The 72,089-nt window shown below is 43.3% G+C and overlaps 2 protein-coding genes across 2 annotated transcripts; one reads left to right on the forward strand and one right to left on the reverse strand.

Moving 5' to 3' along the window:
* Positions 1-15,640: 15,640 nt before the first annotated feature.
* On the forward strand, positions 15,641-16,573 carry LOC136747310 (olfactory receptor 13D1-like). The gene has a single exon (XM_066700248.1). It carries the CDS (start codon positions 15,641-15,643, stop codon positions 16,571-16,573), a length of 933 nt encoding a protein of 310 aa, XP_066556345.1.
* Positions 16,574-60,094: 43,521 nt separating this feature from the next.
* LOC136747311 (olfactory receptor 52J3-like) lies at positions 60,095-61,027 on the reverse strand. Its single transcript, XM_066700249.1, has one exon. The coding sequence runs from the start codon at positions 61,025-61,027 to the stop codon at positions 60,095-60,097; it is 933 nt and encodes a 310-aa protein (XP_066556346.1).
* Between the last annotated feature and the right edge of the window lie 11,062 nt (positions 61,028-72,089).

A 72,089-nucleotide genomic window follows, 5' to 3' on the forward strand; every position in this document is an offset into this window, starting at 1 on the left:
ATAAGGGTTTTGATGCTCAGGCCACTGATCATGTTGAGGGCTTCTCCTCCTTGCCAGAGGTCGATGTTGTAACCAATGTTTTGAGAAACATGCCTTCCAGAAGCAAAATAAATGCTGAATATATCCTGCACAAAATGGTTCAGAAACCGCAGGTAACAGCTTGGAATGAACAGGGTGAATTTGTTTTTAAAGGACAATTGATCAAATGATCACATATGTTTGATTTGTTGAAGAGTGTCACTAGCACTAATAAGATCCCTGCTAGCCGTAGACCTGTAGGCTGGAATTCTTTCCTACATGCAATGGCCTGTCTGAACATCCCCCAATCAACAGTGCCTACCAGGAGACATGTCAAAAAATACACGTGTAAAGAGGGGGAGGCTGAATGGGAAGCTAAAACCCCAACTGATCATTACTTACCCAGTGTTAAGCGAAGGATCTCAGGATCTAGCACTCGTTGGCTTGCTTATTAATAGCCTGTTATTATTATTTGTAAAACAGTGAATGAAGACCGACAACCTATTGTAATTATTTATTTTATCTTTTATTTTTCGAATGTTGTACAAATGTGTTCTTTATAACATGCACCGTGTCTTGTATAATAAGTGTGTTAAATAAATGATTTGCTTCAAAGACTGATTCCTACTTTTCTCCTTAACATGCGTAACATCTTTTAAAATCCTCACAAGAGCAGCCAGTCTGTATACAAGGGTTTTTAGCTCCATAAGTAACAGGTATACAGTATAAGGGGCAGGATACATTGTCCTGACAAACTCTGTCACTTTTTTATCATTCTGTTCTAAATCATCGCTGTACAGAGTCATAATGTCTGGGTATGTTCGGCCTTTAGCTCTATGATATTAGAAAAACACACAATGTTGGCCACAAGTGGTGGTCTGCAGACTCTGTACTTGACGCGCGTTGTAAAGGGTTTCTTGACAGTTGTTGAGCAAAAAGTTATGGATCTTCCGGGGGAAAGGTCTGAAATCTGGGGGGTGACCATAGGAATCAAAAAATTCACCACGTTGATCCTCCCTTAGATAAATAGTCAACCAGTGTTCTCCAGGCATATTTTTAGGGTGAGTATTGATTATGTACATTGCAGGTAAATTATTGATCTTAAATTTAGGCAGCTGGTCACAAGCATAGACACCTTGAAACAGTTTGCGGGTACATGCTGTAGCCGTCATGAGGTTGTTGAGCTCTATGGTGTTCATTTTAATAATAATCATACAGAACGTTTGTTCTCTGATTCACCTCAATAATGTTGTCAAACACAGCGTACAGGATCATATTTACAGTGCAGGGTAGAGGCTGCTTAAAACGCATCTCCAGGCACATGTTACCTGTTTTCACCAGTGAAAAATGTTGTCCACACTCGTCGTCGGGGGTCAGGTTGAAGCCGTACAGCGTGTAGCCACTGCAGTATTCCCGGCGATTGATCATCAGAGGTTGATCCTTGAGATGACGACCCGTAGCCAATTCTAGACTGTAATATTCCCGAACAGCATTGCGGTTTTCGAAGTCCGGTTGAAAAGGTTTGGACGGCACCTGAACTCCGTCAACGTACAATGCTATAAATTCTGCATTATAATGTTTAAAGTTAAAGGGGTTCTTGTTGTAAACCCCGGTACAGGCATCATTATCCACTAGACATATAATAACCTGTTTTGGGAGCTGCCCTAGAAAAAGATTTTCTTGGTTCATCACACGAGTCCCCGCGGGGATACTGTGGACTTTCATATAGACTCTTTTTATCGGGTACTTGGCGTTTGCCGTCATTAACGCCTGTGCGTGTCCTAGTTTAACCGCTGGGGATACGGACACTTTTTCACAAACAGCGAGGCCGATAATATATTCAGTTTATATTTTTCAGTATCGGGGGTCATCAGACAGAAAGCATTTTTGCTCTGGATCATTTTAATTTTAATGTCTACCCTGTTGAGCATGAGTTTTTCTTGAAAAAATATGTCCGCATGAATATGCCCCATTAGCTCAAAGGTCCATCCTTCTGCTGAAAAGGCTGCTCTTTTTTGCAAGCCCTCATTGAGTACATCTATATCCCTGTCGTCCATAGCTTCTGGGGTGTCTTTGAAGAACAGGCCAGGACTGAACTGCTTGCTTAGGGTCTCCTTGCTATAATTAAGGATACACTCCATCATGGCTCTATAGGGGTAGGTATTGCTGCTTTGACTAATGAGTTGATCACCCAGGGCACGTCCATTTGCGAAAACATGGTTGCCACAGGGTAATTGATGACACCAACGTTGGCTGCCTTCACTATTGCATCCCCATCTTCCTCTTCCACTCTGCAGTTGATTAAAATGACAGTGTTGTTCAAATCAATATAATCTTCCCCATTTCCCGCTATGAAAAACTCCAGAGGGGGCGTTTCTGAAATTGCGGAAAGAGGCGAAATCTCTACATAGATGCTTTTATCTATACTTGTTTGGGTGTACGGTACTGTAAACAGATCCAGTTCTGATTTAACGCATTCTTCCGATAGGCTATGGACAAAAGACATGTTTAAAAGATGTAACCTGAGGCTCTATTGGTCTTTCTTTGAGACTTTCTTTTTGCAGGTTTTCTCTTCTGTTGCTTCCTTCTCTGTGGGTTTCTGCGGAGTGAGTCTTCGTTTGCTGCTTCTTCTTTTACCCCCGCCCCTCGACATCACCATGAGTCCCGAACCCTCCTGATGCTCATGGCTAGCCAAGCGGTTCATAACATTGGTGAACACGTCACTAACAATGTTTTTAGCCACTGATTTCAAGTGGGTTCTGGTTATAGCAAAGCCTCTCTTGAGCAGGGGTACGGCCATTCTAAAAAGACCACGAAAGAGTCCACCTAGACCGGCCCCATACATAGTGGGGGCTACTACAAACCTGGGCAAGTCATTCCCGGCTTGCATTTTGTAATATTCCACATAGGCACGAGGATCGACATATCCCCTTGAGATATCCATTTTAATAATGTACACACTGTTTCACAGGTCGAAAATGTAGTTTGACTATAACTTTACAGAAACGGAATGGTACGTTGATATTCTGATCTGATTTTACTTCGATTGTGATGTTGTCAAAGTGTGTCTTTGAAACTGGTATGTAGTGCGGCTTGTCATAAGTCATTGTGATCATGTCATTGCTTTTACCTTTAATAAGTACATTTCTCAAAAGAGGCACGTAACTATCCCCTACCCTCTGGTGGGCAATGATGGCCGTATAGATGTAAAGAATGTAAAAATCACCCCTGATATTGGCCAGGAAGGGTGCCACCACATCTGAGAATGAGTTCTCTGTGTCGGTATAGAAGCCTAATATACGTCCCAGGGTCCCGCTGGTTTGAATACTAACACCAGGTTTTGACACAATGTACACTCGGTTTTTAATAGGATTGTAATATAACTTGAGGGAGGGGGTCCCGTCTGAGAACTGCTTATTCATCTCATCTAATATTTTATCCATGCTGTCGTAATAACCTCCTTGTATTGTGAATGACCATTGACTCTTTTTAACATGATCAAAAACTGAGAAGTTGGCATCCTTATCTTGTAAAATAGACCAAGTGTAAGGATACTGTATTTCCACCAACCCCACTTCCCACGAACCCCTTAGACCTATAGATTTTCCAAATTGCACCGCGTAACTGGATATTTCATTTTTAGGATATATATTGTAAGAGAATTTTGAATGCTTTGGTTTTTCAGTCAATCTAAATAAATAGTTGAACTGAAAACTCATAGGTCAATTGGTTTCTCTTTTAAGATTCTTTTTAGAGGGAAGATGCGGTGAAGTCACAGATGTGCAATAATAATTTATTTTGACAAAAATAGGAAACTAATATCATTAAATTATATTACTGAAAATAAGTAATATTAAGCTTCTGCTGGATTACAGTAAGAAACAGATAATACCCATTTTCTTCTTTCTCCTCACAGTACAGCTTTATAGGCCAGTCTGGTCAGGCAGGAAGTGGTGTGTCTCTCTCTGTCTCCCTCCAGCTCTGTCTTGTGTCTCGTTGCAGAATGAAGAAGTTAAGAGAACTAAAATTCTCTTTGTTTTCCCTTTTATAAGGTTTCCTTCCATCCAATAGCATTTTGCCACCGCCATGACTTGGGTGCCTTATGCTAAAGTAATTTAGAAGTGGGGGTCATTTCGAATTTGACTAGGAGCCAATAAGAGGACAGGTCCCTTTTGGTCTTCTGGACATATAGATAAGGTTACCAGGGGCTACCAGATAAAAGGGAGGAAGTCTGTTTCCTCTACCAAACCAGATGGTATAGAATTTCCCATAGAAAAATATATTCTAACAAATAATATCTTACAATATCGAGAGAGGCGTTACTGGGTAGAGTCACGTAGAAGCCGTCTGATTCCATCTTGAGAAACTAAAGTAATGCACCCCACCACACCCGCGGGCATCTTGTTATAAGGCTTGAATATCGCAAACCTGTTGCTCCGGGACCCAACTATTGAACTTTTCAGGCCAGCCTCTCCATTTCACTAACACATATTTTTTCCGGTTAAACTCTGAATACTCTATCTTTACCCACTGTAATTTTTTGTAACTCGGCAGCGTAAAACGTCCCTTCTATTTCCTCCCCGTCATAGTCTTTTAACCGGTACACGGGAGGGTCTCCATCCAACTGCTTGGTAACTGTAAAATATTCATCGGAAAATGTTTGTTCATAACCTTTGGCAAAAGGGTTGCGCAGCTTTGAAACTCTCACCACATCCCCGACATTGAACTTATAAGTAGTTTATTCAGTCTTAATAAAGGGACCGTATACATTTTTAATTTTTTAAAAATTACTCATTAACATCTATAGGCTTCATTTTAATACTGGTGTGATATCCTCGGTTGTAAGCTTCGATAAAATCCTGAACTTTATCAACATACTTGAACGTGTTTACAGCTGTAAAATATCTCAACATTTTTGTCTTTATGGTGCGGTTAATCCTCTCCACAACCGATGCCTTAAGCTCTTTACCGGTGGTGAAATGATGTATATTGTGTCTTTTCAACAGATTCTGAAATTCTCTGTTGAGAAACTCTTTTCCTTTATCAATCTGCAGTTTTTTAAGGACACTGGCCCTGGGCAAATATATCCTCAAAGGCCCTTGTCATCACACCACCTGTTTTATTGCGCAGAACGCGGACACCCATGCGTATTTCGATAACACATCGATGCACATCAACATAAATTTGTGACCATTGTTATGTTTTGATAAATTTGACATATCGACTAGATCCATCTGCCATTGCATGTCATGTGCCATGTCAATCACATAGACGCGATTTCTTTTAAAGTTAATTCTGAGTGGTTTATGTAGGGTATAGGCGTCTTGTTCCCTTAGCCATTCTGAAACAACCTCATCCTTAGCCTTAACCCCGGCCTCAGCGAGTCCTCTTTGAAAACCTTTCTTACCAGTGTAGCGTTATGATGGGTTATTTTGATAAAAGCATTTTAGCTCTGAGCTGAAGCACTGATGCAAAGAAGACCTCTCCCCCCAAAGTTATCAGATTTCCTTAAAGCGTGGGACTGGTTTACATCAAAGTGACAGTCTGGGAGGATGGCACCGAGAATAGGCCAAATAGTTTGGAATTCTGCTGTGAGATGTCTGGGGAAGGGGGCCTGTAGGTAATAAAAACTCTTTGAAATGGACGAGAGCCGAAATCCCGACACAGAGCTATGAACCCGGGCCAACCGGCATTTCCAAAAGATGGCATGGATTGACATCAGTCATAAATCAAGCCCCCCTCCAATAGGACACTGGGGGCTGAAACTGAAATCCAATGTAAAAAACTGAAGAACCAATCACCTATTGATCTGACAGGCATATAAAGGACAGCGCACGGTCTCTCTCTCTCTCTCTCACCTGAACCAGAAACTCGCTGCCACAGCTCAACCTGTAGCTCTGTTGCCCTAACCGGAACCAGAAACCAACCAAGTCTTTGCCGGCAACAGAAGAGCTAAACTGGGAGAAGGAGATTGAGCCGTATGAATAATTCTTTTAAAGGACTTTATTAAATAAAGAACTTTACAGACTGCGCATGCCCACCTGTGCCCACCTGATTGACTAAGTCGACTGAATACGAAAGTGTCAGTCATTTAAATAGCTATTGAGTCTTAAGAAACTTGACCTTTGGAACCAAACAGGGCCCTGCTTTCCTCAAAGACTTTGTCTTCAAATAAGTACAGTGAGAGACTCTGCTTGCCAAGAAGATTTTGTGCACAAACTTGGAGCCTTCAAACCAGTGGAAAATCTGTTTGGAAAAGACTCTGTTTCGCGAAACCCCAACTTCCAGGTGTATCGACTGAGTGGAAGTTCTTGGACAAAGCCGAACCGGACTGCCTTTGTTCCAAACCACACGGACCTCGTGCCGTGTGCTGTTATCTGAGCCCGAAGACTGAGAGGCCTCTCAGAGACGAAGTTCAGATAAGTTTAACAGTTTGGAGTTTGTGATTCATGACATTTGAGAAATCAATTAGAAATGTTAATCTGTGAATGTATAATATCATTTAGTTTTGCTTAAATATAAATGTATGTTGCATTAAACTGTTTTGTTGATCATTTTAGAAATAAAATCTGTCAACGCCGAGAAATATCTTCTCATTCCTGTTTAACTGTTTAGTCTGAAATTGACACAAGTTAATAGACATTAGATTATTGGTGGCCCCACCTATCCTTAATCATTGCATAATTATCAGTTAAGGGAAATTGTGGTAACAAGTAATGATAGGATCTTTCTCGGCACCTAAACGTAAATGAGACTGATATATATATAATGAGAAGTTACCTGACATAAATACTAACCTGCGTAGTTATTTAATGTGTGACTAACAATACTAATGAGAGACTCACCTTCGTCTTACTAACTTGTATTGTAGTCAATGTGTTATTAACCTTTTTTGTTTAACGATTTGTGTGTTATCATATGCGATCCCATGGTCTTTGATTTGGTCACGGAAGTGATTTGTCTTTAATTTGTTGATCTAGAGTTGAATTTTAATTAGTTTTTCCCTTTTGTATAATTAGTGTAGTGCTACATTTAGTCTTTGTTTTTGAATAAATTTGACAATTTATATCTTTGGAATTGGTGTCTGCGTCCAATTATTACAGAAATTGAGTTCTACAAGATTCCAGGATTCGTGATAAGGTGATACTATAAATTCACTTCTTTAATTGAAATTTATAAGTGTACCTTACGCTACACCAGCCAAACCACCGGCCTTGGCCGGGTTGTAGTACAGATCCTTCATCTGGGGAGCTTGCAGAGTCATTCTGTCAGATCACACGACACAATGAGCAAAGTTTTTATACATGGTTTTTTATTCAATTTTAGGGGAACAAACACCTCTTTTTAGACAATTGATAAAAGTATAACATACACAACAATTTGTTCTATGGTCCAAACAAAATGAAATCAGATGATTGGTTACTTGTTCTATATCAACAACGACATGGTTTTTTATCTTGTAGGCACACACATCGGTTACATACACAAATAAAACAACAATATGGGCTATTTTAAAAGTAAACAAAAGTTTGTTAAACATGATCAGTAAACGTTCATACAGATGATGATGAAAAGGACTAACATCCTTCTGGGCACCCTCGACCATCTCACTCCAGTTTTCGTACCCCCCAGTATCTGTTACGGCGGCCATTAACTTTTCCAGGTTTGAAAGCTGGTCCTCATCTACGGCTAAATCTGTAGAGAAATGGCTTGCGTTGGCTACTTTTTTGTCAAGCACATGGTGTAATAGAGCTCTCAGGCTATCCACCGAGCGTTGATGGCAGAGCCAGTTGCAGAAGCAGTCCAGAACATTTCCCATCTTCCAGGTCCCTCAGTTCAGGTCAGAGTCTGAATCGGTGGCGTAGAGCTCAAATTCTTTGCAGGTCTCAGCTTTAACTTCTTTTCGGAAGAAATACTGTTTTAGCTTCCCGGTGGTTTTTCTACTCGGCTCATCCAGGTCATTGATCAGCTGATCAAGTTTCTCTTTTATATACGGCTCATTTTTCAGCTCCAGCAAAATCTCATCTATGATTTTCTGGACTTGCCCGGGGGTGGCCCGCAGATGGGAGTAAGATAGCGCCTTGATTAGCGCCGGCTTCAGCCACGGTTTGTTCAGTCTTCTGTAAAACACATCAAAATAGAATCGGAAATAATAGGCATCTGGTTCAAACAGACAGCTGTGCCTCAACTGGCTGGGGTGATTCACTTCACAACCCTGACAGACTGATTTCAGGGTTCGGTTGATGAGAGCATGCAGAATATACACCAGGGCGCTTTTAACAACTCTGCTTACATCGACCCGCACGCCGGGCATAAACAGGGGCGGTTCGCTGCTCATTGGGTCGCTCGATGGGCTGTGGGTTGTTTCTATAGCCGCTGGAACGCCCCCTTCCTGAGACAAGTCCACGATAGACAGTGCAGCAAAAGCAGAACCGTTCAGGATCTCCTGATCCTGTGCATCCCAGAGACTAGCTTCAATGTCCATCGCAAAGCATCCTGTTTCGTCTTGCGGAATCGGGGGTTGAGGTCCCTGAGGGTGGCTGCAGTCAGAGGTTTCAGGCATGTATACAAAATCGGGTGAATAGAACCAAGGTAGATCCCGGGATTGGAGAGGGTTGTAGAGCCTGTCGACATCCATCGCTTTCGGGTAAGACATTCTTTTTAAGCCTTGATCGGGGGGTGATGCACTTTTTATACTGTCTCTTCACTACATCACGATAGCCTGCCCTCTTAGAAGAGAGTGGCCCTTGCGGCTCCGGACCCACCACCAAACCCCCACAAGTCATCTGTTTCAGCTTCGTCACCATCCTTCAAGGGGGAAATATAATCCATAATCCAACATAATCTCATTTTAATAGAGTCCATTTCAACACATTTGATCAAGGTATCAAAACATTCATTTATATCGGTTATGACATCTTTCAAGAACGGCCAGTCAGCACCATCAAAAACGATTTCAGTAACCTGTTTTTCTTGCTCCAAAGCAACAGCGTCCGCCTAAACAACAACTTGCGGTTATCCGTCATAGTTAGACTCTGAACAACTCTTCTGGAACACAGAAAGTTTTCCCATTCACAACTTTCAAAGCCCTGCCTCGTAGGTACCGTTTCTCTTGACCCCTCATGCAATGCTTCTAGCGCCTTATCCACATGTCCAACATCTCTCCAGACGGTTACCTTCAACCAGTTGTCATAAGAGTATTCAATTACTTTCTCAAAAGGTTCCGATATAACATCCTTCTCACCCAAAGCGAAAAGCTCCACACCGACATAACCCAGATCCCTTTTAATGCGGTAACCTCGTTTCTCACCACTGGTCAGTAGCCAAGACTGCTCAATCTTCAAATTGGTGAGTGAAGGAACCCTAGCATGGGTTTTCTTATCACGGGGTTTCTCGTTGACATTGTTGGACATTTTGAAAAGGTTGGATTATTTCAAGCGATGAGAAATAAAGCTGTGTTGTGTTGCGCTGAATCTTAAATAGAGAGGAGATTTTCTGGGGAGGGATCATGGGGGATTACACTTCCGGGCTAGAAGGAGGGGGGTGGGTCGATAGATGAAGGGGGGTCATCAAGCCTTGTACCTGTTTCCACGTTCCATTGTGTTTGACCTCTGCCTTTCCTTGAACACGGTTTTTCGGATGTCCTTGTTGTCTTGTTTCTTGGATACCTGATCTTTTTACCTGCCTGATTGTGACTACGTTTCTGGATTCCCTGCATTGCCCTGTTTGCCTGTGACTCGATCTCTGCCTGTTCTCCTGAACACGATTACGGAATTGTCTTTGCTATACCTGTTTGCCGGCTCTTGACCCCCCTGCCTGGATTGTGCTCTCTCCGCACCTGGGTCCCCTTACACCCGGTTAGTTCACCATGACAGATGTGACAGATGACTTCGCCGCCGCTGCGGACCCAGTGGAGTCCACAGACCTGTACGCAGCCGTCTCCTCCCAGGGTTTTCTGCTAGGACGACACAAAGAGATGTTAGAAGAGATCGCCACCACTCTGAATCAGCCAGTCCCACCCACACCCATTTCACCTTCACCAGTTAGTCTTGCAAAGAGAAGTATGACGGCTCCCCAGATCGATGTGAGGGTTTTCTCTTACAATGTTCCTTTAACTTCTCCCATCTACCAGCTTCCTTTCCCACTGAGGAGGCAAGAATTGCATATATGATCACCCTCCTTACAGGGAAAGCCCTGCAATGGGCATCGGCCGTCTGGAACCAGAAGGGAGAGATCACCCGGTCCCTGTCAGCCTTTCTTGCACACTTTAAGGAGGTGTTTCATCATCCGGCTGAATGAAGGTCTGCGGGAGAGCAACTCCTTACTTTCCACCAAGGCAGCCTGTCAGCTACAAACTACGTTCTGAAGTTTCATACTCTGGCAGCCAGTAGTGGATGGGATGAGCAAGCATTTCTTACGGTCTTTCGACAAGGACTACATGCCAACCTATAATCCGAACTAGCCTGTAGAGATGAGAACCTTGGCTTGGAACAACTAATCCAGCTTGCTGTCTCTCTAGATAACCTTCTTAAAACTAGAAGAAAACCACCCACCTCTGATTATCCTCGCCTGCATTCTGCTAGACCTCTGAAGCTGTGCTGTGGTATCTGGCACCAAGACGTTAGCAGCAGATCCTTTAAGTCCTGTAAGTTGCAAGGTGGGGCCTCCATGGATCGGACTTGTTTATCCAGCACATCCCACAGATGCTTGATTGGATTGAGATCTGGGGAATTTGGAGGCCAAGTCAACACCTTGAACTCGTGATTCATCAGACCAGGCCACCTTCTTCCATTGCTCTGTGGTCCAGTTGTGATGCTCACGTGCCCATTGTAGGCGCTTTCTGCAGTGGACAGGGGTCAAACTTGTGGAGGAACGGATAAAACAAGAGCCAGACCCTGCAAGCGGAGGGGCAGTACTTCTCCCTTTGTCTCCCTTCCCAGGCAGCCCTTGTAGGGGCAGGTGTCAAACAGGGCTAAACCCCTTATGTACATGAACACTCGAGTGGCAAGACTTAGACTCATAGCCATCCAGGAGACATCTTTCTGCATATTTGTGAGGCAAACATGTGTAGTGTTAGCCCAGATGTTCCGGAAGGTTTCGGTAGGGAAATCTTCTATTATTATGGTCCAGCGAGGCTTTGTGGAGGCCTACTTCGAGTGCAAAGGCTCGGAGCGCCCTGTAGAACATTGGCCTGGTGTTATCCATGGCACAGAGGCCGAGTGGTCTCAGGCTGCTGGCAAAGTAAAAACGGTTCATAAAACTCACTTTCTCCTGGATGTTCTTAACCACATATGCCAGCCCCTGCACCTTAATGAGCCACACAATGTCAAGGAATTGTCTCCGCCTTTAACACAAAGAGTTCTGGGCTTCAGCGCCAAAACACTTCCACAAAAGTGTGCTTTTTTGTACACTCCGTCGAAGGGAGCATTGGAGGGCACAAACAGGTCAATTAGGCTCCCTTCACTGGTTCCCTAAGGGATTGGGACACCCCTTAAGATGGCCACTGTAGTACTTCCACCCTGCAAGTGAAGGGAAAGAGGGAACAAGTTGTAATTTGGGACTCAGCCAAAGTGTCACATATGCCCCATTTCCACTGGCGGATGCGTAAACGGGTGTTTCTGGACTGTTAACTATCTGGTGCCATACGTGGCCGTAAGCATCCGTCACGCCCACTAAGGAAATACTTTGCTTTCAGAAGCGGAGATGTGTGCTTGACTTGTAGACAGACAGGGAAGATATGATCTTGAGTGCCATGTGGGATAACAAAGAAATTACAGTTTTATTAGCAGCATGGAGTGAAATTCACATACAGAAACAATTACAGTTAATATCCGAGTGTATTACAAACTTGCCAAACACGGATTTCACAGTACCCCGGTGCAGTGCCGTGACTAGTTAAAAATAAACTGAAGGATAATAATCAGAGCGATAGCAGCCAATTTTACTAATATTTTATGAACAACTAGATGGTGTTTTAGGCTGTCGTTTTCTGAATGGTGTGCAGGTATGTTATACAACAGCTCCGCAGAGACAATCAGTATGAAGGCAAACATGATATAGTTAATGTGTGCCCATTTACAAGTTAAATGATTGAATGCATAAATACAGCAGATCTGGGTATCATAAATGCCATGACTGAAACGTGCTCACTTTAGTTCAATTATAACCTGCTATATCGTAGCTGCTGTTACTGTATAATTAATCGTGAAATGTGTGTATTTAGTTTCAACTGTAACTTGCTCTGGTTAAGGGGGTCTGCTAATTAAATTAAAAATAATACAGAAAAAAGTGCTGTTTGCAGTTACAAATCTGTAGTTACAGTAATACATACACTTCTACTAGCACATATCTTGATGATGATTACAATAATAATAATAATAATAATAATAATAACACTAAATAACAAATATTTATTTGTATTTTTACACATGGAAACGTTTTCTTACGGTAACATTATGCTTGTCTGAATAAAATGTTGTCTACACGCTTAGCTCTTCCTAATATAATTAATGGATTTATTAACACATTCATAATACTGAGGCAGAATGCTGTACTTTACTTATCTGCTGTTTGTAAAGTGAAGACCTTTATAGAAAAAATATATTTGTTTTATTTTATATCAGATCGCTAGGTTTTAATAAAGGCATTTTAGTTTAGGTTTTATCAACTCATTTACTCTGATGTTGAAAGTGTTATTTATTCTGTATTTATTATCTGTATTTAAGCTACAGACTTTGTGCCCTGTTGCGTTGCCAGCTCTTTACTTGTGTTTCTTGTGTATATTGTGTATAATAACACTAAATCTGTTTGTAAACTTACCTGTGGCTTACCACTTGCACACAAACAGACACCTATGTGCTCCAAATCATATCAGTTGAACCCGCCCCAACTTGTATGGATGCAAGTGAAGGACCCATTGAAGGGTGCAGCACCTTGAGCACATATCGCTGTGCTTCTGATCAAAGGCACTCTCCCCAAAGTGTCCTCTCCAAAACAGAACAAGGGATTATATTCCCCCTACTTCCTGGTATCCAAGAAAGACAGTGGTATCCCCCCATATTGGATCTGAGACCGCCACCTCAAGGTTTCCTATCCTGCTTTATATGTATACAGTTGTTTGTGGGTAGGTGTGGCTTTTTTTCTTTCAAAACATTTGTTTTGTTTTATGTTTACAATATATTGCACAACACTGAGAACCACTCAAATTTAACTGAGATAAGTAAGGAGTCCCACAGGGCTCAGTCCTCAGACCTATTGTTTTTTCATTCTATATGCTCCCTTTAGATGATATCACATAATATTAACTTTCATAGTTACACAGACGACACACAATTATATCTGTCAGTAAATCCTAACAATACCATAGACCTAGAAAAACTAATCTGCTGTCTGTCTAAGATTAAAACATGGATGACAAAAAAAATTCTTATGCTTAATTCTGACAAAACAGAAGTCATAATTCTAGGAGACAAAAATCGAACTGTTCATCATCCACTAACAAAACTGAGTAATGATCACTCCAGTATTGGCTTCTCTTCACTGGCTGCCCATGCACTACAGGATAGACTTTAAAGTTCTCTTATTAACATTTAAAGCACTGAAGGGACTGGCACCTCCCTACCTAAAAGATCTCCTTATCGAATACACTCCAGGTCGGCCATTGAGATCACAGGAAGCCGGTTACTTAGTGCTCCCTAAAATACACAAGAAAACCGCAGGTGGTCGAGCATTCAGTTATAGGGCCCCAAAGCTGTGGAACGATCTTTAAGCCAATGTAAGAGATGCCCCCTCTGTCTTAGCCTTTAAATCACGGCTGAAGACTCATCTGTTTAGTCTCTGTTTTTCTAGCCCATAGTGCTGCCGGTGTGCCATGGACATGCAATTGCACAACTGTCTTTGGAAATGTCCTGCACTGCATGACCAGTATCTGAGCACGACTGCCTTCTTGTCTTCCAGCAACAGCCCCCTCTGAGGGTCCAACGAGGCACCTCGTCCCCCACCATGGAAGTCTGATGAGGCACAACCCATCCCAGAGGCACCTCACCACGGAGGGTCAACGGGGCATCCACACCCAAGGTCTGACGAGCTATCGCACCCCTTAAGTCTGTTGATGGTCCAACCCCCCCCACCCCCGATGGCCAGCAAGAGGCCTCCTCCAGAGGGAAGACCACAGCCAGCAGCACCGATAAAGAACTTTCTGATCTCCTTGCTGCTGTAATAACTATACTGCCTGGAGGGGAGGCAACCATTAGGACTAGGCCCTAAGCCGTGGACCCCCAGAGATAAATTTTCTCCTACATGCCATCCATAGGAGTTTTTTGTTTTTCTCTCCTCTGTGCCTAAATGGTTTATTTACTTAAATGTTTACTCTCTTTATTCTAGATCATGTAAAATGTTTACAGGTCTATATTTTACTTGATTGTATTTATGTATTTTATTTTGCTGTACGTTTGTTGTATGTTTACGTCTGTAAAGTGCTCTGTGGCTACCCTGCGGAGGGCGCTATACAAATAAAAATGGATTGATTGACTTTACTGTTAAGATGGTGGATAAAGAAACAAAGCAGAATAACACAAAGTGGTCCACATGCATGCTGGGCGATGGGGGATAGTGCTCTTTCAGAAGAGGGATAAGTAAATAAATGATCAGTGTAATCGTATATTTCCAAATTACATTGTTTAAATTTAATTTGGTCCAATGTCTGCTGACATGACAGTAACAAATTAGTTGTTGTTTTTTTATGATGGTTTTGAACCTTGTTATATCCATCAACATTTATTTAATAAATGGGCAGTATACAAATCAACTGTTTTCATTTAGAAAGGCTATGTGGGGTCATGGTTTAGTATTGTAATGCTTGTGGGGGTTCCCAAGGAGTAGACCCAACCCATCATTGCGAGCACAACAACAGATCATTGTATTTATTATTACTGCAGTATACACAGGTCTCAGTGACTGAACACACACACACACACTGACTCTATGGCATCCCTTCACCTTTTATCTCCTCTCCCAATGCTCCTACCCACCACACCACTTTTACCTCATTAATCCATTATTGGATGTGGTGGCATGCTACAGTACTCAACCATTGTCAATTTCTATTTACAAGAGAAAAAAAATGTTGTGATTGTCACGTGACAAACCTTAAAAGGTTTGTAAAAACCTCAAACGGTCTGGACCGAATGGACGTTCGAACCTTCAAAGACAGCCCTAAATATTTTCCAACTCTATCTAATTAACCCAGTATTACAGAGCCACAGTCTCAAAGGTCTGTTTCCAGGCTGCAAATCTCAGTAGCCTCACTCCTCTATATATATAAAGCTTAACACTGAAGTGCAGACTAAGGAACAAGGACTCATGTTCTCGCTGCAGCAACCCTTTCTCAGATTTAAATCTGTGGGTATTTTCATATTTTGTCTCAGTAAAAAGAAATTCTATAGAAACAACAGAAGACCGGAATTCACTCAATCATTATGGTTCATTGTGATACTTTATATATTCTAACTGTATTATTGTTTATATATTTTCACTTAACTGATCATCTGCATATTTATGAAGGGTCTGTTTGCTTCTTTACGTAAAGGTTTATTTGTATATTCCTGAAACATCCCTTACTGCAATGCAGAACTCGTCCAATATTACAGTCTTTACATTGCATGGATTAAATGAGACGGCATCTCATAAATACATATTTTTTGCTTTTACTCTTCTGAGTTATCTTTTGATATGTCTTTTGAATTTGACACTGATCATTTCAATCATCATTGAGAAAACCCTCCATGAGCCTATGTACATCTTCCTCTGTAACCTGTGTGTCAATGGACTGTATGGAACTGCTGGTCTGTATCCTAAACTCCTGTCTGACTTCCTCTCTGACTCTCATGTGATCTCATACACTGGATGTTTCATTCAATTATTTGCAATCTACTCTTCTACTTTCTGTGAATTTACCATTTTAACAGTGATGGCTTATGACAGGTATGTGGCAATATGCAAACCTTTACAGTACCACTCTATCATGACATCTCTAACTATCAGCAAGTTTCTGTTAATTTCTTGGATTCTTCCTTTCTGTGAATCAATAATTGCATTATTGTTAACTATCAGACTACCACTTTGTGGATCTCACATTGATAAACTCTACTGTGAAAACTGGTCCGTTGTAAAGCTGTCTTGTGTAGACACAACTATTAATAATGTCTATAGTTACATTTTAATACTTATACATTTCTCTCAAGCCATTTTTACTGTATATTCTTATATCCACATTGTTAGGGCTTGTGCAAAGTCTAACGAAGAGATGAGTAAATTCATGCAGACCTGTTTGCCCCATTTGATATCTTTAATCAACTTTACAATTTCAATGCTCTTTGATATAATGTACAGTCGATATGGTTCAAGGAACATCGCACAGACTCTTCGCAATTTCCTGGCAGTGGAATTTCTACTCATCCCTCCTCTTTTAAATCCCCTCATATACGGCTTGAAGCTGAGTCAGATTCGCAGGAAACTTATGAGGGTGTTCAGCAGAGAAGTACATATTCTTAAGTGAGGGACACCAAATATTAAGAAAAAATGAATTTGTAAAACATAAATTATTGCAAATCTTGCAACAATTTTGTATCCTTTGTCTTATTTAATTTTCACTCCGATTTAAGTGTATTTTTACATAAACATGTACATTTATGTCCTCTATGTGAACATTTTTGTTACCACTGGTGGTTCAAAATAAATCTAATAGCTATTGTCAATAAGGATAATAATATTATTATGAGTATTATGGGTTTACAGAGGATTTTAAAAGGGATCTACAGCTGTATATATTCAGTTATACTTACTACTTGATTATATTCACATCTTAGTCAGAACAATAATGTTCTGAAACACTCTCTCATGTCTGTGAGACTTTACTGGTCACTTTCCCATCTCAGAATCCTGATCTGATGTCCATTAAGCTACTCTGGGTTTGTCCTAGAACTCTAAAATAAATAAAAGTCAGCTGTGTGTTTTATCTCACAGGTTTTAATAAAGTACACTTTGATTTCTAAATTTGACTAAATTTGAAAAATAATCATATTGACAGCAAAGAAGCCAACATGCACTTTTTATTGTATATATATATTTTCCATTACCTTATTACTTTGCAGAGATGTTAGCAGGGTTGGGGATAGGGTCATTACTATATAGGGTTTGTAACTATACACAATACAAATATGACTCCGGTTGTTGACGTATGTAATGCTAACTATTGTCACACATACAGTGGCTTTCAAAAGTATTTACCCCCCTTGTTTTACAACATGAAATCAGAATGGGTTTAATCAGTCAATTTAGTCTTGTAGGTTCCAAGTAGAAGAGGCAAAGAGGAAGTTCCTGTGTCTGTGTCACCTTATATACAAACAGGAAGCAGAAAGGGACCTGTTTCAGTGACTGACATAGGGGCCAGTAGTCAGCTTTGATAGAAAGAGTGAGAGAGTACAGAGCAACTGCAACTGGCAGCCATCTTAAGCATAACCATCTATCCCTGTCTTTTGTAAAACTTACAAATACATTCAAGAATATATTTACAATAATATATATATCACCAAATGAATTTTAGATATAATTTAGGAAAATGTATTTTGAACTGAATATATTTTACATTCTATTAAATGTCCACATATTTAAATAATATATTGCAATATATTTTATTTCTGTATTGGGTGGACCACAGGTTTAGTGTCGATGTCCAGCTTTGAGGCAGCTTTGATAGAAAAATATTTTGTATGAGATACCATGGAAAGTGGATTAGCCCCACCCACTTCGGCAGTGCTCTTGACCAGTGCTTAATTCGTCAATTTTGAAGTCCTGGATCACAGAGTGGTGGCAGATCCAGCAAGTGTTCTATCTATAGAACAGCCAAGGTAGGGGAGAGGAATGCCATTTTCTTCAACACTTTCTTCAACTTTCCGATACAGGTTCTTCAATATATTATTATTATTATTATTATTATTATTATTATTATTATTATTATTATTATTTGTTTCTTAGCAGACACCCTTGTCCAGGGCAACTTACAAAATATAAGAGCAATACAGTGTGCAATAATACAGTGCAATTCAAGGCATAATATATTTTACAAATTCCAATTTACACAAGTGGTAGGAATGTGACTTTCCCACGAAATGACAGCCGGATGTCCCGCCTACCGGTACCCATGGACCGGAAGTCCTGCCATATCTTCGGTTGCCCTTTGAACTGGAACCTCTCCTTCCCAGCCTCCCCCAGGGTTACCCTTTGACCCTCCCAGGTCAGCCATCTTGGTAAGGCCCACAACCACACAGCCATCTTGGTAAGGAAGAAAATTATTTTGAGAACAAGTCACCACTACCCAGGGATGTGCAGTATTTATGATACATATATTTAAAATACGTATTTCAAATACAAAATAGTATTTTGTAATTTGTATTTTACTGGGTTGATGAAAATGTCTTCATATTTTGAATCAAAATACTTTAGTGTTTTGTATTTTGTAGTTTAAAATTACTGTAAAATACTTTGTGAGAAGTCTACATGATGACATCATAAAAATTCTGCCTCTGATTGGTTCCTACTTAGTAATTTGCCCAGACTTGTTGAGATCAGAACAGAAAATTCATCTATACCAGAAGAAGAAGGTCAATGTGAGAAAAAGAGACCTCTGCAATGTAGGCCACAGGGCACACACAGTCATTCAATACACTCCCTCTCTCACACACACCCACACCCTCACTCAATCACACGCTTACTCTCTCACCCACACTCACACATAAGTTTGACAGTTTTTGGTAGAACTTTTGAACTGTTTTGGAAAACTTGGTCTGTAGTATTCTCTATTGGGATATTCTCTATTGGAGTTTAAGTAAATGTTCTTACTACACTATTAATGTGTAAGTGTCCTCTATACCTATATTCTGAGACTCTCAATAGATTCAGTGGTTGGAGTTCGGTTAATTCCTTGACAAGTTCTGTTGTTACTTTCTGATTACGTTTCTTGAGACATTTAAGATCAAAACATATTGATCATTTAATAATTGTTGACAAAGTGCTAAAATGTTTGTTTTCAACTTCCAAATAGGTGTCCAATGATTGATAAATAAATAATTGATTGCTAAATGATTGTACCCTAATTGAAGTAGCTGTTTAATAGGATCATGATTTTGCATACCATTGCATGAATTACTGCCTGACACATAATTTATTATTATATTTATAATTAACAATCAAATGATTAATTACTTCGAAACTAGTTGCTATGAATAAAGGTGACATCAGTTTTCTTCTCATGAATTACTTGTTTGTCATTGAATCAGTGTTGATGATGCAAAGTAGGCCCTTCATTACCAAACACCAAGTAACTAAATTTGGATACTATTATGAGTCATTAGCAAACTTTTAGTTAAACATTAAACTGTTGGTTACTTTAAAACTAACCTTCATCTGGATGATCACAGGGATATGTGAATATTTGATCTGTTAACTGGTTGCATAGGTCAGATTTATTGCATGACTCGTTAGGCAGAGAAAAGCTGTTGCTATCAAACATTGTCTACTTAATCAACTGAGTCAGTTTACTGGTGAAGGGATAGATCAAATAGGCCAATAGATGGAAGGTTTGCAAAGTGATTTCATGCTCCCTTGTAAAAGTATTTTTAGTATTTTTAAAATACAAAAATACAGTAGTTTATTTTGATACATGGTGTGGCTGCTGTATTTTGTAGTTTATTTTGATACACTTAAAATTAAGGTATTTTGTATTTTATTTTAAAATACATTTTGATGTATCTTTGCCCATCCCTGCCACTACCCCACCCTGTTGGTGTGGGGGTATAATGTTTAAGAGGTTAAACGTATTATTATTGCTATTTTAGGTTATATGCTTTATGATTAGGTTTGGGATGATACAGTGTTAGCAAAATACAATAAATTAAAATAGAATAAGGGGGTTTAATGTTTAAGAGCCTTCCTTGTAGAGATAACGATAACCTAACCTTATGATTAGGTTTGGGATGATACAGTAATATAAATGATACAAATAAATTAAAATATAAGAAAAAGAAAGGTAAAGACATTCAAAAATGAGACTCAGTAAAAGATGCATCAATGTCAGCTTTTATTTTGACAGCTCTAAACATGGCAACAAGGTATGAGGTCAAAAGAAGACTGAGATTAGATACTGACACGGGTGACCAATGATCTCCCATCCCCAACACCTACAGCACCCAGTAAGAAACAGCTGAACTGTACTGGACTAGCAACTCCCTCTACTTGTTTATTGGTAAGGGCTGTGACACTGATCACAGCTATTCTGTCTAGCACAGTGTAGAAATTGGGTTTGGTCATGAAAGGGATAGTATTCCCAAAAGAACTCTGCAGAACTTTGTGGACAGTAGTAAAAGCAGCATTTATACAGCATTCTCTTGAGCACAAAGGGGAGGTCCTCCACTACTTTCTCAACTAGTGATTTCACATTAGAATCACCGGTTTCATACAAATCACCAATATTATGAGCTATTAGAGTCAGGATGACATCTTCAAGCAGATATTCTTCAAACACACATAAATGTAAGCCCATGGCACCCTGGGGTTTCTTCCTCTGAAAAATATCGGACTAAAAATGCAATGTCTTATTGTACAGAAATGCAGAGCATACACAAACAGTATTTTATTTATGTTTGTAAAACGATAGATTTCATATGCAACCCCGTTTATCTGAAAAAGGAAGCACTGCCCAAGGGGGAGGGGTTTCTGCGCACTTCCGTAGGAACCCGTTCGAAACATCACTCTATCAAAGCTGCCATTGGCAGGTTCTTCCTCTTTTGCCGGGAGCCAGGATTCCTGCGCGACATTGCAACCCTTGGGTAGTGTTTCCTTTTTCATATTAACGGGGTTGCATACACAACCTATCGTTATCTTTCAAGTCAGAAGCACTGCCCAAGGGGGAGGGGTAACTGTATAACAAAACCGTCACAAAGGAGGAGGCAGCGAGCTGATAAGGGAGCCTGCCCCGAGGTGCAACGCTAGGGGACCTCGGCAACACAACTCCAGACAGTAACCTCAGGGGCCCCGTAGGGCCACACCCGAGCCGTCCAGGAGTGAGGACCGCAGACACGCTCTTCCGGGAACTGTCTGCAATCAGCATATACAAAGCGGGGCTACAGAGGTTAACTCTTACGTCCTCCACTTACAAGAGAAAGACTGGCTGCTCTACTAGTGCAGCTAGGAGCGAGGCCGTAATCTACTTGCACAATGTCTGGCGCGGGCAATCAAGCACTTGTGTGGCCTCCGTGGAATATCATGGCAGTGGATCCCCGATCCAATAGTAGCGGGGCCACAGACCCAATGAGATAAATACAATATTATACATAGCTGGGTAGTCAACAGAGTAGCCGAGCTGAACAATATACAATACATACATATCGCGTGACAGCAAGACCTTCATGCTGTCAGCACGCAGCACAAGAGCATCCAACTCAACTAAACAGTATAGAGTGGAAGAGCTCCATTGTGCTGGCAATTTAGATTTCGTACAAACTAACTATATACACCACGGGGAGCAGGAACGAACTCATGCGCCACCCATGGAACACAGGAGCAGTTGACGCCTGCTGGTTAGACCGGCTAACGCAGGGCAATATTAGCTCTACTGTGTTAACAAATGAACTATATACACAGCGATAACAGCGGTCCCCTGCTCCATGGCCGTTTACAGCCAGAGCGGGCCACAGACCTGCTGACCAATACACAGAGTGGGGTAGAGGCCAAACGCATGCACCACCGCAACACAATTATAATGAACTAACTATATACAGGGTGGCCTCGTAAGGCAACATGCCTGTAGGCCGCATGACAAGCCCTGGGAACACATCAACAGGGCTATCTGTACATCCAGGAGCAGCTCGCGTGGGTGCTCAACTGGAAGGCATAGTCCGGTGGAAGGGAAAGACACGGTTCACTAGCTATCTCGGGAAGCACTTACAGGGGCAGACTGGGAGAGGAAAGGCAGGAGCCACAACTTGTAGGCTACCGGGGCTCGACTGCAGCCAACACCGGGTTCTCAATGGAAGGGATCGGTCCTGTCACATCCAACTTGTAGAACCGGGCAAATGTAAGCGGCGAGGCCCAAACTGCAGCAGCACAAATGTCTGCCATGGGGGCACTCGAGTTGAGTGGGCCACCAGGTGATCAGGCACCGGGGTCCCGGTTGACTTGTAGGCCATGGTAATGGTGTCCACAATCAAATGCAAGAGGCGCTGCTTTGAAAGTGCCTGGCCCTGTGTCCGCGCTCCATGAGACACAAACAGTTGGTCTGAGCGCCGAGTGCGTTCCAAATAGCACAGGGCAGAGCAGGTGAAGCCAAATCTCTTGCTCTGAAGCGAAGGGAGGAGGATGAAAAGCCATCAACTCAATAGGCCTGTTGACATTAAATGGAGACAGCACTTTCAGAAGGAATGCAGGGTTAGGCCATAGCGTGACCCTGGAGCCATCTCCCGCAAAACGGACACACGATGGGTGTACGGACAGGCCGTGTAACTCGCTCACGTGTTTTGCGTTTTGCCAGCAAAAACGTCGTCTTAAGTGACACCAGCTTCAGTTCAGCTGAGTTCAATGGCTCAAATGGGGCTTGGGAAAGTGCGTCCAGCACTACATCAAGGCGCCATGCGGGCAGTGAAAGGGTTCCAGGAGGCCGTAGCCGTCAAGCTCCCTTTGGAAACTGCACAGCCAGAAAATGAGACCCAGGAGGCTCGCCATCAATTTGGACATGACATGCGGAGATGGCCACCAGATTCACTTTGAGCGTGGACAGGGACTTGCCCTTGACTCTTGTAGAAATTGCAATATGACCCCGATGGGGCAATTAATTGGGTCTTGACCGCCGTCTTGACACCAGGTGCTAAACGTCCGCCAGTGGTAGGAATACTGCGACCTCGCCCTGCTGGGTGGAGGCTCCATTCCGAGACCGGGGGGCCTCCCCGAAAGAGGAGGTCTGCCGCTGTGTTGGACAGGCCTGGGAGGTATACTGCTCTGATGGAGCGGAACCGTGGCTGCACCCACAGAAGCAGACGGCGTGCTAGACAGTACAGTCTGCGCGACCGGAGACCTCCTTGCCTGTTGATATAGGCAACCACCGCTGTGTTGTCCATCCGAACTAGCACATGTCTGTCCCGCAGGACTGGCAGGAAATGAGACAGTCCAAGTAGTACTGCTTGTAACTCCAGGATGTTGCTATGGATGGATGGTGTCTGTCGTTATGACTGCTCGGTGGTAGACTGGCTCCAGGGGCACACCGAGGGTCAAATTGTTGGGGCTCCAGTATGCCGGAGTGCCTGTGACTCGGCGTGCTCGATCGTGGCGAGGGTGCATCCTGAGAGACCTGAACCACAACAGCAACGGCCTCAACTGGAGGAGGCCGAGGGGGAGGGTCTGTGATGCAGCCCCTAGGAGGCCCAGCAGCCTCTGGCAAAAGGACACCCTGACACGAGCTCTCAGTCGGAAGAGGGAGATACACGTGTGTATTGAGGCAACTCTCTGTGGCGCCAGCGTGGTGAGCATGGCAACGGAATCGAGACACAGTCCGAGGAACTGTGCCAACTGTGCCTGCTGACCCGAAGGTCCAATTTGGAGAGGCGGCCTAGAATCAGGTCCGTGTGTATCCGAACCTGCTCCCTCGAGTGAGAACAAACCAGCCAGTCGTAAAGATATTTGAGGACGCGGACCCCCTGACAACACAATGGGGCTAACACGACGTCCATGCACTTGGAAAAAGTGCGTGGCGCTAGCGACAGACCGAAGGGGAGAACAGCCAATTCGAACGCATGGCCCTCGAAGGCGAAGCGGAGAAACTTCCTGTGCGCCTGCGCAATGGGGATGTGAAAGTAAGCATCTTTCAGATCCACCGTGGTGAACCAGTCGCCGGACTTGATGGCCTGGGACATGGTGCGCAGGTTGAGCATCTAGAAGCGCAGCACCTTGAGGTGGCGGTTCAGGCGCCACAGATCCAAGATGGGGTGGAAACCGCCATCTTTCTTGGGCACAAGGAAGTATGGGGAATAAAATCCCTCGTACTGCCCCGGTGGGGGCACTTCGCAGAGAGAGCGGCGATTTCGATGCGAAGCGCTGCACACAGCAACGGGTCCCTCACTCGCGTCCACACCACGCCCTGGAAGGGGGGTGAACGTGTCTGAAATTGCAGGGAGTAACTGATATAATTTGGAGCACCCAAGAGTCTTGGGTGCAGAGTCACCAATTTGAGAGTTGCTGGGGGGTGTAAGGGTGGGCAAGAGGCTGCTGGAACGCCTCAGGGGCAGGGCTCGGGTGGTGGAGGAGGTGGGGTCAGGCCGGGTCCCCTACTACCACGAGCGGCCGTGGGCCGCCGGGGGCCAGGGCAGCGAGCCTGGGGGCGCCCCTGCCTGCTAGTGAGACGCTGGCAGAGATCAGTAGGTGGGTGGGGCTGTGACCTGGGCTGTGGCCTGGGAGTCGCAGTTGGGGGGCCTCCCCACCGGCGAGCTGCCGCAGACCTGAGGTGCCATACACTCGGGCCAGCTGCAGGGACTGCTCCCTCTCCTGAAGAGTGCGCAAGAGCATCTCCTCCACAGAGCGGCCAAAAGTAAAGCCCGGTGAGTGATGCGCCATGTTGCTCCGAGGGCTCCACCAGCTGAGCCAAGTACAAGGCCAGCAGGCTTTCCGTATTTTGGAGGCGAGCCGCTTGGGCTCCAGCCTCATACACCCTCCGGAGCAGTGTCTCCGTTACGTGACACTGCCTGTTGGGGCAGGCCAGATTGCGTGGCTCTGCGGACAGCGGAGGTAGGGAGACTAGTGCGGCTATGGTGGAATTTATGCGGTTAAAATCCACCAAGCCTGCTTCTGCCGCGCCCTGGGTCCTGTCATAAGCCTCCCCTCTCCTGGCTAGGGTGGGGGCTATTGCCGGATGGCCCCAGGTAGCCCTCAGCTCATCGAGGAGGTCAGGCAGCAGCGGGAGGGCCCATGTGGGACGCTGTAGTGCGGGCGCAAGCCTGTGGAAGAGCACCTCTCTTACGACACTTTCACGACAGATTTTACTGCCGCTGCTAGCGCTCCTGCTGTGAAAGAAAAAGCCCTGTGGACAATAAAACAACACAGGAAGCAGTCGGAATATATATAGCACTATATAAACATGACTATTATTTTTAAAAGGCTCTTCTTGTGAACAAAACTGAAACCGAAAGCGCAGCCGGACCTCCGGTGCACGGACGGGACAGAATCGGGATTAGCTATCAATAATAACTAAACATACACAAGACAGAGACGATGTGTAGCGAAAACTGTGGTGAACAACACTATGAAGTGAGCCAGCCAGCCGAAATACGCAGTTTGAATGTTTATTACAAACACAGACACAGAGAGCTTATGTTCCTGAGTCCAGCGAAGAGGACGAACCTGCACTGACGTCATGTTTTATAGAACAGGAATTGGGAAGGGACCTGTTCTGAGTGACGAGGGCAGGGGCCAATGGCAGCTTTGATAGAGTGACATTTCGATCGGGTTCCTACGGAAGTGTGCAGAAACCCCTCCCCCTTGGTCAGTGCTTCCGACTTGAAAGATAACACATGGTAAGACTTGTTATTTATAAAATTCTCAACTATTTGTATTACTTTCTCATCCACACTTTCTAACAAGTCACTAAACCATTTTGAAAGTAGAGTGCATGTTTCTAGGCTATGTAGAAGATACTGATTCCTCATGGGTTAGAGCAACACATTACACAATGTTTAACAAGCGTGTGACACTTATTTTGTCACATATAAGAGCTACACTACTCCAGACACTCCCTTGCTCATAATCTAAAGTCAGAGATAGGTGATGTAGTTGGCTGGGGTCACCTATCAGACAGGCCTCACATTCACAAGTAATTCACAGTCTATACAATGTCTAACACAAGGCCAACACTTGCCTTTACAGTATGTGTCATCACCAGTCTTAAAAAAGTCTTTTTAAAAAAAAAAAAAAAAAAACATAAAATTAACTAAACACATTTTTTTCTAAATATAAATAAAGTCTTACCTCTTTAGTGTCTCCATCTTCTGTCCTTCTAAGTTTTGTGCTCAGGGCCCCAGCATCTTCCTCACCAGAGTGGGCGTTAGGGGTGGTCTTCTTCTTCTTCTTTTTATTTCTTGGCAGACGCCCTTATCCAGGGCAAAACAAAGTGCAAAAATACAGTTCAATCATTACAAACTCAATTTAACTAAAACATAGCAATTCAAAATATAATACATTTTACAACTTCCAATTTACACAGGCAAGTACAGTAAGTGAGGTCCTACATCCTGGACGGTAAAAGCTAAGTGCTGTCAAGATGTAGGGTCACAGTCAAGGGCTACGGGAAAGAGAGCAAGGAGGAAACAATAAAAAAAAGTCAATGAAGTGCTATCTAACGGGATTAAAAGGACTAATATTAAAAGTACTGTCTGTAAAGATGTGTCTTGAGTAAGCGCCGGAATGAGGTCAAGGACCATTTTGACTTCGGTGGGAAGGTCGTTCCACCATTTAGGGGCCAGGGATGAGAAGGAGCGGGCTCTGGAGGAAGGGGAGCGTAGAGGAGGCAGAGTTAGTCTTCTGGCACCGGAAGACCGCAGTGGTCTGGAGGGGATGTATGGAGAGACCAGTATCTGAAGCTAACTAGGTGCAGTGTGGAGACAGCGGTAGGTGAGGGTCAATGTCTTGAACTGAATGCGTGCCGGTATCGGGAGCCAGTGGAGGGAGCGGAGCAGTAGAGTAGCGTGAGCGAATCGGGGCAGAAAGAATACCAGATGAGCCGCAGAGTTCTGGATGAGCTGGAGTGGGCAGGTAGTAGTTGCAGGCAGGCCAGCCAGGAGGGAGTTGCAGTAGTCCAGGCGGGAGAGGACCTGTGACTGGATGAGCAGCTGAGTTGAGTAGTCGGTGAGGAAGGGATGGATTCGGCGTATGTTGCTCAGGAAGAATCTACAGGTGCGTGTCAGCGTGGTGGTGTGCTGGGTGTAGGAGAGCACAGGATTGAGGGTGACTCCTATATTTTTAGCGGAAGAAGAAGGAGAGAGTGTGGTGGATTCCAGGGGGATAGAGATGGAGAGGTCAGCAGAAGGTGAGGGAAAAACAGGCGATCCGATTTGGAGAGGTTGAGCTTGAGGTGGTGTGAGTGCATCCAGGCGGAGATAGCAGACAAGCAGGAAGAGATGCGAGAGGGGATGAGAGGGTCAGAAGAGGAAAAAGACAGGAAGATCTGGGCATCATCAGCATAGAAGTGGTAGGAGAAACCATGGGATGCAATGAGGGGGCCAAGGGAGCGAGTGTAGAGAGAGAACAGGAGCGGGCCCAGGACGGAGCCTTGGGGAACACCTGTGAGGAGAGGTTGGGGGGTGGATGAGGAACCTCGCCATGTCACTTGGTAGGTCTGGTCGCTGAGGTAGGAGGAGAACCAGGTGAGAGCTTCTTAGACACGCATGTTGTCTGTCACGCTAGGATACCCAGTTACAGATGGCTGTTAAAATAAAGCTTATCATGCTGAAATGCTCTCAACCGGACCCCAACATAATTACATTATGAAAAAAAACATTTTTGTCCGTTTCTTGGAATGCGTTATGGAATAAAATTTGTGTCTGTTTCTTAGAATAAGTTATGAAATACCAGTCATTTAAAATGTTTTGGGGGGCATGGGTTTTAAAATGCACATACATTTTCCCCTAATAAATAAGCAGCACCGACCATCTAATTTATTCAGACACAGCCGCTGTTATACTCGGCACAGTTTCAACATAATATAACCGACACCATCTTCAACATGTCATCTCACTGGGATGTGAACAAAATGACGTAACAACGGTCAATGGAAACCAAAACGTGGATCTCTTTGCCTCGGCAGAGTCCACACATTGCCCACTATGGTTCTCCATCCAAGACTGCTCAGGAACCCTGTCACGCTGTCTCCTTTACCACCGTTCTCCCTTCTCCCGGTGGTCCTGGAGAAGGTCAGGAGAGAACGAGCCACAGTTCTGCTGATAGCCCCACGGTGGCCTCGCAGATTCTGGTTTGCAGACCTGATTGCCCTCCTCCACTTTGAGCCATGGCACCTCCCAGTGAGAGCAGACTTGCGCCAGGTGCAGAGCATGCTTTGGCACCCCAATCCAGGCCTGGCCCCTGAGCAGGAGCAACTGATAGCCTGGTGTCTGTCAGACGCTGTAGTAGCCACTATTCAGTCGGCGAGAGCTTACTCTATGAGGTTGCAGTATCCTACTGCTGGTGGACGTTTAGCACCTAGTGCTAAGACGGCGGTCAAGACCCAATTCATTGCTTCATCAGGGTCATATTGCAATTTCTACAGAAGCTGTTGGACCAGGGCAAGTCCCCGTGCACGCTCAAAGTTTATCTGGCAGCCATCTCCGCATGTCATGTCCGGATTGATGGTGAGCCCCCTTGGTTTCCTGGCTGTGCAGTTTTTAAAGGGAGCTCGACGGCTGCAGTCTCCTAACACTCCCTCACTGCCCGCATGGCGCCTTGATGTAGTGCTGGACGCACTTTCCCAAGCCCCATTTGAGCCACTGAACTCAGCTGAGCTGAAGCTTAAAGACTGTTTTTGCTGACAATCAGCTCTGCAAAACGTGTGAGCGAGTTACACGCCCTGTCCGTACACCCATCGTGTGTCCATATTGCGGGAGATGGCTCCAGGGTCACGCTATGGCCTAACCCTGCATTCCTCCAGAAAGTGCGGTCTCCATTCCACGTCAACAGGCCTATTTGCCTCAGGTGCTATTTGGAACACACTAAGGACATTCGGCGCTCAGACAAACTGTTTGTGTCTTATGGAGCGCGGACACAGGGCCAGGCACTTTCAAAGCAGCGCCTCTTGCATTCGATTGTGGACACCATTACCATGGCCTATGAGTCCACTGGGACCCAGGTGCCTAAACACCTGGTGGCCCACTCAACTCGAGGTGGTGCCACATCTTGGGCACCCTTGGCAGACATTTGTGTAGCTGTAGCTTAGGCCTTTCCGTTTACATTTGCCCGGTTCTACAGGTTGGACGCGATGGGACTGGCCCCTTCCATTGGGAACCCGGTGTTGGCTGCAGTCGAGCCCTAGTAGCCTACGGGCTCTGGCTTCTGCCTTTCCTCTCCCAGTCTGACCCTGTTAAGTGCATCCTGAGGGAGCTAGTGAATCGTGTTTTTCCATTCAACCAGACTATGCCTTCTTGTCAAGCCCTGTATATAGTTTGTTCATTATACATTGTGTTGCAGTGGTGAATGTGTCTGGCCTGTACGCCACTCTATATATATATTATATGTGTTAAACAGCAGGACTGTGGCTCCCTCTGACCTGTGCAATATGGAGCTCACTGCTGCTGTTCCCAGCTGAAGGCGCTCGAGTTTCGCTGCCTTGCTGTGTATATAGTTCTTTCGTCAGCAGGTCTGTGGTCCGCTCTGGCTGTGTACGCCATGGAGCAAGGGGGCCGCTGCTGTTGTCTTCCAGTGGAGGACGCTTGACTTTCTCCAGTGCCCTGCTGTGTATATAGTTCATTTATTCACATGGTAAGAGTTGTAGCTGCCCTGTGCTAGCTGCATTATTCAGCAGGTGTCAACTGCTCCTGTGTTTCCACGTGTGGCGCATGAGCCGGCTCCTGCGCCCCGTGATTTATATAGTTAGTTTTTCACAACATGGTCAAGCTGATGTGGCCTTGCTTCTAGCTGTGCTGGTGGAGCAAGTTCCCAGTAAGAGCGCGACTATGGTCCTCGCTCCTGGGCAGCTCACTGAGGTTTCTGTCTGGAGTTGTGTTGCCGAAGCCCCTAGCGGTACACCTCGGGGCATGCTCCCTTATCAGCTTGCTGCCTCCTGCCTTGTGAAAGCTTGGTTATACAGTAACCCCTACCGGGCAGTGCTTCCCACTTGAAAGATAACAATAGGTTGCTGCAATTTCCCTCCCCACCCTTCTCAGGAACGAATCCCAAGACATGTGCTAGTTGACCCCTGGTAAAAAACAATAAAGTACAATCACCGAAAAGCCTCACGCTTCCACTAATATAATTATATTGAAAGTATACCTTGGGCGATGTAGAGATATCCATCACAGCTTGGTAAGAGTTGTAGTTGCCAGAAGCTTACCAGCTGAAGTTCAGGCATCACAAGAAATCCACAAATAGGACTTGCTCGGGAGAAGGAGACTTTATTTGACAGGTGGTGCACCATAAGTAAGGCTATGAATTGTCTCCCAGAACGCTTGGTAGTTTATCTAAATGAGCAGAAAGTGGCTTTACTGTCGGAGGCCGCCATGCTTGCGGATTAGTTCTCTTAACTCATAAAACGGTATTTTCAGTGCTACATACCAAGAAAAGGAGCAGAGTAATTAATCCTACGTCACATGCTGGTCATTCTCTGGTATCGACTCAAAGCTCGAAAGAGGAGCGGTCCTGCTTTTATTGCCATAGGGTAGGACATGTGATTGTTGATTGTCTTATGCTGAAATGGAAACAGCCCCCACATCTGAGCACTAAATGAAGGAGTTGGTTTGATTAATGGGTCGAGTGCCAGTTCCCCTTCACCAAGTCCACATAGTCTCTGATGATGACAATGATGATGATCTGATGATGATGATAATGATTTCCCTTGTCTTTTTAGTGATGTTCCTACCCGCACTACTGTCCTGGAGCATGATGTGGACGTTGGAGGCACAGCTCCTGTAAAGCAGCATGCGTATCACGTCAACGTGACAAAAAGGTCTGCTATGAAACAAGAGGTTTCTTATTTATTAGAAAATGGTTTACCCATGCCTAGTGCTAGTCCATGGAGTTCTCCGTGCATATTGATCCCTATGCCTGATGGTACATTTAAGTTCTGTACTGACTATAGGAAGGTAAATGCTGTCACGGTGCCCGACTCTCTTCCTTTGCCCAGGTTAGATGATTGTATTGACACCATCTGTTCGGCTAAATTTGTTAGTAATCTGGACTTGCTAACAGGCTATTGACAAGTTCCACTAACACCACGTGCTTTGGAGATATCTGCATTTGTCACCCCTGACCACTTCCTGCAGTATTCTGTTATGGTGTTTAGAATCTGTAATTCTCCTGCATGGTGCCCACGTACATTGTCAGTAAAGCCGACTTCCAAGAAATGCTACAGACACTTGATAAGAGATACCAACTGCCATCACAAAGTAATTTTTCACGAGTTGCCATCCCTGAAATGTATACCAAATGCAAGGCCGGTGTTGAATCTGAGTTCAGTTCTTCATCTATTCAACACAAAGATACTGTGGAGGATGAGGATTCTGACCTGACCAAGACAATAAAATCCAAGATTCTTGACTACATCAATAAAAACTATGATGATGAAGATACCCAAGAACTGCTGGATATGGCATCATTCCTAGATCCAAGATTCAAGACAAGCTACATTGCTGTTGATAAACTTCCAAACATCAAGGCCAGGGTGATGTCTGATATGAAAGATTTCACACAAGGTGAGTTGTTGTTTGGGTAATTTGAGTGGGACAGTCATGCCTTACTACTAGATAAACAGTGTAATATGTCTTTTCTATCTGTTCTATGCATTCTCATAGGATGCAATGAATGCTGAGAGCACTACAGGCAGGGAGAATGTAGACACAGATCTACCTGCAACAGCATAAAAAGCAAATTAGTCTTTGGGAAACTTCTTCAAGACTGTTTCAGCCATACCAGCATCTCTGCAACTTGAAGAAGCAATTGCCTCTGAGGTGAACAGCTACCTGCTTACTCCCTCCATTGACAGTGAGGAAGATCCTCTGCTATGGTGGGAACTACATCAGATAAACTTTTCAAGATTGAGCAGGCTTGCACAAAAGTACCTGTGTATTCCTGCTATAACTTCACCATCAGAGAGGGTGTTTAGCATAGGAGGACATGTGGTGACATGTCAGCGTTCATGCTTGAAGCCAAAAATGGTACACATGCTGGTTTTCTTAGCAAGAAACCTCTAAATCAGTAAAGCAGCTAGTTTCAGTCATTGTTCTAGTTTCTGTTTTGTGAGAGATTGTTCAGTCTGGGTTGTTTTTGTTTTTTGTTTTGGTGGTTTGATTACCCATATTCTTATTTATTTTGCCTTATGTCTGTTCTGCATGTATGAATGTAAAATGTGTAAGGAAATATTTTGCCAAAATCGCAATTAAAATCAAAATCGCAATATCTGTCAAAAAATCATGATAGTATTTTTTTGCCATATCACACAGCCCTAGCTAGGATCATTATATTTTCTTCCCTGTTTTTGTTTAGATTAGGGTAGAGATTTTATAGTTATGGCCCGGGCCAATAAAGATATTTTAAACCAGTTGTAGTTTATTAGTAATTGCCCCCTCTATCGAAATCCAAACATCTTGTGAGGGGAGAGTACGGAATGAGTTCTCGGACTAAAATAATCTAAAATCTTTAAAACCAGTCCTGGGTTCAGCAACAATTATCAGTAGGGTACAGGAAATAAAACAGTCACTATCGTTTTATAAAATGCGTGTTTGACACTCGAACCAGCTCAAACAAATAGTGGGTCCTTTAGTCATATAGCATCAGTACTATCCGGTTCATTAGAATTAAACCAAAATACTCCCGGGCTGTATCTGCGCTCTCTATATTGCGCATAAACACCACAAATGAAACAAGGCGATCACTTAACTTAGCAGAAGCACTCGCCCGCTTGCCCTTCGTGCTGTAGATGATCGCCTCCCCTCGTATGTTGCAGTCACCTCGCCGTTGGCTGCGCTCTGCTCCATCTCTCTCGTCCCCAGTCAGCGCCGCTTCTTGCTCGCACACCTGTCCGTCCAATCGATCGCCATCAGCTAATCCACACCTGGACCTGCAATGTCCACTTCGTGCTGCGATGCACCTCTCTTCCTCGTTCCAGTTCCCGGTTACGGATTTCCAGTTCCCCTCGGGTTCCCCTGATGCTCTGACCCCTCTGGTCCATCTTGTCTTGTCTATCCCGCCCGTAATTCCATCCTTCCTCCGTTCTTCCCCGCTTGTCCATTCCTGCCTTCCCTTCTGATGCTCCCCCTCCCTTCTCAACTCTGAGGGCTATTATAGTCCAGGAGGTGGGACAACGCTGCCCCCCCCCCCATTCAATCCAATCACCGCTCAGCAGGAACTGAACCAGTATGTCTCATTGGTTCATATCGGATATAGGGAGAGCACATCCATTACGAGTCTCCAGGTGCAGCATGTAGTGCATTCAAGTCAGTGCAAATAGTGCTACAAAACAAATCTCGTGAAATATAAAAGTATACAATAACAAAACCATTCCAAAGATAATAACAATAGTGATAATCAAAATGTAAAAATAAGTGCAAATGTGAAATAAAGAAGTGCTCAATTAATTATGCTCCAATGTCACCCTGTGACATATACGGTATAGCACTACGTACACAGAAAATTAAACATTCTTCTCTCTCTTACTCCCAATTTACTTCCTGGTTTCTCTCACTCCTCATTCCTATTGGCTCACTGGATATAATTTCCTTCCTACACTAAGCATCTCATTGGCCACGAGAACACTTTCCCTCCCTCTAGACTACTCTTATTAAAACACCAGGTCCTAAAGCCTTCCGTACATAGCCTACATGGACTCTATTATTAGTAGCATTTTACCACAGGGTTACATCTACATTACTTTACATTATTTGTCATTTAGCAGATGCTCTTATCCAGGGTGACTTATATTTTTACCCATATACATTTATACAGCTGAGCATTTTACTGGAGCAATCTAAGTGAAGTACCTTGCTCAAGGGTACAACATTGACCCTCACCTACCGCTGTCTCGACCACACTGCACCAAGTTACCTTCAGACACTTGTCTCTCCATACATTCCCACCAGACCAAAGCGCTCCTCCAGTGCCAGAAGACTAACTCTACCTCCTCTCCACTTTCCTTCCTCCAGAGCACGGTCCTTCTCATCCCTGGCCCCTAAATGGTGGAATGACCAGCCCACCGAAGTCAAAACAGCCTTGACCTCATTCCAGCACTTAATCAAGATGCATCTTTTCCGACAGTACTTGTAATATTAGTCCTTTTATCCCTGCTAGATAACACTTCACAGTTGTATTATGCTTCTTGCGTTTTCGATTTGTTTACCTCCTTGCTCTCTTTCCCGTAGCCCTTGACTTTGACCCTACATCTTGACAGCACTTAGCTTTTACCGTCCAAGATGTAGGACCTCACTTACTGTACTTGCCTGTGTAAATTATAAATTGGAATTTGTAAATTGTATTATATTGCATATTGCTATGTTTTAGTTAAATTTAATTTGTAATGATTGATGCCTTTTACTTAACCGTATTTTTGCACTTTGTTTTGCACTTATGTTGTAAGTCGCCCTGTATAAGGGCATCTGCCAAGAAATACAAATAATACAAAAATAATAACAGCACTGCCCCACCTGGAATTTGAACCCACAACCTTCTATTAAACTACCAAAGACTATTAAAACTCACATTTATTGTAACATCTAACATGATATCATTCCCTCCTCAGCAGAGTGGTAAGCTCTGTGGAATGAGTGTTTGTGCTACAAGTTCTAGGACAAACCCAGAGCAGCTTAATGGATGTCAGATCAGGAATCTGAGATGAGAAAGTGACCAGTAAAGTAAAGTCTCACAGACATGAGAGAGTGTTTCAATACATTATTGTGCTGGTTGAGATATAATCATGCAGTACAGCAGTGACCAAAAACAGCATGTATAGAGGTGGACATACAGTGTTCAAATCCTTGTTGCAGCCTCAAGTACTAATACTCCATTATTATTGAATATAATAGCAGTTAACTTTATTGAGAAACACTGTTGGTGAGAAAAGTATTCACCAATAGGACATAACTCTATATATTTATGTAACATACACCTAGTTATAAAAACAAAATAAGTAAGAAAAAGTCATGGAAAATGCCAATAAAATGATTCAAGATATAAAAAGAATATATGTTTTAGAAATTTTTATTTTTCTGATTTTGGTGTCTCTCAATTCAGAATATGCATATCTCTACTGAACACCTTCATAACTCTCCTGCAAATCTGATTCAGTTTCAAGCCATATATAAGGGGATTTAAAAGAGGAGGGATGAGTAGAAATTCCACTGCTAGGAAATTGTGAAGAGCCTGTGGGATGTTCCTTGAACCATATCTACTGTACATGACATCAAAAACTGTGCTGATTGTGAAGCCAATTAATGAAATCAAATGGGGCAAACACGTTTGCATTAATTTACTCAACTCTTCACTAGACTTTACACAAGTAAAACATGTTTTACTTCTCAATAGGTTCAAGCTTATGTTGATGACAATATAATACGTTACATTTATTTTAAACTGATGAGATTAAATACACAGCTGAGTTGAAAAAAAAAAACATTTAATTTAACATCTGATATAGTGTACCATTGCCTCCTCAGCACAGTGGAAGGCTCTGTGGAATGTGTGTTTGTGCTACAAGTTCTAGGACAAACCTAGAGCAGCTTAATGGACCTCAGATCACGATTCTGAGATGCGAAAGTGATAAGTAAAGTAAAGAGATTATTTCCATACATTATTGTGCTGGTTAAGATTTGAATATCACCAAGCAGCACAGCAGTCATCAAAACTGAATATATACATGTGTAAATCCTGTGTTTAAATTCTTGTTGCAGCCTCTGTACAAATGATCATAATACTGTTATTATTTTTATTATCATTATTTGCAATAGCTATATGTTTTATTAGAAACAAATGTTTTCACTTACAGGAGAGAAATGCACATATTTATGTACAATACACTTTCCGTTACTTGCAAAGCTGCTAAAGATTACTAACACGCATTAAAAGGTTTAGATAAACCAGAGTCAGAGAAGAGGAGAAAGTGGACCTGCCAAAGACATTTCATACCTCTTGGCAAGGTAAATAAATTGAGGGTCTCTTGTGTGGGTTGACTGTACACACGGGAGGGAGGGCACTGGGGTTTTATCCTCTTAAAGCATTGCAGTATCTGTGTGAAGTTAGTTTGTTCCAGCCATGCATCCCCCAGACACACACAGAAGTGTACAGTGTATGTGCGTGTGTGTGTGTGTGCATGTGCGTGTGTGGGTGTGTGTGTGTGTGTGAGTAAAATACACTACACCAGTGGTGCCCAATCCTGAGTGAAAATTTAATAATTTAGAAAATGTTAAATGCTAAGATATTGTTATAGGTATAAAACACATTTCTGATTTACAAATTCAGATTTTGTTAATATTTGCAGTCACTGTACTGTCATGAATGTTTATATGGTGTTTATGTGTCTCTCACATCCTCATAACTCTCCTGTGAATCTGAGGGGGTTTAAATAAGGAGGGATGATTAGAAATTCCACTGCCAGGAAATTGCGAAGAGCCTGTGGGATGTTCCTTGACCCATATCGGCTGTACAATACATCAAAGAGAATTGCAATGGTAAAGTTGATTAAAGATATCAAATGGGGCAACCAGGTCTACATGAACCTATTCATCTCTTCACTAGACTTTACACAAGCCCTAATAATGTGGATATAAGAATATACAATAAAAAGTGCTTCCGAAACATGTATAAGTATTAAAATGTAACCGCAGACAGCTTTATGACATCAGTAATGACATCAGTAAATAGGGAATGACATCAGTAAATAGGGTTGGAAATTGTGGTGGAAAATGCATTTGATGACCGTGATGCTCGTGTATTACTGTGCTATGTATGGAAAACAGACAGGGCTATTATCATAAGAAAGTTTACAAAAACGAGAGGAGGCCATTCGACCTATCGTGCTTGTTTGGTGTCCATTAATAACTACATGATCCAAGCATGCTTTCCGGTATATTTTTCAATGTTCCCAAGTAGGTTTGTTAAGATACTAGACCAGCTCATCACTGTGATGGGGGCAAGGGCGACAGGGCGATCCCTGGCAGCCATTGTGGCAGTGCGCCGCCAGCTTAAACTGTCCCATGCATGGCGGGTCCCTGAAGCGGACACTACTCGCCTCATGGATGCCCCTATTTCACCGAGCTTCACTTTTGGCCCCTCTGTGGAGGAGATGCTCACACGCACCCTCCAGGAGAGGGAGTAGTCCCTGCAGCTGGCCCAGGTGTACCCCGTTGCATCTCAGGCCCAGCAACGCACGCCGCCCCCCCAACCGCGGCTCCCAGGCCACAGCCCAGGCCACAGGCCAGACCACAGCCCAGGTCACAGCCCCATCCACTTGCCGATCTCCGCACTTCAAGTCGAAATCACCGCTCTCCTGGAGAAGCGAGCAATCCGTGAAGTGCCCCCACCAGGGCAGCACTTCCCCATACTTCCTTATGCCCAAGAAAGATGGCAGGCTCTGCCCCATCATGGATCTAAGGTGCCTGAACTGCCACCTCAAGGTGCTGCGCTTCAAGATTCTCAACCTGCGCACCATGTCCCAGGTCATCAAGCCCAGTGACTGGTTCACCACGGTGGACTTGAAAGATGCTTACATTCACATCCCCATTATGCGGGTGTACAGGAAGTTTCTCCGCTTCACCTTTGAGGGCCGAGCGTTCAAGTTTGCTGTCACCTTCGACCTGTCGCTAGCCCTACGCACTTATTCCAAGTGCATGGACGTCGTGTTAGCCCCCTTACGTTGTCAGGGGGTCCGCATCCTCAACTATCTTGACAACTGGCTGGTTTGTTCTCACTCAAGGGAGCAGGTTCAGGAACACACAAACCTGATTTTTGGCCGCCTCTCCACATTGGGCCTTTGGGTCAATTGAGAGAAGAGCCGCCTGACTCCAACTCAGCAGGCACAGGTCCTCGGACTCCACTGTGCCTCAATTCTGTTGCCATGCTCGCCATGGTGGCACCAGAGAGAGTTGCCTCCATACGCAAGTGTCTCCCCCTCTTCCAACTGAGAGCTTGTGTCAGGGTGTCCCTTTGCCACAGGCTGCTGGGCCTCCTAGCGGCTGCATCAAAGACCCTCCCCTTCGGCCTCCTTCAGTTGAGGCCACTGCAGTGGTGGTTCAGATCTCTCAGGATGCACCCTTGCCGCAATCGAGCTCCGTTGGTGGTGGAGCCCTCACAATTTAACCCTCGGTGTGCCTCTGGGGCCAGTCAACCACCGAGCAGTTATGTCGACAGATGCCTCCAAGCAGGGTTGGGGAGCAGTCTGCGACGGACGTGGAGTTCAAGGCAGGTGGAGGGAACCAGCACGGGCTCTCCATATCAACGTCCTGGAGTTACAAGCCGTACTCCTTGGACTGTCTCATTTCCTGCCGGGTCCTGTGGGACAGACATGTGCTGGTTTGGACGGACAACACAGTGGTGTTCACCTATACCAACAGGCAAGGGGGTCTCCGGTCGTCACGCAGACTGTACTGTCTAGCATGCCGTCTGCTTCTGTGGGCACAGCCACGGTTCCGCTCCATCAGAGCAGTTCACCTCCCAGGCCTGGCCAATATGGCGGTGGACCTCCTCTCTCGGGGAGGCCCCCCGGTCTCGGAATAGCACCTCCACTTGTCGGCAGAGTGGACGTGGAAATCTTTGTGTCGGCAGAGTCCACACACTGCCCACTATGGTTCTTTGTTCAAGGCCACTCAGGAACCCTAGGGATTGACGGGCTAGCCCACACATGGCCGCCTTTACCACCGTTCCCCCTTCTCCCGGTTATCCTGGAGAAGGTCAGGAGAGAAAGAGCAACAGTTGTGCTGATAGTGGCCTTGCAGATTCTTGTTCACAGACCTGATTGCCCTCCTCAAATGGAGAGCCTTGGCAGCTTCCAGTGAGAGCAGACTTGTTGTCCCAGGTGCAGGGCACGCTTTGGCACCCCAATCCGGGCCTCCTCCAGCTATGTGCCTGGCCCCTAAATGGGAGTGATTGATTGCCTGGGGTCTGTCAGACGCTGTAGTAGCCACTATTCAGTCAGTGAGAACTCCCTCTACGAGGTCGCAGTATTCCTGGCGGACGTTTAGCACCTGGTGCCAAGACAGAGGTCAAGACCCAATTCATTGCCCCATTGGGGTCATATTGCAATTCATACAAGAGCTGTTGGGCCAGGGCAAGTCCCCGTCTACGCTCAAAGTGTATCTGGCGGCCATCTCCACATGTCATGTCCGGGTTGATGGCGAGCCCCCTGGGTCTCATTTCCTGGCTGTCTAGTTTATAAAGGGAGCTCCACAGCTGCAGCCTTCTCGCACCCCTTCACTGCCCACATGGCATCTTGATGTAGTGCTGGACGCACTTTCATTTGAACTGAACTCAGCTGAGCTGAAGCTGGTGTCACTTAAAGACTGTGTTTTTGCTGACAATCAGCTCTGCAAAACGCGTGAGCGAGTTACACACCCTGTCCGTACACCCATCGTGTGTCCGTATTGCAGGAGATGCCTCCAGGGTCACGCTACGGCCTAACCCTGCTTTCTTCCCGAAAGTGCTGTCTCCATTCCATGTCAACAGGCCTATTGAGTTGATGGCTTTTCATCCTCCTCCTTTCACTTCAGAGCAAGAGAGTCGGCTTCACCTGCTCTGCCCTGTGTGGGCCCTCAGGTGCTATTTGGAATGCACTAAGGACATTCGGCACTCAGACCAACTGTTTGTGTCTTATGGAGTGCAGACACAGGGCCTGGTGCTTTCAAAGCAGCGCCTCTCGCATTGGATTGTGGACACCATTACCATGGTTTACGAGTCCACCAGGACCCGGGTGCCTGAACACCTGGTGGCCCACCCTTCTCGAGGCGTTGCCACATCTTGGGCCCTTTTTCAAGGCGCCCCCTTGACAGACATTTGTGCAGCTGCAGCTTGGGCCTCGCCGCTTACATTTGCCCGGTTCTACAGGTTGGATGTGACGGCACCGGTCCCTTCCATTGGGAACCCGGTGTTGGCTGCAATCGAGCTCCAGTAGCCTACAGGCTCTGGCTCCTGCCTTTTCGGCCCCTGTTAAGTGCATCCTGAGGAAACTAGTGAACCCTGTTTTTCCCTTCCACTGGACTATGCCTTCCAGTCGAGCACCTATGCAAGCTGCTCCTGGATTTACTGACAGCCCTGTCGATGTGTTCCCAGGGTCTGTCATGCGGCCTACAGCCACGTTGCTTTACGAGGCCGCCCTGTATATAGTTAGTTCATTATGCATTGTGTTGCGGTGGTGCATGCTTCTGGCCTGTACCCCGCTCTGTATATATATAAATGTGTTAAACAGCAGGACTGTGGCTCTGACCTGTGCAGCATGGAGCTCACTGCCGCTGTTTCCAGCTGATGGCGCTCAAGTTTCACTGCCTCGCTGTGTATATAGTTCCTTGGTCAGCAGGTCTGTGGCCCACTCTGGCTATTACGCCATGGAGGAAGGGGACCGCTGCTGTCCTCCAGCGGAGGATGCTTGAGTTTCTGTAGTTGCTCTGCGCTAGCTGCGCTTTTCGGCAGGGGTCAACTGCTCCTGTGTTTCCACGTGTGGCGCATGAGCCAGCTCCTGCGTCCCGTGGTGTATATAGTTTGTTTATCACAACATGGTCAAACTGGTGTGGCCTTGCTTCTAGCTGTGCTGGTGGAGCAAGCAGCCACCACTGTGACGTCCCACGTGTGGCGCAAGAGCAGGCTCCTGCGCCCTGTGGTGTATATAGTTAGTTTGTACGAAATCTAATTGTCAGCACAATTGAGCTCTTCCACTCTGTACTATTTAGTTGAGTTGGATACTCCTGTGCTGCCCGCTGACAAGCATGAAGGTCTTGCTGTCATGCAATATGTATATATTGTATATTCTTGTTCAGCTCGGCTACTCTGTTGACTAGCCAGCTATGTATTCTGTTGTTTTTTCACTGGGTCTGTGGCCCTGCTCCTATTGGATCAGGGGTCCACTGCCATGATATGTGCGGAGGCTGCACAAGTTGCTTGATTGCCCACGCCAGATATTGTGCAAGTAGTAAAACTTTCTGTTTTTACTTAGAAATTATATATACATATATAATCAATCAGTTAGAAGAAGCAATTGGGACAAACTTGGGTGGCATCAAGCAAATAAGCACAGTTGTAAAATTGGTTGGGCAAAAGTTTTGTTGTCTTTGGCGGCATGGCTGGATGCTCCTGTTAGTGAACAGCTTGCCAGAACCTCCTGGGGAACCAGAGATGTGAGCAGGTCTGCCACAAGCTTATTGGTTGTTTTGTGGCAGCATCTTTGTAATTTTGCGGTTTGTATAGTAATGCCAGGTGAAAGTTGTGTAATTTCCTGAAACAATATATACATTTGCAGAAATATGAGAAATCATGTATTATAAAATATTAGCAACTTCCAGATATTTCATATACTATTGTTGCTGTTATTAATTGTTCTTATAATATTTTAAAGTGCGTACAGTATGTAACAATATTATGTTCTTCACACTGAAATACATTTCTATTATTTGGGTAACATAATATAAACATGTAACCAAAGGTTAAACATTATTATTATTTATTTATTGGCAGACGCCCTTATCCAGGGCACATTAACTACAGAACACATTGTGATATAATTTAAGTAGAAAACACAATTAAAAGAAAAATCAAGCAGAATAGAAACACTCTTGAATGGTACAGTGGGGTATTATTATTTATGATGCATGCTTACCATTTCTTGAGGCTGCCTGCTCTCCCTCAAAGCAGAACTTAAACAGGGTGGTTCAAGTGTTGGTGGCTTTTGAAGGGTTTTCTGTACATGACTTATTCCCACAGTTTCTTCCCACAGATGAGGAATACCTATTCATAAAGATAAATAAACCAACATAGGTATTTTCAAAGAAAATTTAGATTTGACATGATTTCACTTTCATCTTTCTCACTTAGTTTTACAATAGCTATAATTTGACAATCATGGTATTGTATCACTAGATATAACAACTGCCCCCCCCCCCCCCCCCCACACACACACACACACACACACACACAATAAATAAATAAATATTTCAACAATAATGTACAATTAGGTTAGGAATACTAACTGTTTTTATCTAAAACCAAAGTTTAAAGAATTTGTGCACTTACTTTCCATTAGAGAAATTGAGTTTGTCAGACTTGCTACTTTGATTTGTAGTTCACGATTTTCCTTTTTACAAGTTTCAGGATGTCAATTTTATTGTGTAACTTTTTTCCCCTACTCGACCAGGAAAATCACAATCACTCTGATTGGTAATTATGGTAACAATGGTAACAATTGGTAACAATGGTAATTAATTCAGGTTATTATTACATCCTACTCCATTTAATAAGGTTTTCCAACTAAATATATTACACAATTTATAGATTTAAGAGTTACATTTATATCAAAACATTGACACACCCACTAAACACAAATGATAAACCTGTACTTAGTATCGCTTTCCTTTTTGAACAGAACTCACAGGTTTTGGGGCTAAGTATAGGAAATATAATGCAAATAAAAGTTTGTAACAGAATTTTGAATGCTTGGTTTTTCAGTCAATCTAAATAAATAGTTGAACTGAAAACTCATAGGTCAATTGGTTTCTCTTTTAAGATTCTTTTTAGAGGGAAGATGCGGTCAAGTCACAGATGTGCAATAATAATTTATTTTGACAAAAATAGGAAACTAATATCATTCAATTATATTACTGAAAATAAGTAATATTAAGCTTCTGCTGGATTACAGTAAGAAACAGATAATACCCTTTTTTTTCCTATGAGATTAATATTGTACTTCATTTCTAAACTCAGTTAATAGAGTCTTGAACTATAACATTAACTGGAAACCTTCATTTTCAAAATCTGCACAATAATACCATAGATCATAGGCGCCGACTTCGCGGGAGCTCAGGGGCTTCAGCACCCCCTGGAATTTTGAAGAGTTACGTACCGGAGAACCCCCCCCCCAGCTCTTACCAGAGAACCCCCCCCCCCCACCCCCTTTTTACGGAGAAAACCCCGTCAGCACCCAGGGCTTAGTAAGTAATGTCAAAACTCGGCGCCTATGCAGTAGATTCAACTGTATTACCTCAGTGTCAGAATGTGAGTCCGTCTCTTTGGGGAATAGCTTTTCTTTTCTTTTCCTTTCTTTTCTATGTTCAAATCCTGGTCGAGGCAGTGCTGTTGTACCCTTGAGCAAGATACTTCACTTAGATTGCTCCAGTAAAATGCCCAGCTGTATAAATGGGTAAAAATGTAAGTCGCCCTGGATAAGAGCATCTGCTAAATGACAAATAATTTAATGTAATGTACCATCATGTACTACACTGCACTATACTGTACCATGCATGTACCATCCATGTAATATACTGTACCATGCATGTACTACACAGTACTATACTGTACCATGCATGTACCGTCCATGTAATATAATGTACCATACATGTACTACATAGTATTGTACTGTACCATGCATGTACTATCAGAGTACTATACTGTACCATGCACTATCATTGTACAACCATGGTAATCCCATGGTACTTTTTTGTAAGGGATCTCTCCAACTCCCAAAATGTAGATCAAGGTGGGGTAGGTGTGTTGGTTTAGTAATTGGTGATACCGTGTTCCGATGTTGAGGTCTGCAATCTGGAGTCTTTTGTTGTCAAAAAATGGCTAGTTCCACCAAGTGAGTGTCCTGTCATCAATTTTGAATTCATGGCCTTGGAAGACTTCTATTCCTTCCACTGAGGATTTATGTATTTCCTGATCCAGGTAGTATAATGCGGTATTGCCAACATGGATGATAGCGCCCTTTGGAACGGTTATTAATGAAGGTTGTTGTGGTAGTGCTAGTTTCTGTATGGAGTGGTGGTTTGCATAGTAGATGGTGATCTCTCCCACTGGTGAGTTCACTTGCCATTGTTCACTGGCTTTGATGACTTGGGTTTCTATGAGATCCTTGGATTTTGTAAGGTTGACCTTGCACTTCTCTACACTGGCACCTTTCATTAGTCCACATAGAACTTCATTAGTTTCTTTGAGGAAGGGTTTACCCGGGCAGAGCCAGTGTATTTCCTTAGTTTTCTGGCAAAGCTGGAGATTGGGGACGAGGTACTGGTCTTGGCTTGATTCCTGGTACACAATTAAGGGTGGTGTTTGTATTTTGGCATGAGTCTCATTAATCCAGGTGCCTACATTAAGGATAGATTTTAGTTGGTATATGTTTCTTGACCTGATGAATGGCAAGTTCAGAAGAAATGCAACCTCCATGGAGTCACTGTTTGCCTAGATAGGAATGGCGCTTCCCAAATTGTAAGCAATGTGGATCTGTACTGGGCTAACACGGTCCAGAGAAGCCATCTCTAGCACTTTTTGGACTAAGGTTTTGGGAATAAGGTAGGTCAGAATGCGTCCCTGGACTAATTCACAAACTCCGCCGTCTATTTCACGGGTTAAGTCCTCTATTAGTGCTCTCAGGGGCTCCATTATGGTCCTCTCTTCACTGATTGTGCGGCCTATTTCATTCAGTTGGTAGACAGTGTTGTTTAGAATGGCAGAATGAAGGTTCACCACTACTATCGTGTCCTTAAGTACATTGCTTATGTTGACAAGTCTTTGTTGTTGGCGACGTACTTGGTTTTTGATGGTGTCTATCTGTCCTTGTAACTGGTTGATATTGCCTTTGATGGTGTGGTAGGAAACTGTGTTGGATGCAGATAGTCCTAAAGAGAATGATGATCCTAGGGCGGAGAGCAGCAGTCCTATTCCGAAGAAGCCCCACTTTTGTCGAGTTTTAGCAGCTTTTCTTTTTTAGTTGTTGCAAAATGTCTTTTACACTCAATTTGGAGTGTTTTTTATGGGCATAGTTCCACTGCATGGTGGATGCAGTCACACTTTTGTCAGGTTGGCATTTCGTGGATCTAATGAAACATACATCTGGTGGGTGATTGTACGGGAGTCTGCAATAAGGAAACCATGTTCTTGGTGGAGCATTATGCCAGATGTAGGTCCTGGTTGAATGATCCCAGGGTTCTCCTCTGGGGCTCCGGCAGCAGTGACAATTGTGAGGATCACCATAGTTCTAAGATCCATCTGTGGAAAACAAGAGAGGACGATTATCCTTATCTGTAAGTACAAGTGTCTCTTTTTGCAGGTCCGGAGGGCTGGTCAGCCCTCATAGGGTTTAAGCTGGTTGATGTGGACCCATTTTGGAGCTTGTTCTGTCCCCTGCTTCACACTGATCTGATATACTACTGGGGATAATTTGTTTGTGATTTCATGTGGTAATGTCCAGCTTGGTAGAAATTTCCTTGACTTCTGTCGAGTTTTCCCATAATTGAAGTAGAAGACATGGTCTCCTGGTTGGTACTCCTTTTCCTGTGATTTTTTGTCATAATAGGCCTTCTGGCTTCTTGTCCGGTCCTTCAGGTTTCCTTGGGAAAATGTGAAAACTTTTTGGAGATGAGCCTTCATGTTTGAAATGTAGTCGGCTGGTGTGACTGTAGTTGCAGCGCTGAGTTGTGGGGAATGGTACAGAATATTGAGGGGCAAGGTCATTTGTCGGCCTGTCATTAGTTCAAAAGTGGTGATTCCAGTGGACAGGGATGATGTGGCCCGAATTGCTATGAGGACCAAAGGGAGCTTCAAATCCCAGTCTCTCTGGTTGCTAGCCAGGAATTTCCTAATGTGTTAACTACAGTCCTGTTAGCTCTTTTTACTTGGCCGGAGGATTGAGGGTGATATGAAATGTGGAGTTTTCGTTTGAGACCCAAAGTGTTCCACAAATGTTCCATTGTGGTAGCTGTGAAGTGAGTTCCTCTGTCTGAGTCTACTCCATCTGAATACCCATCTGCTAATGTGGTGGTTGACCAGAAGTATGGCAGTAGTTTCGGAGGTGTCGTTCAGTGCTGGGAAGCACTCCACCCATTTAGTGAAAGTGCCAGTGATCATCAGTGCATACTTGTTTCCTCTGCTTGATCATGTCACAGGGCCAAGCCAGTCTATCTGAATGTCAGTCTAAGGGGCAGTGGTTGCTGGTTCTTGCAGTGGTGCTATGTGCTTCGGCTTGGAGGGCTGAAACTTACAGCAAACCAGACAACTTGATACATGGTGTGACACGTCTCGAGCCATGTTTGGCAAGTAGGCTACTTGTCTTAGGGTTTCTAAGGTTGCCTTGTCACAGCGGTGTCCTCCGCAGGGTTCGTCGTGGGCATGCTGCATCATGGTCTTCCTGTGGAATTTGGGAACCAACCACCGTGTGTTCTTGTCAGTCTCATCCTCCTTGACCTCTCTGCAGCATTTGACACTGTCAATCACTCCATCCTCCTCTCCTGCCTCACTGACCTTGGGATCTCTGGGACTGCTCTCACCTGTTTCTCCTCCTACCTCAGCGACCGGTCCTACCAAGTGACATGGCGAGGCTCCTCATCCACCCCCCAACCTCTCCTCACAGGTTTTCCCCAAGGCTCCGTCCTGGGCCCGTTCCTGTTCTCTCTCTAAACTAGCTCCCTGGGCCCCCTCATCGCTTCTCATGGCTTCTCCTACCACTTCTACGCTGATGATGCCCAGATCTTCCTGTCTTTTCCCTCTTCTGACCCTCTCATCCACTCACACATCTCTTCCTGCTTGTCTGCCATTTACGCCTGGATGCACTCGCACCACCTCAAGCTCAACCTCTCCAAATCAAATCTTTTTCCCCCACTCTTCCTCACCTTCTGCTGACCTCCCCATCTCGATCCCCTTGGAATCCACCACACTCTCTCCTTCTTATTCCGCTAAAAATCTAGGAGTCACCCTTGATCCTGCGCTCTCCTTCTCCCAGCACATCACCACGCTGATGCGCACCTGCAGATTCTTCCTGAGCAACATACGCCGGATCTGTCCCTTCCTCACTGACTACTCAACTCAGCTACTCGTCCAGTCACTGGTCCTCTCCCACATGGACTACTCCCTCCTGGCCGGCCTGCCTGCATCCACTACCCGCCCACTCCAGCTCATCCAGAACTCTGCAGCTCGTCTGGTATTCTCTCTGCCACGATTCGCACACGCTACTCCACTGGCTCCCGATAGCGGCACGCATTCAGTTCAATACTTTGACCCACACCTACCGCTGTCTTGACCATACTGCACCAAGCTACCTTCAGTCACTCGTCTCTCCATACATCCCCTCCAGACCACTGCGCTCCTCCAGTGCCAGAAGACTAACTCTGCCTCCGCTCCACTCTCCTTCCTCCAGAGCCCGCTCCTTCTCATCCCTGGCCCCTAAGTGGTGGAACGACCTGCCCACCGAAGTCAAAACAGCAGAGTCCTTGACCTCATTCCGGCGCTTACTCAAGACGCATCTCTTCCGACAGCACTTGTAATATTAGTCCTCTATCCCTGCTAGATAGCACTTCAGCTTATTATGCTCCTCGCGTTCTTGATTGTTTTCCTCCTTGCTCCCTTTCCCGTAGCCCTAGTCTGTAACCCTACATCTTGACAGCACTTAGCTTTCACCGTCCAGGATGTAGGAAGTCTCTTACTGTACTTGTGTAAATTGTAATTGTAATTTGTAAAATGTATTATTTTGAATTGCTATGTTTTAGCTAAGTTGAATTTGTAATGATTGATGCCTTGTACTTCTCTGTATTTTTGCACTTATGTTGTAAGTCGCCCTGGATAAGGGCGTCTGCCAAGAAATAAAAAAAAATAATAATAATAATTCTCAGGGTTTTGCTGGCATAGGCAATGATTAGTTTCTCATTGTTATGGGTCTGCCGCAGGACGGCACTGATGCTGATCTCAGTGAATCCTGTTTGAAGGTAGACGTCTTTGTTTTAGTTGGGATATGCGAGAGTGGGAGCTTGAGTTTTTGTGTCTTCTTGTTCCAGACCCCAGAACCACTTTTCTCCTTTCTTTAGCAGGTTAAAGACTGGTTTTGCGATTCTAGCATAGTCCTCTATGAAGGTACGTGAGTAGTTGCATATCCCTAAGAAGCTTCGTAATTATTTAACAGAAGAGGATGACCTGAGGGCATTGATGGTCTTTGTCATGTTTCCTTGTGGACATATGCCTTGGAGCCCTATTTCAAAACCCAAGTAGTCCACTGTCTTCCAGCACCATTGACCCTTGGTGGGGGATATCTTGGTGCCAGCTTCTTTTAGCTGGTTTAGCACATAATTGAGGGTTTCCATATGCTCTTGCCAGCTCTCACTGCAAATTAGGATGTCATCGACATATATGGAGATATTTCTGACTGAAGCATCGGGGATTTCTTTTCTCAGAAAAAAAAATAATTCTGCTGGTGAATTCAAGTAACCGAAGGGGCACCGGGTCCAGGTATACTGTAGGTTTTCAAAAGAAAATGCCAGTTTGTACTGGTCCTTTGGGTCCACTCTCAGTGTCCAGAATCCGTTGGATATGTCTAGGGCTGTGAAGTATTTTGCTTCTTTGACCTTGTATAAGCTTTCATCAAGATAGGCCATGGCCAGCATGACAGTGGGACTTGTTTGTTGAGCTGTTGATAGTCTATTGTCAGTTGCCATTTCCCAGTGGGTTTCAGGACAGGCCAAATGGGGGAGTTATAGGTTGAATTGCATTCTTGGATCAGGCCCCGTTCATGTAGCTTTTCAATCATTTCTTGAACTGATTCGTAGGAGGTGATTGAGATCTGATACAGTCTGATGTACAATGGTTTTAGTCCTGGTTCGGTTGGTATTTTAACTGTGTGTAATAATGCTCTGTGCTTGGACAGGAGTTGCTGTAACTCTTGTCGCTGTTCCTCTGAGTCTAGGATGTCAGCATTGGAGACTTGTGTTTTAATTATTTCTTCCAGGGTGGGTTTGGTATTTTGCTCTTTGCCATCCGAAGAGCTTGTCCGATTGACAGTTGCAAGGTTGCTGGGTTGGTGTGCTTCCGGAATATCTGTGTCTTCTTTGGGAACTTTGACCGAAAGGATAAACTCCACCTTTTCAATTCTGCTGTCATACAGATTGTCTTTTGTTATGGGGCAGATCGAATAAATGAGGTATGAGCTAAAGTGAAATTGTTTTGTTTTGCAATGTGAGGGGCTGTCATGCCAATGAATGGGACACAGAGTTCGAAATCATGGAAGGTGTTGTCAATGGCTAGTCCAAGCACCTAGGCAAGGTGTTTAGGCTGTGGAGGGTGATATAAGTGGTCTGGGACTGGAATGTCAAGGAGGTTGTGGCAGGTGAAACAAGATGCACAGAGGAGAGGAATTTTCGTGGTTGGAAGAAAGCTGTGGGGTCTTATTTTTACTGGTAAGGCAAAGTTCATGGGGCTGGCTGGAATTGTGACTGCTTCCACAGTGTGTAGGTGGGCAGCTGTGGGGATTGTTTGGCCTGATGCAAGTTGTAGCTCCGTGTCTGGAATGGTTGGGGGATCTTTCTCTAGTTGGGCTAGGTGCATTGGGGAAGGGTTCCAGTTCATCAAAAAATATTACATTACTTTTCAGAGAGTGGAAGAGTTTCTCGCTGATAATGGTGATTTCGTGGCCTAGTGTGAGTGGAGATTGGTACATAGTGTCTTCAATTTGAATTGGAATGAGCACGTTTCCCCACCTAGTTTCGGTGTGACACAGAAAGACTGGGTTGAGGAGTGTTCCTGAATTGCTGGTAAGGAGAGTGGACGGGTTTTCTTGGGGGATTGGGACTGGGGGTGTATCCTCTGTGGTGGGTGGATCTGTGGATGGAGTTTTGCATCTTTAATTGTATCCACCTGGAATACGGGGCTGCTTCTGTTGCTTAATCATTATTTTAAGGGGGGGTTTTCATCACGGTAATATTTAGCGATTGTCCTTGTGCATTGTGGTCTTATTGTTGTGCGGTGATTGTTCTGCTCATCGAGTACGCGTTGCATTTGCCGCAATTGTCGGTGCAGATCATGTGTTTCGTCATTGCTGTGCCATTTTCCTTGGTGGGTGCAAGAGTAATCTCTGTGTCCTGAGTAGAAGTCTGTAGTTTGGGATATCCGTGAGTCCTTATTTTGGGTTGTCGATCTGCCCCTGTATTGGGGCAATTGGGATGAATAGGAGCGTTGGTTTCTTTCTGGTTGGTAATTGGATAATTGTGTAATAAGAGGAGTTACTAAAGGGATTAGCAGAATTAAAAACAAACAAATCACCTGGGCCAGATGGGATATTTCTAACAGTACTTAAAGAAATGAGGGAAATTATTTATAGGCCACTAACTCAAATATTCCAAATGACACTTAGAACAGGGGATGTGCCAACTGACTGGAAGCAAATGTCATATCTATCCACAAGTAAGGGGACAAAACTGAGCCAGGAAATTACAGACCAATCAGTCTCACCTGCGTCACTTGTAAAATGTTGGAAAAAATTATTAGACAGAAAATAGAGGAGCATCTCAATGAAAACCATATTTTTGATCATGTCTTACTAATGTATTCAAATTTTTTGAACATGCAACTGTAGCTGTAGATCATGTGAAAGCATATGATTTGATATACTTAGATTTTCAAAAAGCTTTTGATAAGGTTCCACACCAAAGAATGATCCTCAGATTGGAAGCAGTAGGCATTCAGGGTAATATAAGTAGATGGATTATGAACTGGTTGATGTGTAGGAAACAGAGGGTGTCGATTAGAGGAGTTGCTTCTCACTGGAGTGAGGTTGTTAGTGGAGTTCCACAGGGATCAGTACTAGGGCCTTTGCTTTTTCTAATCTATATTAATGATCTGGACTCGGGGATAGTTAGCAAACTTGTCAAATTTGCAGATGATACTAAAATAGGTGGATCAGCAGATACAATCTCGGCAGCACAGTCTATTCAAAGGGATGTTGTGGGCCGACACCTGGCAGATGAAATTCAATGTGGACAAGTGCAAGGTAATACATGCAGGTAACAAAAATGTCCACTATAATTACACTATAGGAGGAATAGAACTAGATGAAGTATCGCATGAGAAAGACCTAGGAGTCTATGTGGACTCCTCACTTTCTCCATCCAAGCAATGTGATGAAGCAATAAAAAGGCAAACAGGATGTTAGGGTATATTGTCAAAAGTGTAGAATTTAAAACAAGGAAAGTAATGTTAAGTAAAGTAAAGACTGTACAATGCACTAGTTAGACCTCATCTGGAATATTGTGTACAGTTCTGGACACCACACTTCAAGAAGGATATTGCTGCTCCAGAGGAAGTTCAGAGGAGAGCAACCAGACTTATTCCAGGTCTGAAGGGAATGTCCTACTCGGAGAGACTGAGGGACCTGAACATTTTCACCCTGGAACAGAGGAGACTATGTGGGGACTTGATCCAAGTCTTCAAAATCATGAAGGGCATTGACCACATCAAACCAGAGGAGTTTTTCCAGATCAGCAGGGACACGTGCACCCAGGGACACAAATGGAAATTGGGCTTCAAGGCATTCAAAACAGAAAACAGGAGACACTTCTTTACATAGTGAGTAGTCACAATCTGGAACAAACTCCCAAACAATGTGGTAGATGCTGAAAATGTAGGAACATTTAAAAATAGGCTGGATAGGATCCTTGGATCACTCAGTCATTAATGGACACCAGACGAGCACGATGGGTCAAATGGCCTCCTCTCGTTTGTAAACCTTCTTATGTTCTTACGTTGGAAAACAAATTTCTCTATTTGGGTAAACTAAATAGCTATAATGAAGTGGATATATTTTTACAAAATCTGAAAAGTTCTGCATCCAAAGTATAATGCTTAGAAACCTGAGCTATGCTAACTAATATTTACATGTGTTCTAATCTAAGCTGCTAACATTGGGGAAGACATTTTACCAACTCTTTCACAAGATGATATCCGAGATCTCTTTCCTGGTCCTGAGCTCTTCCTGCGGCGCAAAGACTCATAAGGAAGAACAGGTAATTTTACTTAAAATACTTGTTTTGGATGTTTTTAACCTCTTAGTGGAAATTACATTTTCAGTACTTTAACCACACCATATGTATATACACCCACCTAAAGGATTATTAGGAACACCTGTTCAATTTCTCATTAATGCAATTATCTAACCAACCAATCACATGGCAGTTGCTTCAATGCATTTAGGGGTGTGGTCCTGGTCAAGACAATCTCCTGAACTCCAAACTGAATGTCTCAATGGGAAAGAAAGGTGATTTAAGCAATTTTGAGCGTGGCATGGTTGTTGGTGCCAGACGGGCCGGTCTGAGTATTTCACAATCTGCTCAGTTACTGGGATTTTCACGCACAACCATTTCTAGGGTTTACAAAGAATGGTGTGAAAAGGGAAAAACATCCAGTATGCGGCAGTCCTGTGGGCGAAAATGCCTTGTTGATGCTAGAGGTCAGAGGAGAATGGGCCGACTGATTCAAGCTGATAGAAGAGCAATGTAATGTAATGGTGTGGGGGATGTTTTCTTGGCACACTTTAGGCCCCTTAGTGCCAATTGGGCATCGTTTAAATGCCACGGCCTACCTGAGCATTGCTTCTGACCATGTCCATCCCTTTATGACCACCATGTACCCATCCTCTGATGGCTACTTCCAGCAGGATAATGCACCATGTCACAAAGGTCGAATCATTTCAAATTGGTTTCTTGAACATGACAATGAGTTCACTGTACTAAACTGGCCCCCACAGTCACCAGATCTCAACCCAATAGAGCATCTTTGGGATGTGGTGGAACGGGAGCTTCGTGCCCTGGATGTGCATCCCACAAATCTCCATCAACTGCAAGATGCTATCCTATCAATATGGGCCAACATTTCTAAAGAATGCTTTCAGCACCTTGGTGAATCTTTGCCACATAGAATTAAGGCAGTTCTGAAGGCGAAAGGGGGTCAAACACAGTATTAGTATGGTGTTCCTAATAATCCTTTAGGTGAGTGTAAGTTGGTGTGGTTAAAGATTAACACTTATGCATACAAGTTAGATGCTCTGGAAATAAAATTTGTATTTTAGGGGCACATCATTCCTGTTGAAGCCCAAGGTTAATCAGCAGATGATGAACATAATGAAAGTTCAAAATGAGATGACCCCAGTACTTCAAAGTTTTTGAACTACAACACGTGAAACGTGCATACTTTGAACAGCAGCGTCTTGGAAAAGATTGTGAAGTCCCCTTATCAAAAGAGCTTTTCTGCCGGCTCATCTGAAATACCATGACAAATATGATATCAATTGCAAGAGCCTCTTCAGATGAGTACAAATACCCCACTAAACATGACGTTATTGCCATGGCAATGCGGTTAGTGAAATACTATCCTATGACAAAAGAGAAGTCAACTGGATCTAGTCATGAGTGGGTGAGTGACTTCATTTACTTGAATAGTTATCATTATGTTAAGTTTTATATTGGATGCATCACATATATGTACTTATACTACCCCCAGTCCCACAAAGCATTACACCAATAACTGAAACTGATAAAAATGGCTTAAAAGGTTTTTTGATTATCTACCCATATTAATATAACATTTACAATAATAATAATAATAATAATAATAATAATAATAATAATAATAATAATAATAATAATCTGAGCATATCTGAGGAAAACCCATCTCTCAAAAGACATTTGGAGTAGTTGAAAGTTTCTTGCTCTTGGATGCTTCCATATTTATTCATTAACCACTTCTACCCCACAACAAATGAAACAAACATTATTTGTTTTGCTTTTTTGCTGTGGTCTAAATTCTGTGTTTATATATTCTAGCCCTCAGAGGATCCTGATACCTACATCCAACTCCAGTTGTAACTTTTGAGAAAGATTTGCTCCACGAGGGGCTTCTCTACCTCTTGGCCTATTACTATACATTTCACCTGACATATCCCAAGTGTATTGCCACACTCTTGTCTGTGTTACAAACACAAGTGATTGGAGATGTCATCCATGAGCAGGATGCAACCCCATCGTATAAAAAGGCCATTCACGAATGGAAACAGTTTGTTGAGTAAATACTGTTTCAAACCTGTTGTATGGCTGAGGCAGTGATAGCTGCATTGTTTGTTTTTATTTTTTGGTTTTGTTTTTTACATTACATTTCCACTTGATTTGTGCTATTATGAGATTTTCAGTAGTGTTTCTGAACATTAATGCAATAGATTCACTGAGTAATTGCTGTTTAAAGCTGTTTGAAGTTATACAGTGTATGCAGCTTACAGGCTGAGGCATAGCTTTTTATGCAGAACATTTGCTGTTGATGTGCCAGGGTTTTTTCTTTGTAAAAGTGTCAGTTGAGGAATCAGTTCATCCTGCTTTATATGCTCCATTTGTTTAAGAGGATGTTGTTTTAATAAAGGTTCTGCAAAACTGAATATGTTGTTTGTTTATTCATTTTAATGTATTGTACTTCAATAGTATATTTTTATACTATATTTCTTTATTGGGTTGTTTTTTACGAATTTTCATCTATTTTCAGGTTATTGTGCATCTTTAAAAAAATCTAAATAAGCTGAATTTAAGGCTAAATATTCTAATTTTAATGCAATCTTCACTAAAATTCCATATTTAGTGCTTATAAATAGTGAAATCTGCATAGATTTAAGCATGTTTTCCTAGTTTTAAGACCAAAAGCATTTATTAGTGACTAGATATTTATGCTATTTTCAGGAATTCTTATCAAGTCAGTTTTGCTTACCTCATTGGCAGATTTGTTTGCTTGATTTTAGTACAATTTAACTAGATTTAAGTGCATTTTGCTTGATTCAAGTAGGGCATTTTTTGCAGTGTGGGGGACCCCACAGCCTACTGGGGACTTGGCTGCAGCACCAAATGTATTGGTAACGGTCATGCGCCATGGTACATGGGCAAATGGCCGTAACCTGGTAGCCATTGTAACCGTAACAGGACCCGGATGCCCTCTTATCTCCATCTGTGGAGGACATGCTGGCGTGCTCCCTCCACCTTCTGCGCAGTGGCCCTGAGGCATTTCAGCAGCCTCTGGCCCACCCATACACCCCACAGCAACTCTCCAGGATTCCTGGGTGCTCCAAGTTGTAACAGTTGGCTACTCACTACAGTTCCAGACCCATCCACCCCCCTTCCAAGGCTTGCTGTGGACACGAGTGAGGGACCTGTTGCAGTGTGTTGCGCTTCGCATCACAATTGATGCTCTCTTGGAGAAAAGCGCTACATGCAAAGTGCCCCCTCCAGGGCAGCATGAGGGATTCTATTCCCCATACTTCCTAGTGCCCAAGAAAGATGACGGTTTCCGCCCCATCTTGGATCTGAGGGACCTGAATCGCCGCCTCAAGGTTTTGCGCTTCAAGATGCTCACCCTGGGTGCCATGTGTCAGGCTGTGAAGCCTGGCGACTTGTACACCTTGGTGAATTTAAAAGATGTGTACTTTAATATCCCAATCTCGCAGGCGCATAGGAAGTTTTACCGTTTCGCCTTCGAAGGCCGAGCGTACGAGTTTGCTGTTCTCCCATCAGCCTAGTCTCAGACTCTAGCTCCTTGCACTTTCTCCAAGTGCATGGACGCCGTGTTGGTCCCCGGGCATCCACGTCCTCAGTTATCTAGATGACTGGTTGTTCTGTTCGAACCCCAGGCAGCATGTTCAGAGGCACATAAGCCTGATCCTCGACCAACTCTCCAAGTTGGGCTCAGCAGGCGCAGTTCCTCGGATTCTATCTAGAGTTGATACGGTTCATTGTTGGTATGCCTCGGGGCAGGCTCTCTTACCAGCTCATTGTCTCCTCCCTTGCAAGAGTTTGGTTATACCCTTTCCCCTTGAGCAGCTTCTGACTCAAAAGATAACGATAGGTTGTGAGTGCAACCACGGTTATCTGAGAAAGGAAATACTGACCAAGGGTTGCAAGGTCGTGTGGGAGTCCTGGCTCCCAGAAAAAGAGGACGAACCTGTGCTGTCGTCACATTTTATAGAACAGGAAGTGGAAGGGACCTGTTCTGAGTGACGCGCGCAGGGGCCGATGGCAGTTTTGATAGATTGACATATTGATCGGGTTCCTATGGAAGTGTGCAGAAACCCCTCCCCCTTGGGCAGTGCTTCCTTTTTTAGATACCGGGGTTGCATATGCAACCTATCGATATTAATAATAAAATTAATATACATTTGGTTATCGATAGAAATAATCTACAATATTTGTAATGGGTATCTACTTGATTAATACAAGTATTAATGCAGATAGAAAGTTTCTCATATTTCTTATGAGTGGTAAAAGGAGAATCCAAAATGGTGAACAGCAAAACAAGACTGAGTTACTGAATGTCACAGTACATTAGCAAGCAGGGGAGGCCTGGTTGAGTAACAGCATACAGTAGCCTATAGGACAATTTGTTAGACAAACTGAAAGACCTGAGGTTATTTATATTTAAATACAATAAAAGACGTATCAGCTCTGCATAAATATTCAAATGTATATGAATATGTATACATTTCTTTGAATGTAATATGTAAAATATTGTGTTGTATAGTTTTGTCTGTCTGTCTAGGTCTCTCTCTCTCCCCTCCCCCTGTACAGCCACTTTTCTCTCTTTGTCTGGTTCCACGTGCAAAAACATGTGGAACAACGCTCTTCCCCCTACAGTCTTTTGTGCATTCCAGAATGCTTTGCGGAGGAAGCAGTGACGTTGCCCCACTGCTTGGTAACCCTACCCTTTCATCACCAAAACTCATAAAGTGGCTCAGTAGTGTGTATGGCCCCCAAGTGCCTGTATGCGCTCCTGACAACATCTGGGCATGCTCCTGATGAGATGGCAGATGGTTTCCTGGTGGATCTCCTCCCAGACCTGGATCAGGGCATCAGTGAGCTCCTGGACAGTCTGTGGCGCTACTTGGCGGTGTCAGATGCACTGATACATAACGTCCCAAAGGTTCGCAATCAGATTCAGGTCTGGGGAACGTGAGGGCCAGTCATATCGCTTTTCCACCGATATGGTTCCCGTGCTGGTTCAGAGCTGGTGCCTAATCTGGAACCGGTGCCATTAACCATGCCAGTCAATGGCATCAATGCCATCATCATCCAGGAACTGCCTACACACTCTGGTCATATGAGACCGGGCTTTGTCCTGCACCAGGAGGAACCCAGGGCGCACTGCACCAGCTTAAGGTCTGACGATGGGTCTGAGGATATCATCCCGGTACCTAACAGCAGTGAGGGTACCGTTGGCTAGCACGTGGAGGTCTGTGTGACCCTCCAAGGATATGCTTCCCCAGACCATTACTGACCCACCACCAAACCAGTCATGCTGGATGATGTTGCAAACAGCATAACGTTCACCACGGCGTCTCCAGACTCTTTCACGTCTGTCACATGTGCTTAGTGTGAACCTGCTTTCATCTGTGAAGAGAACGGGGTGCCAATGGTGGACCTGCCAATTCTGGTGTTCTCTGGCGAATGCAAATCGAGCTGCATGGTGCTGGGCTGTGAGCACAGGTCCCACTAGAGGATGTCGGGCCCTCATGCCACCCTCATGGAGTCTGTTTCTGACAGTTTGGTCAGAAACATGCACAGCAGTAGCCCACTGGAGGTCATTCTGTAGGGCTTTGGCAGTGCTCCTCCTGTTCCTCCTTGCACAAAGGAGCAGAAGCTGCTGGGTTGATGCCCTTCTACGGCCCTGTCCAGCTCTCCTCGTGTAACGGACCGTCTCTTGGTATCTCCTCCATGCTCTTGAGACTGTACTGGGAGACATAGCAAACCTTCTTGCGACCACACGTATGGATGTGCCATCCTGGAGGAGCTGGACTCATGCTACCAGTAGTGACAAGGACACTAGCAAAATGCAAAACTAGAGAAGAATCAGTCAGGAAGGATAAAGAGAGAGCAATTATCTGTGGCCACCACCTGCAAAACCATTCCCTTTTTGGTGGTTGTCTTGCTGTTGCCTCTCCAGTGCACCTGTTGTCAATTTGCACCAAAACAGGTGACATTGATTCACAATCACTTAGGCTTCCAAACTGGACAGATTGATATCCATAAAGTTTAATTGACTTGGTGTTATACTCTGATGATTATGTGTTCCCTTAATTTTTTTGAGCATTGAATATCCCTTCCTGTTCTGTCACCCTGTGAGCATCACCCTTGCTCACCCTTACTTCTCCTTCTTCACCAAACAGCAAATTTTGGGTTTAATGCAGTTCTTTGTGGCATTAAAAAGGTGGGTCTGAAACTATGACAGAACATATAAACAAACAAGAACTAAAATAACATACACTTGATAGACTAACATACAAATGAATGCCATGGAAAAGGTAGCGTTTGCATAGCACACACATAGATAGCATACAAGCCTTCCAATGCCAGTTAAGTATGTCGACATTATCAAGACAAAATAATAACAGCTATACAGCATTGCACTGTGTAACAGTTTTATATTAATAATTAAGATACTCATAGCAAATACTTAACCAAGCTATGACGTTGTTAGAAGCAAAAATAAAGGACAACATTTCTTCTGCTGTTGAAAGATTATTTGATTGAACAAAACTATCAAAAGGTTGCATAGAAGCAGAATCTGTATTGTAACAGTTAGCTGTTAGTAGTGGTGAAGCAGCACGAGACAACAATTTAAAATAGTAATAATGCACCTAGTTCCAGAACACCTCCCCCATTGGGCAGTGTCCCTGGTGAAATATTACAATCATCACATTGACAGGAGTCTTATATCTCTGTTGTGTGTAGTTACAATACCTATACATTAATGAGAAAACCCCCAACACTCATCATTACTCTTCTGACAAATAAGGTCATGAAAAATAACTATATACAAAGCACATGTTGTCCTTGTGGATAAGATAAAGCTTATTTTGCTGACAATATGAATCATTTTACATCCAGATGGAATTAAAATGAAAAAACAAAGTGTACTTTATTAAAACTGATGAGATGAAACACACAGCTGACTTGCACATTTGACATTTATTTTAGCAATTCGCTCCTCAGCACAGGCTCTGTTATAGGACAAACCCAAAACAGCTTAATGGACACCAGATCAGGATTCTGAGATGGGAAAGTGACCAGTAAAGTAAAGTCTTACAGACATGAGTGTTTCAGAACATTATGAGATGTGAATATAATCAATAGTGATGGGCAGTTCGCGAATGAATCATTTTGATCAAATCTTTTCAGAGAACAAAAATAACTGACTTATCACTCTCATATGATTAGTTTGTTTGACTCCCTTATGCTGCTGGCCTTGCTCAATCACTCTCCCTTATTATTGAGTGATATATGTGTCAGCCAATACAAACTCAGTTTTGTTTGATTTAAGTGGGGTGGGCTTCTGACTAAGCAGTAAGTGCACAACCTGCCAGAGCTGAACACGCCAAATGAATGAATAACAGAGCCGTTTGGAATCAGTGAACTGAAAGAATCAATCAGACTGAAAGAAAAATGAACTGAAGAACCGAAGTCTCCAGTTCTTCGGTGAACTGAAATTGAAAGAAGCTGGTGTAGGAATAATCCGCTTAACCCAATTCTTACAGTCTTGTATTTCTTATGTTTGCTTGTTTGTAATCGCCCCACAACACGCCTTTCAAAAGGAACGGGCTGTATTACTCTATTAAAGTAATGCAAATATAACAGCCAGCCAACACACTTTTTAAACTGCTGGGCACTCTGAGTCCCTGAGTAAGTGTGCAGATGTATTGCTGAAAAAATTGATAGTGAACTGAAATTTTAATTACTTAAAAATGTAAATGTTAGATGAAGGCGAAAAAGCAGTGCAAGACTTGCAGCCATAATCAGGTAACTCAATCAGTTAATAATCAGTTTGAAAACCTTTACTTAGTAAATACAAAACACAGTTACCTGGTGTTGCTGCATTTACAGAGCTAACATGAATTGAGCCATCCGGAAGTACTGAATGAATCAAAGCGTAAAAAAAAACAGATCTTCGTACTGAACTGAATCAAAAGAACCGGTTCTCTGAAAAGAACCATAATTCTCATCACTAAAAATCAAGCAGTATAGTATTAACCAAAACTGAATATATACAGGTGTAAATCCCTTTTTAAAATCCTTGTGACAGCCTCTGTAAAAAAATACCATAATACTCTGTTCTTCTTCTAATTATTATCTTTATTTACAATAACTATAATTGTTATTGTGAACTACTGGTGTTAACAAAAGTTTTCACTTGTATTACAGAAATGTACATATTTATGTAAAATACACTTAACTCTGAGTGCAAATTAAATAAGACAAAGGATACAAAATTATTACAAGATATACAATAATTTATGTTTCCAAATTCAGATTGATTTAGGTTAATTTGGTGTTCCTCACTTCAGACTATGCACTTCTATGCTGAAAACCCTCATAACTCTCCTGCGAATCTGACTCAGTTTTAAGCCATATATAAGGGGATTTAAAAGAGGAGGGATGATTAGAAATTCCACTGCCAGGAAATTGCGAAGAGCCTGTGGGATGTTCCTTGAACCATATCGACTGTACATTATATCAAAGAGCATAGTAATTGTAAAGTTGATTAAACATATTACATGGGGCAAACAGGTCTGCATGAATTTACTCATATCTTCACTAGACTTTGCACAGGCCCTAACAATGTGGATGTAAGAATATACTGTAAAAAGAGCTTGAGATAACTGTATAAGAATTAAAATATAACTATAGATATTATTAAACGTTGTGTCTACACAAGACAGCTTTACAATTGACCAGTTTTCACAGTACAGTTTATCAATGTGAGATCCACACAATGGGAGTCTGTTAGTTAATAATAGCGCAAATGTTGTTTCACAGAAAGGAAGAATCCAAGACATCAAGAGAAACATGGTGATTGTTAGAGATGTCATAATAGAATGATATTGTAAAGGTTTGCATATTGCCACATACCTGTCATAAGCCATTATTATTAAAATGGTAAACTCACACAGAACATAACTGTAAATCACATGTGTTTGAATCAAACATCCAGTGTATGATATCTCATGTGAGTCAGAGAGGAAGTCAGCCAGGAGTTTAGGATACAGACCAGCAGTTCCATACAGTCCATTGACACACAGGTTACAGAGGAAGATGTACATAGGCTCATGGAGGGTTTTCTCAATGATGATTGTAATGATCAGTGTCAAATTCAAAAGACACATCAAAAGATAAACCAGAAGAGTAAAAACAAAAAAAATGTATTTATGAGATGCCGTCTCGTTTAATCCATGGAGTGTGAAGACTGTAACACTGGACAAGTTCTGCATTGCAGTGAGGGATGTTTCAGGAATATACAAATAAACCTTCACCTAAAGAAGCAATGAGTAACAATAAGTCCCTTCATACATAAGTAGAAGATAAATTACATGGAAATATAAAAACAATATTACAGTTACAATATAAAAAGTACCACAATGAACCATAATGTTTGAGTTTTATATATTTTCTTTTTTATGGACACGAATGAAGAAAATACTCACAAACATTAATCTAAGAAAGGGCTGCTTTTCCTTAGTCTGGACTTCAGTGTTAAGCTTTATATATGGAGCTCCTTCAGGAGGGAGGCTACTGAGATTTGCAGCCTGAAAACATACCTTTGAGACTGTAGCTCTGTAATACTGGGGTTAATTAACCAGAGTTAGAAGATATTACAAATAAGATAATTAAAACAAGCTGGGTTCTTATTTCCCACAAAGTGTGTGTATGTTATGTAGGTACAGAAGAGTTAGGTTTGTGTAAGATATTATATGCCTTTTGAGTATTTCAAATGATCCAAAGATGCACAGTAAATGCAGTAAAAAACAACTTGCAGTAATTTAATATACAGTGGTTAGTCCTCGAGCACCTCAATACTGAGATTTTGTTTTTCATAAGGATAGGTTGCAAATGCAATTAAATGTATATGTCGTTACCGTGGGACCACTGTGAACGTATTTGTGTAAAAAAGTCGCCTAGAGGCTATTGTATGCTGTCATTTAAGCAGCTCTTGCTTTCCTTCATACTGTGATGCACATTGACACTGTCTCTTTTTGCAAGGATCCAGGGGTCCTAAGAGGTGGTGGGCATACACCAGGATGAGTCACCTTTGTTCGAGGCTGGGCCGGAGGGTTTGTATGCCTGCACCAGCTGCCACAAGTGCTCTCTGGCCCATAGGGACTGATCAAACATGGCCTCAATGGTCGGCCTAAGTGTAAAGCCAGACATCAGTACATCAATGAATGAGGCATGGCACCCTCCTGTGCTATGACAGGCAAAGCTGGTGTTGTGCTGTCACCAAAACCATCAATGAATGACCACTGCCCTGCACTCCATGGTAGATCACTCCCTCCAGGGCGTCTGCAACCGTAGCAAACTCAAGGGTGAGTTGATTTGGGGTCTTGCAGCTTCCATCAGGCTGGCAATGTACAGAGCCACCAGGCTCTTCATATTGTGTAGTCTTGTTGACTGTGCACCTGTCCTCACACACAGTAGCGATTTAGTCACTCTGCAAGGCTGGCTAGTGATTGGTGTACCGTGGTACGGGGATACACTGGAAAAATCAACTAGTGAGGCCACAGGATTTTCCCCATTCCTTCTCCTTTTCAGCAGATATCCAAGACTACCCATCCACCTAGAACAGGGAAATTGTGTCTTGGTTCATAAGCTGAGTGAGAGAGGGAGGCCTGGGAAGATTCATTCATACGTTCATAAACTGTCATTGGTAGTAGGATGGAAAGGTGCAGACAGTCTGATCTTTGAGGTCAATCCTGAAAGTGGGAATGAGAAAGTCAAAGTACTCCATCAAAACTTGCTGTTGCCCTGTGACTACTTGCCAATTGAAGAGAACCTCCCACCAAAAAACAGCAAAGCAAAGGAAAAGAGTAACATCAGGAGACAAAGTTCTGGTCTCTTGCACTCTCAGAAACGTCAGACAGTAAATCTGATTCAGAGGGCTCCCGGGACAGCTACTATGCCTGGCCTACAACAGAGCAATGAGTCCCTACAGTACTGAATCCAGCAGCAGAGGAGTTTCATCCCCAGACAACAGGAGGTTAGTTACCACAGGCCGCTGTAGAAGACAAGCTTTATGTCCCCACAGGAAAGGAAGTAAACCTGGCACACCTACCTCACCACCACATTCACCTACACACCAGTATCCCAGGCGGGAAAGGCTTCAACCACGGATGCTGATGTATAATGCCTTGGGGCACCGTACTGTCAAGGAAAGAGGAATTGCCATGAGGGAAATAGAAATTACACACCGGTGGCAAGGTCCTCAAAACCGTTGCAGACCGTGAGCTTCCAGAGAATAATACATAATACTGACACCCACACATACACTGATATTATGCATACATGAAGACTATCCAGAAAAAGCTGAACTCTGTACACTTCTATGTAGACATATAAGCCTGGGGTTATGGAGAGAAGAGGAGAGCTTCACAGGACAGGCAACAGATCAGGATTTCTTGGAAGGGGAGTGAGCGAGTGAACATAGTGCTTGTAAGGCTGGGGGAAGAGGAAGACAGAGAGACACACTTTGTCATCCTTGATGCAGCAAGGAGCTATTTGAGCCAAGCCAGCAGACGAATAAGCCTAGCCACCACTTTGGACCTGTGAGTGGCAGAACAGGTGATGCAAGAGGTGCTGGGAGGGGTGATTGGTGTTGCCAAACAATTGGTGTGTTAATTTATTATGTTTATTTTATTATGGATTGTTGTGGGTTTATATTTTCACTTGTTTAATTAAAAGAGGAGTAGGAGGCACCTGGGACTGAGAACGAAGGAGGACAGCACTGTGGGGAGCAAGGCAGGAAGGCGTGCGACAATTGGAGCATTAAAGGCGAGGAAGGCAGAGCCTGGAGGAACAAAGGAGGCTGCTGATTGGAACAGGGGAATTGTTCACAGCAGGATAACTACTCTGATGTTCTATGGGAAAACACTCCTTGGTCTTGAATGAGAGTCGTGGTTGATGATTGCTGAGCACCTGTCCTGGCTCCTGGCTGCCCCTTTGTAACATGAGTGTAGCACCCTGAGGAGAGAAAGATAGTGAATCTGAGTATAGATACTGGACTGATTCTGCACTTGCACTACATTTCTACTTATCTCGCAGGGCTGGTAGAGACGGTGTGTTCCCCCTGTAGTCAGCTGGGCCCGAGGCGGAAAGTAGTGCACCTGTGGAGAGAGACACACGGGGGAAAAGGATGGAAGAGGGACGTGCATGGGGAAAATAACTGTAGTGTGTATGGTCTCACTTACCCGGCCTCAATGACGCGTCCCTCTTAAATTTCCTTTTCTTGTTTCTCTCTCCCTTTCCAGGAGTGATGGCAATGCAGAACCTGGCCCAGAGGCTAACATTGTGGAAGCGGGACCCCGTGCTGCCAAGCCTTTTAAAGATCCACCTACTACGAACTTGTGACTCCCTTGTGCACATTCACACTGTAATTCTGGGACTTTGACACCCGGGGGGGGGGGCAAGACAGGTTTAGTTTTAGTATAGTTTTAATGGGGATTTTTTTAGGATTAGTTTTAGTATTTTTAGTGCCTGTCTTTTAAACATTTTGTGTTTGTTTTCTTGAAGGATTGCTAGCGCAATCACCTCTTATTAAAGGCGGTTAGGTATTTATTTGTATTGTTAGTAATAGGGCCTCTTGCCTGGCGGACTTGGTGCCCCGCCTGGCACCATTGTATTAAACTTGTTGTATTGTAACTACAGACCTTTACTCTGTGGTGTGTACATTTGGGATCTTAAGCCTGCACGGGGAGAGGGGAATTGTGAGACCCCCTCCTCACTGGAATAAAATAGGGGTGGCGTGGTCATGTGATGGTGGAAATTGTTATTATTATTATTGTTATTATTATTATTATTATTATTATTATTATTATTATTATTATTATTATTATTTCTTGGCAGACGCCTTTATCCAGGGCGACTTACAACATAAGTGCAAACAAAGTGCAAAAATACAGAGAAGTACAAGGCATCAATCATTGAAAATTCAACTTAGCTAAAACATAGCAATTCAAAATAATACATTTTTAAGTACAGTAAGAGACTTCCTACATCCTGGACGGTGAAAGCTAAGTGCTGTCAAGATGTAGGGTTACAGACGAGGGCTACGGGAAAGGGAGCAAGGAGGAAAACAATCAAGAACGCGAAGTGAAGTGAAGTGCTATCTAGCAGGGATAGAGGACTAATATTACAAGTGCTGTCGGAAGAGATGCGTCTTGAGTAAGCGCCGGAATGAGGTCAAGGACTCTGCTGTTTTGACTTCGGTGGGCAGGTCGTTCCACCACTTAGGGGCCAGGGATGAGAAGGAGTGGGCTCTGGAGGAAGGAGAGTGGAGAGGAGGCAGAGTTAGCCTTCTGGCACTGGAGGAGCACAGTGGTCTGGAGGGGATGTATGGAGAGACGAGTGACTGAAGGTAGCTTGGTGCAGTGTGGTCAAGACAGCGGTAGGTGAGGGTCAAAGTCTTGAACTGAATGCGTGCCTCTATTGGGAGCCAGTGGAGGGAGTGCAGCAGTGGAGTAGTGTGTGCGAATCGTGGCAGAGAGAATACCAGACGAGCCACAGAGTTCTGGATGAGCTGGAGTGGGCGGGTAGTGGATGCAGGCAGGCCGGCCAGGAGGGAGTTGCAGTAGTCCAGGCGGGAGAGGACCAGTGACTGCACGAGTAGCTGAGTTGAGTAGTCGGTGAGAAAGGGACAGATCCGGCGTAATTTGCTCAGGAAGAATCTGCAGGTGCGCGTCAGCGTGGTGATGTGCTGGGAGTAGGAGAGCACAGGATCGAGGGTGACTCCTAGATTTTTAGCTGAAGAAGAAGGAGAGAGTGTGGTGGATTCCAAGGGGATCGAGATGGGGAGGTCAGCAGAAGGTGAGGAAGAGTGGGGGAAAAAGAGGAGATCTGATTTGGAGAGGTTGAGCTTGAGGTGGTGTGAGTGCATCCAGGCGGAAATGGCAGACAAGCAGGAAGAGATGCGTGAGGGGATGAGAGGGTCAGAAGAGGGAAAAGACAGGAAGATCTGGGCATCATCAGCGTAGAAGTGGTAGGAGAACCCATGGGAAGTGATGAGGGGGCCCAGGGAGTGAGTGTAGAGAGAGAACAGGAGCAGGCCCAGGACGGAGCCTTGGGGAACGCCTGTGAGGAGAGGTTGGGGGGTGGATGAGGAGCCTCGCCATGTCACTTGGTAGGACCGGTCACTGAGGTAGGAGGAGAACCAGATGAGTGCAGTCCCAGAGACAGTCCCAATTGTTCCCCCCTTTGTCATCGTCACACAGGACAAGGAAGTTTCCATGTCCTGACTGAGACTCACGGACCTTCAAGATGAATGTAGTGGCATTTTATACTTTGAGTAACAAAACAATGGTAAACTTTGAGTTAGATAAAAACCTGCATACTATTACTAGGCTTTCTGCTGATAAAACACCCACCCTGGTCTGATTTGTAATTTTTGATTAGCAGTCAATTTAGTTTATTATAGAGTACACAACTTATCAGTGAGTTTCCTGGATGTTTTACGCCAGTTGATACTGTATTCAGTGCAGTGATTTAATTCACATTGTGGAATACAATAAAACTGGGAGTACAGAGCAATGTCTGCTGACATGACCCAAGCAATTGAGATTTTTATTTTTTGTATGGTTTTGAACCTTGTTATATCCATCAACCTTTATTTAATAAATGGGCAGTATACAAATCAAATATTTTAATTTAGAAAGGCTATGTGGGGTCATGGTTTAGTATTGTAATGCTTGCGGGGGTTTCCAGGAGTAGACCCAACCTATCATTGCGAGCACAACAAATCATGTTATTTATTATTACTGCAGTACACACAGGTCTCAGTGACTGACTCAGACACACTGACTCATTCTTCAGCATCCCTTTACCTTTTATCCCCCCTCCCAACACTCCTCCCCACCACACCACTTTTACCCCATTAAGACATTATTGGATGTGGTGGCAGGCTATAGTATTCAACCATTGTCAATTTCTATTAACAAGAGAAAAAAAAAAAAGATGTGATTGTCACGTGTTTGTAAAAACCTCCAAAAGTCTGGAGACCGAATGAGCGTTTGAACCTTCAAAGACAGCCCTCCCAGCAGACACTCAACGTAATTTCAACGTTGTTTCTTGGTTTAAATCTAGTTGCAACGTGGCTCAACAAGAATACAACTACTATTCAATGTGGTTTTGGCAACGATTCATCAGCGTCAAAATATACGTTGCTTTCAGGTTGAATAGACAGACAGTCAATAGACAGTCAAAACAATCAAACAGACCCCCAGATAACAAACACAATATCCTCTCAAACAAATATATTTCCCCAGTCATGGGTGTATTTTGAGTGACATAGTAATTTGTTTTTTGCAAAATTCCCCTTAAACTGCAGACATATATTATATATATATATATATATATATATATATATATATATATATATATATATATATATATATATATGTATATATATACACTCACCTAAAGGATTATTAGGAACACCATACTAATACTGTGTTTGACCCCCTTTCGCCTTCAGAACTGCCTTAATTCTACGTGGCATTGATTCAACAAGGTGCTGAAAGCATTCTTTAGAAATGTTGGTCCATATTGATAGGATAGCATCTTGCAGTTGATGGGAGATTTGTGGGATGCACATCCAGGGCACGAAGCTCCCGTTCCACCACATCCCAAAGATGCTCTATTTGTCATGTTCAAGAAACCAATTTGAAATGATTCGACCTTTGTGACATGCTGCTGGAAGTAGCCATCAGAGGATGGGTACATGGTGGTCATAAAGGGATGGACATGGTCAGAAACAATGCTCAGGTAGGCCGTGGCATTTAAACGATGCCCAATTGGCACTAAGGGGCCTAAAGTGTGCCAAGAAAACATCCCCCACACCATTACACCACCACCACCAGCCTGCACAGTGGTAACAAGGCATGATGGATCCATGTTCTCATTCCGTTTACGCCAAATTCTGACTCTACCATCTGAATGTCTCAACAGAAATCGAGACCAGGCAACATTTTTCTAGTCTTCAACTGTCCAATTTTGGTGAGCTTGTGCAAATTGTGGCCTCTTTTTCCTATTTGTAGTGGAGATGAGTGGTACCCGGTGGGGTCTTCTGCTGTTGTAGCCCATCCGCCTCAAGGTTGTACGTGTTGTGGCTTCACAAATGCTTTGCTGCATACCTCGGTTGTAACGAGTGGTTATTTCAGTCAAAGTTGCTCTTCTATCAGCTTGAATCAGTCGGCCCATTCTCCTCTGACCTCTAGCATCAACAAGGCATTTTCGCCCACAGGACTGCCGCATACTGGATGTTTTTCCCTTTTCACACCATTCTTTGTAAACCCTAGAAATGGTTGTGCGTGAAAATCCCAGTAACTGAGCAGATTGTGAAATACTCAGACCGGCCCGTCTGGCACCAACAACCATGCCACGCTCAAAATTGCTTAAATCACCTTTCTTTCCCATTGAGACATTCAGTTTGGAGTTCAGGAGATTGTCTTGACCAGGACCACACCCCTAAATGCATTGAAGCAACTGCCATGTGATTGGTTGGTTAGATAATTGCATTAATGAGAAATTGAACAGGTGTTCCTAATAATCCTTTAGGTGAGTGTATATATATATATATCAATTAATATACATACATAAATACATATGTATATGTATATCTATGTATATGTGTATATATATATCTATATATATATATAGATATATATATACACACATCTAGTAATCAGCCAATTAGCTGCAGGAAAGCACTCTAAACTTGAAGACAGCCTGGGGAGAACCTCCATTTTAACTTATGCCAGTGTAACACTACATGATTTTAAGCCCGATTTGAGGCCGATTTGGCCCTCACGACAGATCGGCACTGATCGTCACGACAAGCAGCCTGGTCAGGGCATGTCCCCGCCACTGATGGTCAAGTAGTGTGAGACGGGCTGCAATGCAATTGCTCGCCCTCCGATCTGATCGTAAGCTTGTCGGAGCTGCTCCGATTTTATTAAACATGTTTAATAAATAGTTCGAGCGGCGCCGATCATAGAGAGTGACGTGATCAGCAGCCAATGAGAGCTGAGCTGACTGAAGAAGAGAAAAGAAACAGGAAGAATAAACATGACAGGAGAATAAGATTTTCATACGTATTTATTAAAATACTTCAACTACCAATGGTTGTTTCAGGGCAGGTTATATTAAAATACTATATGCTTTTTGTGTTTGTCCGCACAGACGAACACAAACAGCAGCAGCGGCTTGTGGTCGCGTTCTTTCCGCAGTTTTGCACAGATCTGCAGAAATCCATTGATCCCATTGGTGGAGCAGCACAGATCTGCACTACACAGACGTTACCTGTACATGTGCACGTCCGTGTTTGTTGACCTTCTCTCTGTGTGGATCACGCGTGTTTCTGCAAGATTTGGAGGCTGTGACACAGATCGCCATGACAAGGATTTCAGATCAGTCGTGTAGTGTGTGTTCCCCTGTACGTAAGCGGTCGGGTAGTGTGCGCTCGTTCACGACGCAAAAGCCACAAATTCGGTGCAAAATAGTCATTAAGTGTGAGCTGCCCACTGTTCACCAAATCGGGTCGGATAGTAGAAATCATGTAGTGTGACCCCAGTGTAGCGTAAGGTACACTTATAAACTTCAGTTCAAAGAAGTGAATTTAAGTATCACCTTATCAAGAATCCTGGAATCTCGTAGAACTCAATTTCTGCAATAATTGGACGTAGACACCAATTCCAAAGATATAAATTCTGAAATTTATTAAAAACATAGATAAAATGCAGCACTACACTAGTTATACAAAAAGGGAAAAACCAATTAAAATTCACTCAAGATCAACAAATCAAAGACAAATCATATCCGTGACCAAATCAAAGAACATGGAATCACATATGATAACACACAAAACGTTACACAAAATTACAAACACATTGACTACAATACCAGTTAGTAAGACGAAGGTGAGTCTCTCATTAGTATTGTTAGTCGGACATTAAATAACTAATGCAAATTAGTATTTAAGTCAAATAACTTCTCGTTATATATATATCAGTCTCATTTATGTTTGGGTGCCGAGAAAGATTCTATCATTTCTTGTAACCACAATTCTCCCTAATTGATTACTGTTCAATGATTAAGGATAGGCAGGGCCACCTATAATCTAGTGTCTATTAACGTGTGTCAATTTCAGACCAAACAGTTAAACAGGAATGAGAAGATATTTCTCGGCATTGACAGATTTTATTTTTAATTGTCAAACAAAACAGTTTAATGCAACACACATTTATATTTAAGAAAATACTAAATGATATTACACATTCTAAAGTTTATGACTCACAGAATAATATTTCTAATTGATTTCTCAAATGTCATGAATAATAAACTCCAAACTGTTAAACTTATCTGAACTTCGTCGCAGAGAGGCCTCTCTATCTTTGGGCTCAAATAAAAACACACAGCACGAGGTCCGTGTGGTGTGGAACAAAGGCAGTCCGGTTCGGCTTTGTCCAATAACTTCCACTCAGTCGATGCACCTGGAAGTTGGGGTTTCGCGAAAGTAGAGTCTTTTCCAAACAGATTTTTCACTGGTTTGAAGGCTCCTTTTAAAGTCCTTTAAAAGAATTCTACGTACAGCTCAATCTCCTTCTCCCAGTTTAACTCTTCTGTTGCCGGCAAAGACTTGGTTTTGTTTCTGGTTCCGGTTCTGGCAACAGATCTACAGGTTGAGGTTTGTAGCTCTGTGTCGGGATTTCGTCTCTCGTCCACTTCAAAGCTTTTTATTATCTCTAGGCCCTATTCCCCAGACATTTCACCCCAGGGATTCCAAGCCATTTGGCTCATTCTCGGTGCCATCCTTCCAAGACTGACACTTTGATGTAGAACAGTTCACACGCTGATGAGCTTAGGAAATCTGATAACTTTGGGGGAGAGGTCTTCTTTAGATCAGTGCTTCAGCTCAGAGCTAAAATGCTCTTATCAAAATACACCCCCAACTTAAAGCTACACCAGCATTAAGCTGGCTGTATGGAGGAAGGTTTTAGAGTATATATATTTTTTGTGTAGGCTATTGAAAGGGTCTTTGTTTCTTGCATGTTTATCTGCTATATACTGTAGAACTTGATGAAGGTACATTATTAGAATTTAAGCACATTCCTCTAAAGGAAAAATATTTGTGAGAGTTTGTTAATTTAAATAAGTAATTAACGGCTAGTTTAACTCAAATATTTTACTAGCAAAATATTTCAGTGCAGGATAACAAAATTGTATTATGTGTGCATTAATCAAATGTATTATCACAATAGTTACTACAATTAATATATTTTATCTGTGAACATTATCTGTGATATTTGAAATTTGAAAAATGTCAGTGTGCATCGCTTTTTTTTTTTTACTTCAACTTTAATTCAACTGGAGACCTGTATAAAACATATTGGAAAAACTTTAGGTGTGAATAAAAGTGCTCTCTAACCATAACTTGCATGGAACTAGTTTTAAAAAGATTGATAGTATTTTTAAAATCAGTTTTTCAGGTGGTTTAATATACACTCTTAGAAGTAATGTGTAGAATTTCTATACAAAAATGCGTTTATAGTACTATGACACATTTTTTGTTATTGTCTACACCAGTGGTTCTCAAACTTTTTTAACAAAGTTCCACCCTTGATCAAACCAAAGCATCCAAGTACCACCTACAAGTTACCTTCTCATAGGAACCACAGAAAATCTCAATGACCAACATGAGCGCATGCACGCACATGCACAAATAATACAAATAGCACTGAGCACTTTTAGTGAGAGGGGTGAGCCTGTTTAGCCGAGGAAAGCCTTGCAATGTCAGGGACGAGGGCATTGAGCTTCAAACGCAGATCTGGTTCAGCATTCATTTTGTTGCGATTCTTTGTCTTGATTGCAGTAAGATCAGAGAAATCTTTCTTGAAAAGATAGGTGGTAGCAAAAGGAATCAAAAACTGCACAGCCTTTAATGAGAGGGCTGGGTAGTCACTCTGTCTTTGGATCCAGAAGTTCAACAGTGACAGTTGTTTAAATTCTGATATCAAAGTATCATCAGATTTTAACTCAAGCTACTTCTCCTGCACAGCACAGATCCTCGGGTATTCCTGTGACATCAACAGTAAAGGGGTTCCTGATCCACTCTGGCCTTTACTGGAAAATACTCTGAGAACTGTTCTTCCAATGACAAAAGTTGCACAACAATCACATCACAAACTGCAGCATCAAATGCTACACCATATGTGTGCAGATGGTTCTTCAGAGTTGGGAAAGCAGAGACATTGCATTCCTTGATTTTATTAACAAAAGCTGCAGCTTTTA

Source organism: Amia ocellicauda, chromosome 3 (assembly GCF_036373705.1).
Source record: "Amia ocellicauda isolate fAmiCal2 chromosome 3, fAmiCal2.hap1, whole genome shotgun sequence".
Classification (NCBI taxonomy): domain Eukaryota; kingdom Metazoa; phylum Chordata; class Actinopteri; order Amiiformes; family Amiidae; genus Amia; species Amia ocellicauda.

Excerpts from the sequence above, each read along its gene's own strand:
- LOC136747310 (XM_066700248.1), top strand. The coding sequence starts at position 15,641 with ATGCAGAACTCGTCCAATATTACAGTCTTTACATTGCATGGATTAAAT.
- LOC136747311 (XM_066700249.1), bottom strand. The coding sequence starts at position 61,027 with ATGCAGAACTTGTCCAGTGTTACAGTCTTCACACTCCATGGATTAAAC.